The sequence below is a fragment of the Enhydra lutris genome, unplaced genomic scaffold (assembly GCF_002288905.1).
Source record: "Enhydra lutris kenyoni isolate GAN:26980312 unplaced genomic scaffold, ASM228890v2 scaffoldscaffold9, whole genome shotgun sequence".
NCBI classification, from domain to species: Eukaryota; Metazoa; Chordata; class Mammalia; order Carnivora; family Mustelidae; genus Enhydra; species Enhydra lutris.
The window spans coordinates 57,795,170-57,867,258 of NW_019154093.1; the positions used below are offsets into that span (position 1 = coordinate 57,795,170).

At 40.6% G+C, this 72,089-nt stretch overlaps 1 protein-coding gene across 1 annotated transcript; it reads left to right on the top strand.

The window, feature by feature from the left end:
• The first annotated feature begins 8,349 nt into the window (after positions 1–8,349).
• Positions 8,350–35,240, top strand: LOC111143534 (cell division cycle 7). The gene is made up of 12 exons (XM_022497354.1): positions 8,350–8,455; positions 9,167–9,361; positions 17,498–17,581; positions 20,114–20,249; positions 23,554–23,647; positions 23,733–23,875; positions 24,746–24,998; positions 25,614–25,709; positions 26,487–26,665; positions 27,484–27,566; positions 30,239–30,388; positions 33,490–35,240. The coding sequence occupies exons 2-12, from the start codon at positions 9,247–9,249 to the stop codon at positions 33,879–33,881; spliced, it is 1,725 nt and encodes a 574-aa protein (XP_022353062.1). The 5' UTR covers positions 8,350–8,455; positions 9,167–9,246; the 3' UTR covers positions 33,882–35,240.
• Positions 35,241–72,089: the final 36,849 nt, after the last annotated feature.

Genomic DNA, 72,089 nt, shown 5'->3' on the forward strand with positions numbered 1-72,089 from the left:
TTTCCCCTCTTTCATTACTAGAGAAACTGAACTTCAGTTCATTCTTTTAAATATTTCAAAAATCCTTGCTGTTCCACTGTAGTTTCAGGCTTGACTCACAGACAGCTCTTTAATTTTTAAATCATTTATAGTTTTTTTTTTTTTGATTTTATTTATTGATTTGAGAGAGAGCCAGAGAGAGAACACAAGCAGAGGGGAGGCACACAGGCAGAAGCAGACTCCCCACTAAGCAGGGAGCCCCATGCAGGGCTTGGTCCCGGGACCCTAGGATTGTGACCTGAGCCGAAGGCAGATACTTAACTGACTGAGCCACCCAGGGGCCCTATAGTTTTATTTTTTAAATAGTATTTCCCCATGAAATGCTAAGTGTTTTATCCCACGTATATTTTACAGTGAATGTGTAGAATTTTATAATACGGAGGTTTATTTCGTGTACCTATTTTGTCTTAGTCCATTCAGGCTGCTATAACAAAGCTACTGCGGATTGGTGGCTTGAACAACAGACATTTATTTCTCACATTTCTAGAGGCTGGCAAGTCCAAGATCAAGGACCAGACAGATGAGAACATTTTCCTGGTTTTGTTGTGCCCTCACCTGGCAGAAGGGAGGAGGGAGCTCTGTGGAGTTTTATATAAGGACAATAATTCCAACTGTAGCTCTCACTCTCAGGATCTAATCACCTCTCAAAGGCACGACCTCTTTATACCATCACAATAGGGATTAGGTTTCAAAATCAACATGGGAAAGGGGGTCTTCCAGAAACATTAAATCTATAGCTATCGCACTGAAAGAAAATTTCTGTTCATATTCAAAAGCTGTGTATTTGTTTTATCTTTATCCTAGGTTATCTATCTTTGAGGACTTCCTGAGTGCTTCCGCTTAATAGTGGAGGTAAACAAACAAACAAACAAATAAATAAACAAACAAATAAATAAAATGGGAAGGGGATAACACTTCCAACAACTTTTCCTGTCAGTAGGTGCCTCCACGAGGAGAAAGAAAGATGAACAGAGTTCTTTGAATGTTGTGTGTTGTGCTGGGAACTTATTCTGAGTTGACCATACAACTGAGAGGGACTCCCTACTTTTCCTAGAGGGAGAGGTTGCACCCAACTCAAATTTTCACCAGCCTCAAGATGTCCACCTGCTGGGTACCAGATTTTCCCAGATAAGTTGTCTGTAATCACTTAGCATCTGTGTACACACAGATTGCCTGATGCCCAAGTAGTTTGAATCCCACTAAGTTTGTCCCCATGTGTTCCCTATGAGAAATGAGAACAATAGGAAGTCAGGATAACCTTTGCAGCAGCACAGACCCACCATCTCACTAGTAGCAAGAGGCCTATAGCTTCTCTTGCTCACCATGAACTAATAACTTTTCCCAATAAGTTTATTCCTTATTTCAGACTGTGTTAACTCTGACACTATAGAATTCACTCTTAGCCACCTTGGAGGACAGCTCTGAATGAGTTCTTTTTTTTTTTTTTTTTTTGAAAGATTTTATTTATTTATTTGACAGAGATCACAAGTAGGCAGAGAGACAGGCAGAGAGAGAGAGGAGGAAGCAGGCTCCCCGCAGAGCAGAGAGCCCGATGCGGGGCTCGATCCCAGGACCCTGGGATCATGACCCGAGCCGAAGGCAGAGGCTCTAACCCACTGAGCCACCCAGGCGCCCCTCTGAATGAGTTCTTGTCAAATAAAAACTTCTGCTTTACTTAGCACTCAGGAATAAAAGATTTTGAGAGGGAGCTGTGTTAAGGGGTAGAGGGTGAGAAGAGGTCTGCTGACAGGGAAAGATTTTTTAACACAATTGGATAAACATAACAGGACTTGGGGCCATATGTTACCCCATGCTACAGCCCAGGTAGACAATGGCTTAATTGTCCCTCTAACTTGCTCACTCCTCCAATGGAAAATGCACAAGCTTTGGGGCATGAAGAGCAGAATTCTAAGTCCTGGCTTATCTGCTATTGTGTGAACTTATGAAGCAAGTTTGACTTCCAACTCAGCTGTTCAAAAAACTTGCATTTATTTATCTGAATCCAATTTAATTTGCCTCTGAGACATCATTCTGCTGAGATGGTAGGAAATTCATTCTTTGCATTTCCCTCTAACCCTGGTAGGAATTATGCAAAGATTCCAGGGGAGTATCTTATGGAGCACCAAAGCACTAGGGAGACCACCTCTTAGTGATGAGGTACCCATTGTCCCATTGTACAGCCCATCTGGTCCCTCCCTGCTCCTGTCAACAGGGATGGGCATCTTGCCAGGCCTGGGAAGCTGTCTTCCTACAAACAGTGCTCAGTCATTTCTCCACTCAAGTCTTCCACCTCCCCTTCCAGTGGATAGAACCTACCAACATGGTTGTTCCCCTCTGAAGGACCCTCTGAAGGACCCCTTCCCCATTTACTTTTTCCCTTTTTTACAGGACATCTAGAATAATAAGATTAAAGCCCACACGGTAGTCTATAGTTTCATAGGTTAATTCCCTTTTCTACCCACATTCTTTCTTACTTCCCATTTGCATTCCCTAGCTCTTATCTTTGAAGATGAAGAATTCAGAAGTTATTTTACATAGTCATTGTCTTTTCTGTGATACAGATTAGAACCTTAGAAGGATCTATGTAAAACGCCCTGTTGCGGGGTGCCTGGGTGGCTCCGTCGTTGCCTGTCTGCCTTCAGCTCAGATCATGGTCCCAGGGTGGGATTCGGCCCAGCATTGGGCTCCCTGCTTGGTGGGAAATCTGCTTCTCCCTCTTCCACTCCCCCGCTTGTGTTCCCTCTCTCTCTCTCTCTCTCTCTGTCAAAAAGGTCTTAAAAAAAAAAAAAAGTCCTCTTCTGATATCAGTTGTCTAAAATCGTTGCAGAGCTTTCTCATGCCTTTGAAATAAAACTATTTTCAGATTCCTATTCCAATGTTTTCTGCTTCTGCTTCTTTTCAGTCTCAATCACCAACCCCCTGTTTCCCCTTCTTGGTAATCCTTAACTGTCTCCTGTGGAAGTGGAGGAAAGAGAACAATCTACTGTTACAGGATTTCTTTTCCTTTAGTGCTCACTATTCTTGATCACGCTGCTTCGAAGAATGAAGAGGTAAACCAGATGAAGAGTGGTGGGCAGCAAAGCAGAGTTTAATGAGCAATTGTATCAGGCGACAGTACAAAGCTCCTGAAGAGGGAGGGGACCCAAGAGGGTTGCCCCGCAGTTTCTAGGGGTTTTTATGGGCTCATTGATGGGCTGTTTTAATCTGACTAACGCTCCGTGTGCCTATCACTCAATCAAGTTGTTATCATTTACCTATCCTGTGGGAAAGGGTGTGGGGGGTGGTTCCAGCTAGGGGGGTGTAAAATCCCTTTAAGGGTGGTTTCTTCTTATGGCAGCTGGGGGCGGAGGCGGGTGCAGAGAGGGGCTAGTCCCTGCCTTTCTTCTGACTATCCTTCATTACTACTGGATAAACAAACTCCCTTCCTCAGAATAGGAGTTCTTTTACAAAGGATCAAAAACTCAGTACACATATTATACACCGTAAACTAATATAACACTGTATGTTAACTGGAATTAAAATAAAAACTTTAAAAACTCAGTACACACATGATGACTGCAGAAAACATTAGTAAAACACTTACCATGTGGCGAGTATGGAATTAAGTGCTATGAAGAATAAAGGAGATCCTTAGAAGACAAAGTCCTTCTCCACAAGACTGCAGTCAAGTTGGAAAATGAAATGCACAGAAGAGCAGTGTACTTCAGAGAACATGAAAGTATATTTAATAAGGAACTAAATTGTTCAACAGTTAATTAGAAAACCAAACAGCAATAGTTTACTTGTAGGTGGTCCATAAGGAGTTAACCATGAATTAGGCAAGGGACAGATCCTGAGCTGGGATATCTGAAGAAATGGAATCTTCAAACTTTAGAGGATGCAGAGATATACACAAAAGATAAAAATGAGACACACACACACGCACACACACACCTATGCAGGCTGAATAAACACGCTGTGAAGGAAAAATAGTGAAGGTATTGGTCTGACCCGAAAGACAACTTTGTGTTACATAGTTATCTACATCCCTAAGTAACAACTATTAATTCAAACCACAAGTCAACAATTATTAAATTTTTACTTAATAATTAATTGTCAATTATATGCCTGCCCATTTGTATTATTAAACTGAATTTTATAACTAAAATTCAACAATCATTAAAATCATCAAATCATTCTGTTTGCTCCTGGAGATAAAAATGCAAACAGCCATTTAAAATCTAAACTCTAGGGGCACCTGGGTGTCAAGTGTCCAATTCTTGATTTTGGCTCAGGTCATGATCCCAGAGTTCTGAGATCAAGCTCTGCATTGGGCTCTGTGCTGAGTTTGGAGCCTGCTTAAGATTCCCTCTCTCCCTCTGCCTCTGCCCCTCCCACTCCACTTTCTGTCTCTCTCCCTCTCTAAAAAAAGCAAAAAATTAAAAAAATAATAAAACCTAAACTCTAATTGTTCATTAATTCCATAGCTGTTTATTGTGTCTCTACTTTTTGGACAGCACTGGGGATAGGACATAGAGAAAGAGGAAAAAAATATCAAATATAAATTAAATGAGCTAACATGGGTTTACTTGGCTAGGTGCTTTACATGTCTTATCTTACTCTAGCTTATTCCCTCCAACAAATCAAGCAAGCATGTTGTCCTTTTTACATTTTCGAAATAGAGATTGAGTGTCTCTCACTCAGATATTGACAAACTCATGCAGGCTACACACCTAACATAAAGCTTGTAAACAATTTGAGACACAAGATACAATCATGCAAATAAGTAATTCCTATGTACAGTGTAAAAGATACAAAGGAGAGGTTAAAGACCACAGAGGTAACTGTATGATTAAAATGAGGGGAAATAACTTTGGCAGGGATTATGATAACAAGCTTTACAGATTAAGGTGACCAATATGAATTAGTGGTTTTCACCCTGTTGCACATTGGAGTCAAACAGGGGAACTTTAAAGAAATTTGATGTTTGGATCCCAACCCCAGAGATTCTGATGTAATTGATCTGAGGTATAGTCTGGGCTTCAGATTTTAACAGCTTCTCAGGTGATTCTAATGTGCTCGCAATGTTGAGAACCAGTGTTCTAGAACAGCGCTTCTGAGGCTTTAGAGATCATACAAATAACCTGGGGAGCCTGTTTTAATGAAGATTCTGATTCTTTAGGTCTGTGGTAGGGCCCAGATTCTTCATGTCTTTCCTATGCCTGTGTGCTGAAATGGCAGCCTGCATAAAATACTAATGGAACCCGGAGGAGGGGATATTACTTGCTGCTTGGGGAGAAAGTGGATTAGGCAGAATAACTGATATATCCCTGGCCTGAGCATGGGTTTTGGACTCAGGATAATACAATCTTTTTCCACCAAAATAGATCTTTTTCTCCAGCAAAATTAACTACCCTCTCCAACGCTATTATCTCTGTTCTCTCCAACGCTGTTATTTCACTATTCTGTGCACCATCTACTAGCTCTATCCTTTAGTTCAAGCTTATACTTCAATTACACCAATTCTTAGATTACAGAGAGAGTGCCAACCCATGGTTCCCAGTACTTTTTATCTATATATCGATCTGTCAATCTATATAACAATATCTATCACCTTCCTATAACCTTTCCTTCCTTCTTGCCTCCCAAAGATTCCACGATGCATCATTACAATCACTTCCTTACAAATACCCTCACTTGCTCCTCTGTGTGATATTCAACCTCAGTTAAATCTAACCATTTTTTTCCATGTCTGCTTTCTCTTGACTGAAGATTAATTGGGAAAATCATACCACTATGCCATCTGGACTCAGTTTAAATTGAAAATAGGCATTCAGTCTAGCTGGCAATATCACAGTCTTTACACAGTTCACCTTCTCCCTCTCAAAATATATCTCTGGTCTTCTCTCCCCTCCATCCTCCTATCCCCTTTTGCCTCACCCTCAGCTGAAAACTTCATCTTATTTTATTAAGAAAATGCATGTGATATGGTAGGAACTGCACTATCTTCCCACCCATACACAAACCATCTGCATCTGAATTCATCTTCTGTTTTTCCCTCCTGTTAAAAGGATGGGAATCTAGGTTCTTTTTTTTTTTTTCTATCTACATTCTTTTCAAAGGTACACTTATGCTTTGGATCCATTCTTTCATTCTCCCCTATAATTTCATTCCTTTAAGTATTCCCTTTTTCTCCAACATCAACAATTTCTCTCCGTACTACATCATTCCCACCATAATATAAGCATTTATCTGCCAACACAACATTAACAAAAAACTTCCCTTGCTCTATTTAACCCACTGTAGCCACCATCCTATTTCTCTGATCTTTAACCCTCCACCTCTCTGCCCCACCAAAAAAAAACTCCAAGAAACCAAAGAAACAAAACCTTAAGACTTGTCCATACTTGTTTATCTTTTGTTCTTCAGTACACTTCAGTCTTTCTGCCTCCCACCCTGAACTATTCTTGCCAGAGACTCTAATGATTGCTATGTTGCCAAATCCACTGGTCATTTTTGTGTCCTCACTACATGACTTCTAAAAAGCATTTGCTATAGTTGACCACTTCCTTTCAATTGTAAAACTTCCTTCTCTTGACTTCTATGACATCAACTTCTTACCTCCCAGGTTGTTCCTTCTCAGTCTCTTGCTAGCTCTTCTTCCTCTGCCCAACTTTGAAATGTTGGAGACTCTCGTAGCTCTGTTCTCTGTCTATAGTCTGCCTAGATAATCTCAAGTAGTCCCAAGGTTTTTGGTTTCGTGTATAAACTCTTAACTACCAATTATATATCTCTAGCCTAGACTCAGACCAATATATCCATCTGCTTACTTGATGTTATCATTTGTATATCTAATACGCCTCTCAAACTTAATTATTGTCAATGTCTACTGACCAAAGACCACTGGGAATAAAACTGTAATTGAACAAGCTGGGTTTATTGTTTTAAGTAGGTGAGAATACACACCATGGAGAACCTTGGACATCTTAGTAAGAGGGTATTATAATTTTGGACTTCTTAGGTGATTTAGGGAAGGGTTCAAGGAAGAAGGACTTTGCTCTGGATTGGAAGCTGTAGGAGGCAAGACTAATTTTATAATTGGATATTTTAATAAGTATTATTTAGACGGATTGAGTATTATCTACTGGGCTGAGGCTGTAAGTATAATTGGTAAAGCAGGAGCATTCATTCATATTAGCCAGGATAGGAAAATGTTTGCTCATTTTTGTGGCTCAGACAATGTTTATATTTTGCCTACGTTCAGATATAGTTACAGATAGAATTACAAAAATAACTTTAATTTTTGTCTTGATTTATCATGGTCATAGAGTGGCTTTGTCAGATGTTGATTTTCTGTGAATTTACACCCCCCTTCCTTACCACCTCTCCCAACATACTAAGTTCATTCCTATCCCTGCACTAACTCTATCCCTTACCTGGCAGTCTCTTTCCCTGTTGGCTCCCATCATGGCGCTTCTTTTCTAGTCACTAACACATCCGTCCACTTTATTTCCTTCAAAGCACTAATCAATATCTGGAAGAAATGTGTTCATTTGTTCGTTTCTTTCTTTTTTTTTTTTTAAGATTTTATTTATTTGACAGAGATCACAAGTAGGCAGAGAGGCAGGCAGAGAGGCAGGCAGGGAAGCAGGCTCCCCGACGAGCAGAGAGCCCAATGCGGGGCTCGATCCCAGGACCCCGGGATCACGACCCGAGCCGAAGGCAGAGACCCCAACCCACTGAGCCACCCAGACGCCCCTGTTCGTTTCTTTATTGTCCTCTCCTTACTGGAATTTTGCTTCATACAGGGTTGATGTTTTTCTATGGTGTTCACAGGTGTAACCCCAGCCTCTAGAAACCTGCCTCACAGCCATGGGCTCAATATGAATGAATGTTTGAATGTCGCTGGGCTCATTTCCGCAACAAAATCATAAACAACCAGCAGTTGCATTTTTTGTTTGTTTTAATTTAGTGGGGCACTCAGCAAAAAGAAGGGGAAAGCAGGGGGTCAGGAAAGTGACCATCTTTTATCCATAGAGTGCCCAGTGTCTTGTGATGCCACGGTACGTCAGGATACGCTAGAACTTCTAGAACCTGAGACCCTTCTGTCTCTGAATTATCTTTCCTGAAGATAATGCTGGATCCTTAACCTTACGGTTCACTATTTTTTTTTTAAGCAAAGAATTATTCCCGGGCTTTATTTCTGTAACGGCTCTTTTAGCCAACCACCGCCTAGGGGAAGATACCCAGCCCTCTTGCGCAAGCGCCCAGGAGCAGATTCCGCGACTCCGAGGATTTTCGAGTGCGCATGAGCAACCAGAAGCGGCCAGGCGGGAAGTGTTGCGCAGGCGCGTTTGGCGGACTCAATAGGTGGGGAGCTCTTGGAGGCGGCGACCAAGGCACTTGGGGAGCCACAGAAGTCGTATCCCCTTAAACTGTGAGTTTCCGACGGTTTGTTCCATGGCGCGGGATTGTGAGGGATTAGAAACGAATTCTGGGTTGTGACTTCGGTCTTGTAGCAGCGCAGTAAAGCCCTCACCCCTTTCGGATCCCACTGACCCACGGCGGGAAAGTCCTGCGCATGCGCACTAAGCATCCCGTTCGCTCTCGGGTCTGAAGGAGGAAGGTCCTTCCGCGCTGAGCTCGCGGCCGGTGCTCCTACAAGGATCCCATTCATTCCCTTTTCTTTTTTTTTGCCCGGCGCTCGTGGCTTGTATCGGACCAGTTCTCCATCAGCTTGCGTGGGGCCTTGGACGAGCCGCCTGGCGCTCCCTTTGAGTAGTCAAACGATTTCCTCCCTCAGGTCAAACCGCTCTCCCCACAAGGCCTAGCCCAACCCGTCCCTGCTCCCTCATTCTTCGTCTGGCTCGTGCCGGGACTGGCAGCCGCCCCAATTCCCACCAGCACCCTTTCCTCCACCGCCGGCCGCCGAGGCGGCTCCCCTGACTCGGACGTTTCCACTCGTTCTCTCTGCTTGTGTTTTTGGAAGGTGAAAGTGAAGCAAAAGGAATCCTGAGAAATGGCCCACAGGTTTCCCACCTTTGGGTATTTAAACATATGGTGCACTTTTAAATGTTTGCCCCTTTGGGACAGTGGCATTTTTTAGTGCTTGGTTCAGTGTGTGATTTAAACTTCTCACCTTCTCCAGTATTCTAATTTTCACAGCTGCTTTGTTCCCTCTGTGGACATGACCCCTTAGCTGGCATTTTGCATCCCAGTTGTTTTGTGATGGAGGCGTCTTTGGGGATTGAGATGGATGAACCAATGGCTTTTTCTCTCCAGCGTGGCCAGGTTCAGGCTGATGGCTCGTTAAAAAAACATGAGCAGAATTTTAAACTACCAGGTATGTGTTTAATTCCAAGGATGTGCAGGCAACAGTTCTGTGATTTCGATTGTTTTTTTTTTAAAGAGAACTTACTGAATGGTTAAGTGAGTTCTATATTTATATGGGAGCATTTTATAAATCAGTAAAACATCCTAAGATCTAGATTTAGGACTGGATTGCTGTTTAGGATTATAGACCATCTATGTCATTTTACAGATGAAGTTGCTAAGGTCTGAATATTGGTGATCATCCAAGAACACAGTTTGTTGATCCCCAAACTAGAATTTTTTTCTCCTAGGCATGTGTTCTATCTCTACTCACCATATTGCATTAAACTTGTATTTAGAAGTCAACATTGGAGGGATTTTTCAGTTAAAGGATTGAAAAGGAGAATTCACTGACAAAAATAAATGGTTTAGCAATAGTAAAGCACTGTTTCTCTGTGTACATTATGAAGTGTTGTTTGACCCTAATCCAAACCCCGAAGTGAGGAGGAGGGGAACAAACAATACTTGATTTTGTACACTAAAATGTGCACCTTCATTCCTGCTTTAGTAGTGCCTGGGACATAATAGGCGTTTAATAAATACTTGTTAAATAGGGGAGTTCCAGGTGACCATTTTTCTTTTTCCTAAAAGGTAGTGAAATCTTTTCCATCTTTGTTTTAAGCATATTTAATGCTTGTCCCAAAGATACTAGCTTTGACTTTCTATTCATGATATATACTTACCCACTACAAAATAGACCTTAACAATACCCTAGAAGAAATGACATCACTTGCTTTTGCTTTTTGACTGAAACTAAACTCCTCTTTGGTGTCGAAATGAGTACCTTTTCTGATGTCCCTATTTTTGGTGATGAAAGCCACTGTTACTCCAGTTACCTGTGTGATTTGTATTTGCTCCCCATATCCGGTTACCCAGCTTTATCTTCTTTTAATATATATGGCATTGCTTCTTTCCATTCCCACATCCACCACAGTGATTCGTTCCCTTATACTTTGCTCCTGAATTGCAGTGAAGTTTCTTATCTAAATTGCCTGCTTTCACTTCTTTTCCATTCTCCAGTTCATCTGGTACACTGCTACTAGAATAATCTTAAAATGCCACTTCATCCACTTTCATGGATGCTCTCTTCCATTTTTCCTGTTCTTCACAATTCAGCTTTCCTCTATTGTCATTGGACATATAATGCAATACGGAGTCATTGTATTATAATTTTTGTATTTTTTTAGCATTCTGTGTTTTTTCTTTTTAGTTATACTGTAAGCTCCTCAAAGGCAGTATTTTAAGCAGCTCCTGGTATATGTTGTATGTTAGACAGAGTGTATGAACAGATGAATCCGACTTGGTTCTAGTATTATGTTCAAGTGAAAGCTACTGTTCTAATACTCTGAAAATCTGGGAAATAAAGAAAGATGAATTTTGTTCTAAATTTCTATAGTTTTGTGGCTTTTATGTATCAGAACATTGAACCTTATAAGCAGTACCTTTGATAATTCATAAGACATGCTAAAATTTTAAGCCATACCTTTTTTCTAATGACTCAGTAAAAGCTAAAGTTATATCAAAAACAACTTCAGTCAGGAGTAAAGCTGATGAGATCCAGGCCCATAACTGTCTCATGATCTAATATGATTTACTTTCCCTTGATGGAATAACTTTTGAAAAAGTGGGAACTTTTTATGTATCTTTGTATTCCCAGAACCTAATAGTGTCTAGCACATAGTAGGTGCTTGAAAATACTTGAATGAATGGTTTATTTTCTTTTAAAGATTTTATTTATTCATCTGAAAGAGAGGGCACAAGCAGGGGAGGGACAGTGAGAAGCAGACTCCCCACTGAGCAGGGAGCCAGACTCGGGGTTCTATCCCAGGACCCTAGATCCTGACCTGAGCCGAAGACAGGTGCCCAGGTGCCCCAGAGCCACCCATGTGCCCCCAGTGAATGGCTTAATGCAAGGATATAAAGTAAAATACATAGTGTAATGGATGAATAACTTGATCCCTTGTTTTGGGATATTTGTCAGCTTTTTATAGCTTTTTTTTTTTTTTTTGGATAAAAAATTTTATAGCTTATTGAAGAAAATTTAGAAAGTAGAGAAGGCCAAAATAAGGAAATCATATCCCACTGTACAGATATTGCCACTGTAGACATTTTATTACAATCCTTTAGTCTTTCTGTGCATACGAAGGTATATTTAAGAAAAAAATAAATTAGGAATATAACCAACTTATTTCTAATCTTTATTTTTTTACTTAGGAATATGTAACTTGAACATTTATGTTATTAAATCTATAGCTTGATTTAAATTGACTGCCTAATGTTTCACTGTGTAGTATGCTATAATTTAATTACCCTTTTAGTTGAAGTTTTGGATTGTTTTCCATTTTTACCTATTAAGAAAAATGCTGCAATGAACAAACTACTGGGCATAATATTGTATCAAATGTTTATTTTCCTCTGTATTGTTGAACTGTACCATAAGGTATGCATTTGGTGTGTTATGTGGATGCTCTTAGCTCATACTACTAAAATGGGTTGTAGTTGCCATATGATTTGCCTGGGACAGATCCAGTTTATGCCTGTTGTCACACTGTCATTATTATTAGTGGCCCTTTTCACTCTCAAGACTGCCTCAGTTTGGACTAAATTGATCTTCCTAGTTCCTAAAATGATCTTCCTAGTTTAAGAGATGTAAGTCAGGGATTACCTGAAGCTCCAGAATAGGCATCACATATATTCCTAGAGTGTCAGTTTTACTCATTGGTAAGTAATTTAAAACATTTCATTTATATGAGGAATATTAAATGTTTATTACGTGCAATTACTTTCTAAGGTGCTGGGATAAATCAATGCATAACAAAAATCAATGCCCTCAGTCTAGGGGAAAGATAGACAATAAAAGAAATATTCAAAAGTAGTTAACACTGTAAAGAAAATAAGAAGGGAAGTGGAGATAGGGAGTGTTGGAGATTGTGATTTTAATAAGTATAATTGGTCAGAGAAGACTTCAGTGTGATAACATTTGAACTAAAACTTAAAGGTGGTAAAAAAGTGAGCTATGTAGATATCTGGGGGAAAGCATTCCTGGCAGAGGAGACAGCAAGAGAGAAGGCCCTGAGATGGGAGTGTGCCTAGCATTTAGGAGGAGCAAGGAGGCCCTTGTGACTGGAAGCTGGAGGATAGTGGGAGTGATGGCAGAGAGGTATGAGGAGAGGAGATATTCCTTGGCTTTTATATGAAGCAAGTTATGAAACTATTAGTGAGTTTAAGCAAAATAGTGACATGGTGACTTAGCTTTCACAGGATCACTCTGTGTTACAAATAGATAATACAGGCCAGCAATGATGAAAACAGTGAGTATAGTGGCTGTATTAAAACCACTTGGATATATTACGTAGCAGGAAAAAAAATTTTACTAAAAATTTCAAAACAGGGGGCGCCTGGGTGGCTCAGTGGGTTGGGCCTCTGCCTTCAGCTCAGGTCATGATCTCAGAATCCTGGGATCAAGCCCTGCATTGGGCTCTCTGCTCAGGAGGGAGCCTGCTTCCCCCCTCTGCCTATTGCTCTGCCTACTTGTGATCTCTCTGTGTCAAATAAATAAAATCTTTAAAAAAAAGAAATTCAAAACAGAAGCTAGACCTTTATGTTTAAAATATAGGCATTTAATTTTTTGGCTTGTAGACTTTTCACAGTCTTACCGTAATCCTCAAAGTATATATTCATTCATCTCTGCCTTTAGTAGTATTTTCCACTGTTTAACACTAATGCTCTCTTCTGCTGTTTACCCTCATCTCCACTTTAGAATTGAGAATTTTGCATTCAGTTTGGTTGTCAGAAAGTTTTACTGTTGTATAGTGACAGGAAACTAAGCATATTTTGAATTTTGTATCGATAGGTGAGTACACAGCTAATTAGTAGTGAGTGGTATGAAAGTGGTATGCAAGTGAGTGGCTTGTGCATTACAGTAGTTCCTTATATTTTTCTCTGATTTTTTTTAAGATTTTTTAAATTTATATATTTGACAGAGAGAGAGAGAGAGCGAGCGAGAGGGGGAACACAAGCAGGGAGGGTGGGAGAGGGAAACACAGGCTTCTCACCAAGCAGGGAGCCCAATGTTGCGCTCGATCTCAGTACCCTGGGATCATGCCCATGACTCTAGGATCATGACCTGAGCCTAAGGCAGATGCTTAACAACTGAGCCACTCAGGCTCCCCTCTCTGTTGATTTCTAATAGTTAACCAGCATCTCTACTACTGAGTGCCAGCTCAAGCTGCAACAGAAGGAAGTTCCAAAATATAGAACTCATAGACTTGGAAGTAAAGTTTGTTTAATCTGACCTCTTTGATTTGCAAGTTCAGAAACTGGACATTAATGTGGTTTAGTAATAAGAGTTGAATTTAGGCTTTCTTCTATATCAGCACTCCAGTAGTATCTTTTGTGATAATGGAAATGTCTGTTGTCACCTGTGGCTAGAGTGAGGAAATTTTTAATTTTTAAAATTTTAGCTTAAATTTAAATAGTCACATGAAACTAGTAGACAGCACAACTCTGTATCATACTACTTCAAAGGTTTTGGTGTTACCAATCATATATACACAAATAACAAAACCTGCACACAAACACTTTAATATACTTAGTAATAAAAAGACTACAAACAGGCCTCTTTTTTTAAGATTTTATTTATTTGAGAGAGAGAGCGGGGGGGGTGCAGAGAGAGGAGGAGAGGGAGAAGCAAACCCCAAAATGAGCAGGGAGTCCAATGTGGGGCTCGAACCTAGGAGCCTGGGATCATGACGCAAGCCAAAGGCAGATGCCCAACTGACTGAGCCACCCAGGCACCCCTACAAACAGACTTCTTAACATATTTCATAATATATAAATATCATTGATTGTCAGATACACCTTTTAATATACTGCTCAGAAATGCTGCCAGTTATACTGACACAATGCTTTTCTTATCACCTAGAATTTTTTATTTTATACTTTTTGAAAGAGTTCTTTTAGATCTAATGAGACAAATAACTGTATATCTCTGGTACATAATTAAAAAGGGAAACATTTCATATCTTTCTCTTCTGAATCAATTTTAGTACTCAGACTCACTGACATCCTATTTTCCCCCCTCACAATATTGTCCTCTGTACATTAGTGTTGCAGAATTTCTTTGAAGAATTTTTTTTTTTTTTTTAAAAACCATTGTTAATGGACTCATAAGAGCCCACTTATGTGGAGTTGGCCTACATTTGATTTCTACTTCACCACCTTTACCACTTCTCCCCATGACCATTCGTGCTTAAGAGTTAAATGTGAATGCTCCTTTATGATTTCTTGGATTTTCTTTAAGGTATTGATACTTGTTCCGTTGATGCTGGCTGACAACTGTAGGTTGTATCCCGGTTTTTTCAGAGTTTTAAAAATTGTGTTTCGAAATCAAGGAAATACATAAAATTGAACATATCATTTTAGTATCTTTCATGGTACCTTTCCTCTAACACTGGAATTTGAAGCTGGTTGGAATTGACACTCATTAGGAAAGATTGTAATTGACTGTGGCAACTATGACTGCTAGAAAGCTGTGTTTTCCCCCCAGGCCTTGGTTTTGGTTTTTAGAGTGAAGTAGTGTGGTAGCTGATAGTGAAGTACTTGCTACTGTCTTTGGCTTCACTCTTTGTAACTTCTCAACTTTCGGTACTGTTTTTTTTCCCCCCTACAGCTGTCTCTGAATGCCCATAATGATAGTAATAATTCATTCATTGAACAAACATGCCAGGCACTTCTAACTAGGAGCTAAATGTACTATGGTAAATTACACAAATAGGGAGCTACTGATGGAGCTTATATTCTTGTTCTATTCTAGCAAACAGGATGATTTTATACTGGATAAGTACTCTAAAGACAATAAGCCGGGTAACATTTAAATATTTAAATAACATTCAAAATGTTATTTTAAATAGGATGTCAGAGAAGACTGACCATGGAGCCAGTCACATGAAATTATATGGGGAGAAGATTTCAAGTAGAGGGAATAATAAAAGCAAAAGTGCTAAAGATCTCTGCCTACTTGTGATCTGTCAAATAAATAAAATCTTTTTTTTAAAGTGCTAAAGAAATAATAACAATAATTACAACAATAAGATTACCACTGTCTTTTATTTAATATTTACTATGTGCCAGGCATTGTGTTAAAAGTTTCTCTTATGTATATTATTTCATCTCATCCTCACAGTATCTCATTGGCATGGGTACAGTTATTACCCCTTTTCTGTAGATAGGGAGACTAAGGCTCAAAGTGGTAAGCTGTATCTCAAGGAAGGTCATACTGCCTGTTAAATATTGGAGCCAGGATTTTAATTTAGGCCTCCCATCTCCAAAACGGATACATGTAATTATGGGTACATTCTTGCGTCTTATATTGAAACCCATGAAGCTTCTCCACTTCACCTATGAAGTAGATGGGAAATAATCCTCATATGGATTGATATAGTGGAAAGAATACTAGACTAAATCTTCTTGGCCTGTTAAATAGTTCCAGCTGTATTTTTTAAAAATTCATTTGAGAGAGAGAGAGTTTGTGCATGTCATACACGTATTCACACAAGAGAGCGGTGCTGGGAAAGGGAGAAGCAGAATCCCCACTGAGCAGGGAGCCCCAGGTGGGAGTTGATCCCCAGGAACCTGGGATCATTACCTAAGCCAAATGCAGCCACTTAACTGAGCCATCCAGGTACCCCTAGTTTCTGAAAGCTCTTAGTGTTGTTCTTCCTCCCCCTCAAATTTGTCCTCTACTTACCATCTTCCTGCTTAAAAAATTTCCATGGCTTCACTTGCATTCTCTGTCTTTCCCTTCTTTAGCCACACTGAATGTCATTACTTGCCTTATCCACCTCTCCCCTCAAAATAATCCATATCTTTACATACATAGTTCTTTAACATACATGGTCCTAAAATGCCTCATCCACTTTTTCTACATTGTGAGTGCTTCAAAACATAGCTTAACTGTCACCTGGAGCTTCCTGGTACCTTCAGATGCGTTCGTTCCCCTCACCTTCCTTCTAACTAGTAATATATTGCATTCCTGTATTATTACAATTACTGTCTTATATTCAGAGTGAGCTTTTAAAATCTGTTCTTTCCAGTAGACTGAGTTCCTAGTGAAGAGGGTTGCACCAATTTTTTTTAACTACACATCGCTGAGCATTTTTATAGTGTTATATGGCCAGATGATTTCACTTCCCTGAGTAGGGTCTTCTTATCTGAAAATCAGGATAATTCCTGTTCTGCCAGTATCTCAGTGCTATTTTGAAGATCTGAAAAGATAATATATGTGAAAATGGTTTGAAAATGTCTTAAACCGTTATGTACACTATTCAGATTATTATTATAACTGAAAAAGTAGCTGATGGTTGGCTTAGATATTGTAATAAAATCCAATGACTCTTAAGTATTAGTTTTCTTTTATATCCAATAGTTTATCACAACTGGTATTATCTGCCTGTCCTTATTTTAACCATGTATGTTTTTGTAAAGAGCTTTTATTTAAAAGTAGCCATGTATTGTATTTGCTCTCAAGGCTAGAGGATACTATTGATAGTGGGTAGTTCTTTAAAAATATTTCTGACATTCCTGAGAGCTTTAGTAGATATTTCTCTCTGAAGGTACACTGTTGAATATTCAATATATAAAACTTGCCCAAGTGTGTAACATTTTGTGTCTTTGGGGGAGAGAAATAGTTTTCAAGAAGATTGCATTGTGTCCTTGTCATGCCATCTAGTGATCGCAGGACAGATTGTTTAGTTATTTTTTTAATTTAGCTTCTTTATTGTGTTGTACTCTATGCAGTGACAATGTATCTGCTAGTATGTAATTCCAGACTAATACAAATTTGGTGTGTGTGATTCTGGGACTTACCAGTTTTATCTGTTTGTTCAAGAGGTGTGTGTGTGTGTGTGTGTGTGTGTGTGTGTGTGTGTGTGTGTGATAGCAATCTAACAGGGTTTTAAATATTTTTATCATGATTTTGAGATTTATCATAGCTTTTTCATTTGTAATTTAATTTTGTTTTAGAATTTATTTCATTGAGTTTATTTTGACTTAAAAGTATAAAATATGCTCTCATTAATTATAACTACAAATTCTTCTTCCTTGATAGGTGTTAAAAAAGATATTGAGAAGCTTTATGAAGCTGTACCACAGCTTGGTAATCTGTTTAAGATTAAGGACAAAATTGGAGAAGGTAATATAGAGATCTACTTTATTTATAAGTTTCTTTTCCTTACATTTTCCTTTGCATAATCTTGATTTTTCATTAGTATTTCCTATTGAAAAGTATATGCTTTTTTTCCCCAGAGATTTTATTTATTTGATAGAGAAATCACAAATAGGCGCGGGGGGGGGGGGGGGGGAGAGCAGGCTCCCTCCTGAGCAGAGAGCCCGACGCAGGCCTCAATCCCAGGACCCTGAGATCATGACCTGAGCTGAAAGCAGTGGCTTAACCCACTGAGCCACCCAGGCACCCCTGAAAAGTATATGCTTTTTAAACTTTTAAGACCATGGTCATATTACTAATTATGACATCAGGTTTTCTTTTTCCCTGGAAAGAGTGAAAGAATAAGTATTTACAATAAAATGAACAGTCCTATTTTTTTTTTTTAAAGATTTTTATTTATTTGACAGATCACAAGTAGGCAGAGAGGCAGGCAGAGAGAGAGGGGAGGAGGAGGCAGGCTCCCTCCTGAGCAGAGAGCCTGATGTGAGGCTCGATCCCAGGACCCTGAGATCATGACCTGAGCTGAAGGCAGAGGCTTTAACCACTGAGCCACCCAGGCGCCCCTGAACAGTCCTATTTTAATCTTTATGCTGTTATACCATTAAAAGTATTGATATACTAATATATCAATAATTATTAAAAATGAGAAATTATAAATTCATATGGAGGAATTCGATCAAGGGAGGTCAGCTCCTTTTCCTTTCTGCATTATAGTTAGGTTGAACTCTACATTGAAACATGTATGAAACCTAAGGTGGCAAAATAGATGAAAATAAAGTAGTATGATATTTATACAATAATCAGTATTGGGGTGCCTCGGTGGCTTAGTTTGTTAAGTGTCCAACTCTTGTTTTGGTTCAGGTCATGATGATCTCAGGGTTGAGGGATTGAGCCCTGCGTCGGGCTCCATGTTCAGTGGGGAGTCTGCTTGAGATTCTCTCTTTTCCTCCCCTCCCCCCACCAAATAAAGAAAAAAAAGAAGGTCAGTATTAACATAAATGTCGTTGAGAGACTTGGAGTCTTGACTGAATGAAGGGTGAATTTATCAGATGTGAAGTGAATGAGAAAGTAAAAGATAATAGAAGGTTTTGGTGGCTATATTGAGAAATACTTAAATAGTTAAAAACAACCTTCCATTTACTTCTTTGTTTGCTTTTCACAATGCAAAGTGTCAGACAAGAAAGGGCTGGGTCATTGGGGGCAGAAGAATTAGAAGAGGAAATGATTTGTGATGTAAGAAGTAGATGTTTACACCTTTTCCTTACCTTTTTTTTTTTTTCTAGAAATTTAAAAAAAATATTTGAGAGAGAGAGAGCATGAGCAGGGGGGAGGGGCAGAGGAAGAGGGAGAAGCAGACTCCCCAATGAGAAGGGAAGGGAGCCTAATATGGTACTGAATCCCAGTGTGTTCTTAGTGTTCGAAAAACTGTTCCAGGGGTGCCTGGGTGGCTCAGTTGGTTATGCATCTGCATTCGGCTCAGGTCATGATCCCAGAGTCCCAAGATGGAGCCCTGCATTGGGCTCAGTGGAGAACCTTCTTCTCCCTCTCTCTGCCAGCTGCTCCCCCTGCTTATGCTTTCTTTTTCTCAAATAAGTAGAATCTTTAAAAATAAAAACAAGGGACGCCTGGGTGGCTCAGTTGGTTAAGCGGCTGCCTTTGGCTCAGGTCATGATCCCAGGGTCCTGGGATCGAGTCCTGCGTCGGGCTCCTTGCTCTGCAGGGAGCCTGCTTCTCCCTCTACCACTCTGTCTGCCTGTGCTCACTCTCTCTCTCTGACAAATAAATAAATAAAATCTTTAAAAAAAATAAAAAAATAAAAAAAATAAAAACAAAAAACTTTGTTCTGGAATCCGCTGGTGTCCTCTTAACAAACTGATAGCTATTCTTGGAGGGGGAAGGGAAGAAGGGTGTTCCAAGGCTAAATAAGTTTGGAAAATGTATATATAAGCTCCCTTTTGGTTATTCATGATGTATTTAAAACACATTAAAGCTCTGGAAATTTTTGTAGTAAAGAAATATATCAGTTTGTTTTAACTCAGTATTTCTCAAATTTAACTGGCCGCCAACTTCTTTTATGTTCTCTGCTTAGTTTAATGCTGAATTTAAAAGCCTAGGTGTTGTAGGGTTTTTTCCCCGAAGACTATTAACATTTCTGCTTCTAACAGACCTGTTGTAAGAAAGTAATTTCAAGTGACAGTATTACAGAAAAATACTTGTTACCTTGGATTGTGACCATGAGAATATTTTTTTTAACCCAGGCAAACAGATTTACTGTAGATCTTTGGTAAATTAATATACCCTGTAAAGAACTGAGCACAGTTAAGAATTTATTAAAAATTGAAAGTTAGTTGTATTTATAAATGTTGTTACTCTTAATGTTTAATATCATTAAATATATTAATGAATAGATTAGGATAATTTTCTGGGTTCCAAACAGTTTTTAAAATCTATTTTAGCATCAAAGCCAAATATTGAAAAATTTAATAAATTGTTTTACAGGCACTTTTAGCTCTGTTTATTTGGCTACAGCACAGTTACAAATAGGACCTGAAGAGAAAATTGCTCTAAAACACTTAATTCCAACAAGTCATCCTATAAGAATTGCAGCTGAACTTCAGTGCCTCACAGTGGCTGGGTATGTAACTTAAAGATATTTTAATTGAACTGGCTGTATATAATTTTTAAGATTTTTAAAGGGATATCTAGCAGAGATGATGAGATTATCCATGAATTGAACATCTTTCAGTGAGGTGTTTCCAGTTTGGTAGCATTTTTCCTCTTACGTTGGGATGGTTAATTAAATCTGTATTTTTAGAGTGGATTACCCTTGAGGCTCAGCTTGATTTCCTATTCTCTTACCACTTTTTCTAATCTTCCTGCCAAATCATAAACCATGGTCTAGATATTTTTTAAAATGTAGGGAATTCATATTTCATCTCCTCAGTATATGATTTATATACATAATATAAATTTTTATATTTAAAGCCTCATTTCATACTTTTATTTTGAACAGAAACATCTGGCATGTCTTTCTCATTGCTCTCTCTCTTCTAGGTCAATCCTATCAACAAAGGTACATGATCTAGTATCTCCTATACCCCTGTACTGCCATCCCTCTTCCTGCTGCTCCCGTCATGTCTTTGCTTCCCCCCCTCAGCCAGACTTCCCAAAAATCACTACATACACTGTTTTCACTTTCACACCCTACCTTCACTACTCACAGTGTCTGCTGTCCTCTGTGCTAAACTGAAGCTACTTTAGATAGAGTCAACCATGACTTCCTTTTTGCCAGTTTTTTTTTCTATTGACATGAATGTAGGCAATGTTTAACATATTTTATTTGAATCGTTGTCTTTTGACTTCTGTACTGCCACATGCTCCTTGTTTTTCTTCCTGCTTTATTTGGCTTTTCATTTTCAATATCCTTTTGCCAGTTCTTCCTCTCTACCTGACATCTAAATGTTGGAGTGCCTGCTCTTGGGCTTTCTTGCTCTGGACCCTTCTCTAGGTAGTTTGTATTTCCATGTGGCTTTAAGTGTATGGGAATGATTTTCATAAGTATATTATCTTGCCTCAGACCTCTTACCTGCAGTTTTATATATACCCACCTGATTTGACATATCCACTTGAGTACCTAATAAATATCTCAAACCTAATATTCTATAAACTAAATTTTAATATTCTTTTGGCTACCCCAAAACCCCTGTTGCAGCAGTCTGTTTTCATCAGCTCATCTCTGAATCCATCATCTGGTCTTGGCCATTTTACCTCCAAAATATATCTAAAAACCCATCCATATTTTCCTGTCCTCTGAACCGCTATCTCAGACCAAGCCTAGATTGCTAAAACAGCCTGCTTCTTCTCTTCCCTTTGAATCCCATTGTTAGAAAACAGCAGAGTGATCTTTAAATATGAAAATTTATATTATGTATATAAATTATATACTGTTAGTTCCATCACTTAAAATCCTTCAGTGGTTTTCCTTAAAAAAAAAAAAAAAAAAAAAAAAAAACAAAAATTCAGCCTTATCACATGTCACTCTTCCTACCTCCCTCTCTGTCCTCTAGTTTCTTCACTTCCTCAAATTTGTCTCAAGCTTTCTTCTTTTAGTGTCACTGTCCATACTGTCCCCCAGTAAGACCTCTCCCAGTCTTTGCATGCTGACCTCTCTTCTTTCTGATCTGAGCAAGAGTGGCACCACTTCAAGGCACCCAAGTGGCTCAGTTAAGCGTCTGACTCTTGATTTCTCCTCAGGTCTTGATCTCAGGGTCCTGAGTTCAGGCCTTGCATTGAGCTCCACTCTAGGCCTGCAGCCTACTTAAACAGAAAAACAAAGATGTCTTCTGAATTAAATCAGATTCGCTTATATTTTATTGTCATAGCATCTTTTGATCTCTTTCAAAAACCTTGTAATCTGTCTTATGTTATTTTATTATGTTACTGTTCATTAGATAATAAACTCCATGAGGGCAGAAATGTTCATTTTAATTCACCTTCCCATTCCTAATATCTGACATAGTGTCTGCCAAATGATGTGCGCACTAAATATTTTTTGGATGAATGGACAGGTCAATTTGTTTCACCCCTCCCTTTATTAGAGAAAATAGGAGGATGAGATGGCCTCTCTAAGGCATAATTACATCCGTTCTAGTCACTTGAATAAAATTGTTCCTTTTTCCATATTTTAAATATTTTCTCTACCATTTTTTCTTTCCATGTACTTCAAAAAAGTGCATGCTAAAAAAAAGTCTTTATCTGATCTTGCTTCCTTTCTAGCTCCCACACTGGTTTTTCTTCTTTTCTTTGCCAGATATTTCAGGCAAATTTTATGTTCTGCATCCATTGTATCCTGTTTTCCCTTCTTAAGTCCTGTTTGGCCTCTTCCCTTCCACTTAAATTGCTCTCTGAAAAATTACCAGTTAATTCCTCTTCTGCCAAACTAAAAGACTTTCCTCAGTCCTTATTCTCATGACCTTCATACTGATTACTACTTCATTTAAAACTCCTCATCTGGATGACATTCCTTTGTGGGCTTTCTGCCCCTTCCTTGGTTTACCCTCCAACTTGAGACTTTTCCAAGACTCAAGTTTTCTCTTCTCTCAAATCATTTTCAGAGCTTTAGGTATCACTTCTTCACAAGTACTGTCACTGACCTCTCAATTCTCAAAAAAGATGTGATTTCGTATCTAGAAATTTTTATCAAAATGATGTCTTGTTTTTCAATGCTTCTTTTCCTGATTTCTCCATATATTCTGTTGGTATCCATGTTGTTTCACTCTTGGGGCTCAGAACCATGGAAGTCAACTTTACCCTATTTTCCTCATCTTTTAGGATACAATATAGCATAGCAGTTAAGAGCATAGATCTAGAGCAGACTGTCCGGATTCAAGTCCTGTCTCCATGGCTTCCTAGTTTAGTGTCCTTTGGAAGTTCCTGAACCTCCCTATCCCTCAATTTCCTTATCTGTACAAAAGGTGGAGGAAGTAATAGCATTGTCCTGATAGAGCTGTTGTGAGGATTAAGTGAATTAGTTAATAAATGTGAAGTGCTTACTTAGATCAATGCTTGACATATAGTGAATGCTCAATAAATACTAGCTATATTTTAATTAACTTATTACTATTATTTTATTGGCTACTAAGGCTTGTTAATGCATTCTTGTTATTCATGTTGTCCTCATTCTGTTACTTCCCCAATTAAAACTATAATTATCTCATGTCTGAATTATAATAACTTCATAACTAGTGTTTTTTTTTTTTTTTTTTTTTTTAGCTTGTAGAAGTCAGTTAAACATGTATACGATCCTACAAGTTGTTGGTTTTAAGTAGTTTTCTAGCATTATTTATGCATTGCTAAAACTTCATTTTTAAGGAAACTGAGCATAAAGTTTCAATTCATTTGACCTTTCCTCTAAAGTTCATTATGCATTTTTCCACTAGGGGGCAAGACAATGTCATGGGAGTTAAATACTGCTTTAGGAAAAATGATCATGTGGTTATTGCTATGCCATATCTGGAGCATGAGTCCTTTTTGGTAGGTTTTAATACTAACTGAATTTTTATTGGCTGAGTATTGAATTGAAAACAATTTTATGACCTTATTCATAACTTTATCTTAGGACATTTTGAATTCTCTTTCCTTTCAAGAAGTACGGGAATATATGTTTAATCTGTTTAGAGCTTTGAAACGGATTCATCAGTTTGGTATTGTTCACCGTGATGTTAAACCCAGCAATTTTTTATATAATAGGCGCCTGAAAAAGTAAGTATGAAAAGTTACCAGAAAAATAATAACACTTGAATGAGTTTGTGCTATGCGGTTCATCTTGGAGATACAGAATATACTGCATGCACAGATTTTTTGTTTGTTTCAATTTTTCATTGTGGTTGGGGAATGGAAATACAGTGAAAGAAAAGATAAAATTGTATTGGTAAAGCAGTGTATATTAGATACAGCATGGTTCAGTAGAAATAGCACTTAACAAAAAGAAACTTAGAAAGATTGCCCAATGATAGCTAATTTCCTGTTTCAATACTAAAGTTTTTGTGTGTTTGTGTGTGTGTGTGCGTGAGCTCACATGTATGTTTTTTACACTGATAGAGGCATTATAAACTGAAGACCTAACTTTAATACTGTTCAGTATACAATGGGTCATACTGAGTATGGTAGGAAGTATAGAAATATAACTTCTTTTCTTGAATTTTATACTTCTGAGTTTTTCTTTAACTTTCTTTAATTAAATCAAATTTTAAATCCAAGATTTTAATTCATCTTTTTAAGTTTATTTAATTAAACATTACTGTGATGTCATCTCTGCCATTGTAAGGAAACAAAGGATTGGGCTTTTGTCCTGTCCTTATCTGCCTTGTTAGCATAGGCCATTGGAAAAAGGGGAGAAAGATTTTTTGTGTGTATGGGATATATCATTCCTTAATTTTCAAGCCTAGTTAACTGCTAAGTCATTACCTGGTTGATAAACTCATTTTTCTTATTTTTTTTTTCAAGAATGTTATAAATTCTTAATTGATCCTGTAAAGAATTAACTTTTTGTATGAATATGAGTTGAATGTATTATAATGTTATTAAGCTTTGATTGTTACAAAAAAGTAAAAATGCTTACTTTTGTCTTAGGTACGCGTTGGTAGACTTTGGTTTGGCTCAAGGAACCCATGATACGAAAATAGAGCTTCTTAAATTTGTGCAGTCTGAAGCTCAGCAGGAAAGTTGTTCACAAAATAAATGCCATATAATCACAGGAAGCAAGATTTCATTGAGTGGCCCAGCAGCACCTAAGGAGTTGAATCAGCAGCCCACCATGAAAACTTCTGTTAAAAGGCCCTATACAAATGCACAAAGTCAGATTAAACAAGGAAAAGATGGAAAGGTTCTGCCTCTTTTATTTCTCAAATACGAATAAGGTTTTAGAAATGTACTTCTTCATCCAACAGAGGGAGATATAATACCAAGACAATACTTGCAATCAAAAAAGTTATTTTTACATTTGTTACATGTTAAATTGATTAGATTCCACTAAGATTTATAATGGATTGTTTTACCATTTCAAAACTGAAATTACTTGGTAGATTTATAATGTCTCTGTCATTACGTTATGTAACAAATATGGAAAATAACAAATTCTCCCTGCATGTTATAAAGTTCAGATTAATTATCCTTTTTAAAAGAAAACATTAGTTATAGGGGAAAAATTCTGAAGTGTCTATCTCCATTTTAGCTGCACAGCAAAAATGTAACATCCATGCAGGTGGTTTTTAAATTTTTTAGTTCTTATATTTGTGGATTATGATAACATTGTATGGGTGTTAAAAATTCTGTCTAGACTATTTTCTCCTTTCACAGAAGTGTTTTGGTGCCTGAGAATGACTTGGATGCAGCTGTTTTTGTTTCATGTCACTTAACTCTTTCAAAACTGGCAGAGTACAGCTGGCAGAAAGTGTTACAGATATAATCCTTATTTTCCTTGTTTTTGTTGGTATTGTAGGAGGGATCTGTAGGCCTTTCTGTCCAGCGCTCTGTTTTTGGAGAAAGAAATTTCAATATACACAGCTCCATTTCACATGAGAGCCCTGCAGTGAAAGTAAGTAATGTAGCTTAATAGTGCAATCATCAGTCAGTCGTACACTAAAGAGAATTTAGGGATTGGTAGATTAGTATTTATTATCACTAAGTTTTTAAAAATAGAGTTTTGCTGTGGCAGACAGTATTACTGCTTTGAGCATCTTGTCAACACTTTTATTTTCTCCATTTTTTTCCCTGAACTTTTCTGGTGGAATTTTTTATCATTTTTGGTTAGCTGGCTATTGTTACTCTTTTCTAAAGGAACATTTAGAACATTAGGCCTTTTCTCTCATTGGCTAGAACGTGAGCTCCTAATAAATAACACTTTTCTGACACACAGTTAATAGCATAAAAATGTTTGTAAAGTTTACTAAATTGTAATCAGTGTTAAATGGTTTTAAATTGACTTAAGATATCCTGTAACAGATAGATAGCATGAGCAACAAATTAAAACTCTGATTTTAGCCAATGTAATTGTGCAGTTTATAGTTCTGAAATGGAGTTAGACACTAGAACCTAACTGTGTTATACTTTTGTAACATCAGGAAAAGTTGTAATAAAGTATAAGTCAAGTAATTACCAATTGAGGACTATTTAGTAAATTTTAATGTGTTTATTCAACAGGAAAACCTAAAAAGATCTTAAATACTTTAATAGATAACTGTTTACTTAAAATCCAACAGCCCATTTGGCAGTTCTGAAAGTTATGTTTCTACGGTTATGTTTTATTATACTAGCATTTGAAGGTATCATGTTAAGTATCATGAAAATAGGAAATACGACTTTTCTTTTACAGCTTATGAAGCAGTCAAAGACTGCGGATGTACTATCTAGAAAGTTAGCAACAAAAAAGAAGGCTGTTTCTACAAAAGTTATGAATAGTGGTGTGATCAGGAAAACTGCCAGTTCTTGCCCAGCTAACCTGACCTGTGACTGTTATGCAACAGATAAAGTTTGCAGTATTTGCCTTTCAAGGTAATGTGTTTTAATGGTGCTATAAAGTCAGCATGCTATCAGCATGCTATCAAAATCGCATTGATTTTGGTGGGCAATTGATTTAGTGTGAGGAAAGGAACAACACAGACACTGATCGGAAGAGGTACCTTGAAGAGCAAATGATAACTATTGTCATATATTGTTCATTTGACATTTATATGCTGTTTGAAAAACACATTTGCTCTTACAGGCAAATAATTTTGGTGGGGGCAGGGGTAGTTTTATGGAACCTTAGAATCACACATTTTGCTTGCTGATTTAATCTTTTGTTTTCTTTCCTTATCCCCATGTAGAAATAACCAGAACTAAATAGAGTGTCTCTCTCACTCCCACTTCCTACTCTTAACCCCATAAATTCCTCCCTTCCTTTCAAAATTTTCATGAGCTGTCATGAACCTCTCCTAACCTAAGTATATAAGAGAGTAAGTATATCAGAAACTTAGATTTCTGATATCACTCCAAACAAATGAATTTTTATACCTCTGAATTTTGTTATATTCAATTCTGTTGTATTATGTTTTTTTGTTATAGTCCTTATCATCTACTACCTATTTTTATACCTGGAAGTTACCTTAAAATTTTTCTGGAATAAGGCCTGATAATTTGTGGGGTAGAGGGGAGAGGTAGAAATAAACCTAGGATTTTCATCACACTGAATTATTATTTGCTTTATAAGTAACTTTTATTTACATAGATATCAAGGCAGAATTTACTGTAACATAAATAAATGTTACTTCTTGGTCTTAAATAATTAAACTTGTAATATAACTAGAAAAATCTTATTTCTTCATCATAAGGCGGCAACAGGTTGCCCCTAGGGCAGGAACACCAGGATTCAGAGCACCAGAGGTTTTGACAAAGTGCCCCAACCAAACTACAGGTATGTTGCACTAGAAATGAAGAACCCCATTAAGAATTGGTTATCCCAGGTATATTTTATTTTATGATCTTTGTTTTACTAATATTAATATTTTTCTGCTTTTAATAAATTATATAAGTGGTTCTAACAGTGTGGTAGTCCCATTTTTGAGATCATGCTGTTAATGAAAATTTCTACTCCTAGTGTTGTGGTTTTTTTCTTTTTCTTTTTTTCTTTTTTTTTTTGGTAACATTTTTTCCTATAGATTACATCTTGCTTGTTTATTTACACGATGATTTTTTAAAATAATTTAAAAAAATTTTTTTATAAACATATAATGTATTATTAGCCCCAGGGGTACAGGTCTGTGAATCGCCAGGTTTACACACTTCACAGCACTCACCATAGCACATACCCTCCCCAATGTCCATAACCCCACCACCTTCTCCCTACCCCCCTACCCCCAGCAACCCTCAGTTTGTTTTGTGAGATTAAGAATCTCTTATGGTTTGTCTCCCTCCTCATCCCATCTTGTTTCATTTATTCTTTCCCTACCCCCCAAACCCCCCACGTTGCATCTCCACTTCCTCCTATCAGGGAGGTCATATGATAATTGTCTTTCTCCGACTGACTTACTTTGCTAAGCATAATACCCTCTAGTTCCATCCACGTCGTCACAAATGGCAAGATTTCATTTCTTCAATGGCTGCATAGTATTCCATTTTGTGTGTGTGTGTGTGTGTGTGTGTGTGTGTATACACCACATTTTCTTTATCCATTCATCTTTTGATGGATATCTAGGTTCTACAAGATTTTTGCCAGGAATTTTGTTTTGGAAGAAACATTGTGTTTAGTAGTCTTTGCTAACTTGAGACTTGGCTGCATTTTATCTGTTTGCCCAATACCCCAAAAGTCTTCTGTGATGCACTTGATTGTGTGTTATTTAATTAAAATTATTATTAAAATTATTTTTTTGTTATTGCAAAAGTAGTACAGTAGCCTTAAAATTTTGAAAAAGAAAAAGGTTTATAATCTACAAAAGTTACCATTGAGCCAAAACCCAGGAAAAATCTTGAGTAAATGAATGCTGTCACTGGCTTAGCTCATGGACTTTAAAGAAATACATTCAACTATTGTGTGTATTCTACACTCGCTACTGATACAAAAAGAAGGAATGAAGTAGCTGCTTACTCTCAATAATAACTTGTAGAGGGCGGTTATAAATTATACAAGGTATTTGAGGGATACCTAACTATTCCTATCTGAAGGGAATATGGAAGGAAAATTATAGAAGAGGGAACCTCTGAGAAGAGATGTAAATTGGAGTGGGTGGTTGGCAATGATACATGAGCAGAGGATCTCAAGAAACAGGTCTAGTCATATAGGAAACAGTTTAGTGTTGTTAGAATGTAAGATAGAAGTGAAAGAATGGTGAGAAATAAACCTAATAATAGGGGGACAAGTCAAATCACACATGTTAAACAGCTTGGACTATAAGTGTTGGGAAAGTATTCAAGGGAAAGACATGGTATTAATTATATTCTAACTGGATCATTCTGGCAGGTGTACAGAGTGGATAGGTTTTGGAGAGTGGTGGCTTAACAGTGGTTCAAGTAAGAGATGCTGAAAGCCTGAATGAGGGCATCATTAATAGGAATGAAAAGAAAGGTTAGGGATTGGAAAGGTAGAACTTGGTATATAATTGGATGTGGGATTTGGGTTTGGGGTGGTGAAGGAAAAAGCACCCAGGATGTTTATCAGATTTGTAGCTTAGGGGACTTGAATGGGTATCAATTAACAAAGGTGGAGAATAAATAAGTAACGGTTTACAAGGAAAGATAAGGTGGATTGGGGCATAATTGGCTTCAGATATTTGTGAGACACAGATAGAAATGTCCAACAGAATAAAAGTCAAGCTCATGGAATTCTAGGCTGGAAATACAGTTGAGTGTCATCAGTACAGAAAAGATGGTTAAAGCCATGAGGCAGATGAAGCCAATCAGGGAGACAATATAGGGGAAGAAGAGATTGGAACTCTAGGGAACCTCAGCCTTAAGGCCTGGAGAGAAAGCTGGAGGAGGAGGCAGAGGTGGAGAAGAAACAAAGAAAGGCAGGTGATCAAACAGCCAAGGCAGCCAAGGGAATAGAGAACAAATAACTTGGTGATACTAGAAGGTCAACAATTAGGAGAGAAGATGTCCCTAAAAGAAAGTTTCCTAACATGAGCCTGGACTGGTCTTAATATTTACTGCCAGAATTCTAGAGATTAAAGTATGTAATTCTTGAGGAGCATCCAGATTTTTCCCACATAGCTATTTTGGGTTTTTCGACCTTATAAAATACGTATCTACTTACTGTTTTCTAATGATGAAATATCCTTTAAGCTTATTAACATGTTGCTCAAGAAAGAATACATTATATTTTGTATTAAGGAAATTGGACCAGGGTTTCTCAGTCTTGGTAGCACACTATAGCATCTGAAGCACTTACAAAATACTGATGCCTGAGCCCTACTCCAGAACAATTAAATCAGAGTCTCTGAGTGGGCCGGGGAATCAGAGTTTTTGTAAGGCTCAAGATAATTTGCACAGCAAAAGTTGAGAACTAAGGATGTAACATTGATATAAACTCAGTACTGGTGATAAAATTACAGATTTGGGATTTTTTTTTTTAAAGTTTGTTTTCTGTTACAGCAATTGACATGTGGTCTGCAGGTGTCATATTCCTTTCTTTGCTTAGTGGGCGATATCCATTTTATAAAGCAAGTGATGATTTAACTGCTTTGGCTCAAATTATGACAATTCGTGGATCCAGGGAAACTATCCAAGCTGCTAAAACTTTTGGTAAGCAGTTTTATATTCTAGAACAAAACAGATGTCTTCATTATCTCCTATAAATCAAATTATTATGAAATTCTCTTTACAAATAAACATATTCTGTGTTTGTAAAATTTTCTGATGTTAGGTAAAAAATTTCTCTGTTGCTTTAAAATTAATTGCATTGTGTAAAAAAATAATTCATCACTTTTCTTCTATATAATCATTTAATCTTATAAGCACAAAGTGCTACTTAAATATTTAAAATTCAACTTTATAATCTTAAAACAGTATGGAATAACTCCCTGTGGTTATGGTTTGACTTTATTATATACATATTTTTAGTAGTATTTTTAATTTGTTTATTATATATTTATTAAGCATCGGGTGTTCTTGGGCCTGACTTAAGTGATCTTAGTCTATACTAACAAGGAAATTTAATAACCATAGTAGAGAAGATAAAATGTGTTAGTTGTTAGGTTCCTTAGGGTTAGGGTAACAACGAAGAAAAATGAGCAGAACACCTTTGCTGATGGAGTTATTATTGTAAGCCTATACTGGACATGGGAAGTCATCTCCTTAGCTATCCAAGTTCTTACACTTCCAAAGACAGGGATATGCAGTGTACTTCATAGGGCACCTGAGAATTATCTCAGCCTTGTTCTGTGACTTGAACTCAAATGCTCACCTTGTATTTATTCTCCATGTACAATGACAGTTAATGTTTTCCAAAGTGGGTGGCTGTGATTGAGTCAACATGCTACCACAAGATACAGAACACCCGTGTGTTCTATATCTTCTATATATATAAAATTTTAGGCAGCCCACTTCAGAAGTAGCTGGGCTGCTTTGTGCCCAGGATCAGCAGGTCTTCCATCAAGGGTCCAGATCAGAATTATCTGAGAAACTTAAAAAAATATATATGCCTATCTCACCCCACTCCTTCCTGGAAAATAAGACTCAGAAAATATGATACATAGGAAGGTCCAGGCTTGTCTGAAAAAACAAGCGATTTTGACCAAGAACAACTTCTAAGATGATTGCCTCTTACTTAGACACCATTGCTATGGTCTGATCCTCCCATCAGAAAAACTTGGTGATGGTTGTGAAGAAAGCTTCATGGTAGAGGCTTATGAAAAAGTGTTTCTGCAGCAAAGTCAATCTACAACCTGTAGCTTTCTTGAACCTACTATAAGAAAATATTATCTGAGGTAATAGTGTGAAATACTACACACATATAAAGGGAAAGTGACCATAAATGTAAGGCAAAATTGAGACCGTGGAAATTATATTCTTACACATTCTTACACATTCTTACACATGTTTATTCTCAACTTATTGAGAAAAATTTTCATCTACTGTTGAATAACTTCATGAGAACTTTATAAACATAAAGTTTATCACAGAGTGAACACCAAAACATTTTGTTGAAGAGCTTAAATCTACCCCCTCTGTAGTCAAGATTATAATGAGGATCAATAACAGAAGCACAATGTGCGACACAAAAACATTCCAGGGTAAGTGTCAGGATAGCAGGCAAGGGCTTTTAAAGATTTATCATTGTAATGCTTGTTCTCATGTTAGAAAAATAATAATGCCATGTGGTACTTGTCTCAGTTTTATTGGTAGGACTGCCGCAGCTTTTTCAGTCATATCTTACCATAGCTTTGGGCCGAATACAGAAGGACTCAAAACTTCAGTAGTCACAATTCGCCTTTAGCACCCAAAGAAATGACTTGCTTGGGATTAGCAGTGGGAGTACTTTTGCTTCTATTATGCATAACCTACCTCACTGTCTTCAGCTCCTAGAGGTGGCCCCATTGAGGATTGTCATCAAGGACTTGTTGAGTTCTATGAAAGAAATTCAGAAGAAAAACCTTGAGCTAAAATAAATGCCTGACACATAGTCTGTAACAAAATATATTTTTTAAAGATTTATTTGAGAGAGAGTGGGGGGAGGGGCAGAGGGAGAGAATTTCAAACAGACTCCCAGTTGAACAGGGAACCCCACACAGGGCTTAATCCCGGGACCCTAAGATCATGACCTGAGCTGAAGTCAGATCTTAACCCACTGAGCCACCCAGGCGCCCTCACATTTCTGTTTAATAAGGAAATATAAGACCAAGATAATACACTACTGCTTATTTGTGTGCTTGTTTTTGCCCATGTCTGATGAATCTGTCAGGAAATTGTTTGAAAAACATTCACATTTTTAAAAACTGAGATCTGGTTTGCTTATTAACTCATTCAAAAACATGTATCAGGACTTTATGTGGCCCAAGTACTGTGATTGAATCTAGAGCTTAAATTCTAGTGGGAGAGACGAATCTGTCAAATGAGCAGTATTGAGAAAAATAAAAGGGGAAAGGAAGAGAAGAGGGCTCAGCTATTTCAGAGATTGGTCAAGGACAGCATCTGTAAGGATGTGATACCTAAACAATGACATGAGAGGCTGAGTAATGCTTTTTTGTCTAGTCCAGCAGATATTAATTGAGATCCTCCTATGTACCAGTCACTGTCTAGGCTTTGGGGATTCAAAGGTAAATTAAATAATCCCTATCTTCAGAGAGCTTATAGTCTAGTAGGTGAAACAGACCTACAGTTATAATACAGGCCAATGAAAGTAAAAGTAGAAATTTTCACAGGTATAACAAGTTTAGAATGTTCAACTCTCAGAGTATCAGGCCTCACAGAGGTAATTCTTAAGCTGAATGATGATTTAAAAAAGTTGGAGCATCCTAGGCACATGGGGGAGTGCAGGGAATCCCAGGCAAAGATAGGAACCATGTAGCCAGAGGCATTTAGAAGCTTGGAAGGAGGAGAGGGAATGGGAGCTACAGCTGATGACAAATGAGAGGAGGACGTGATAAAGCTCAAGAAATGGGCAGTCCGGTGAGTAAGTCCAGTCCAGCTTAGTAAGTCATGCCTTCTACTTGCTATGTCCCACTTTATGATTTGATCTTCAACTATGCTGTACAAAACACAGCTTAAATATTAGCATGTGGTGCTCTGACACACAGTGTGAATATATCCACAAAGTGTACCGTAGAGCTTGCATGATTCTTATGAGAGAGACTTCTGATATGTTCAACTAATATAAAAATACATATATTTTTTTTCTTTTTTAGGTAAATTAATATTGTGTAGCAAGGAAGTCCCAGCACAAGACTTGAGAAAACTCTGTGAGAAGCTCAGAGGTATCGATTCTAACACTCCCAAATTAACAAGTGATATACAAGGGCCTGTTTGTCGTGACCCAGCTTTTTCAGAGACAACTGACCATAAAGATTCTCAACTTACACAAACACCTCAAGCAGAACACTCAGGAAATTCGTTGTATAAAGGGGACAGTAATGGCTGTGGGGGTAGTCTGAATACAGATACCAATTTACAAGGCTGGAATGAGGTACCTGATGAAGCTTACGACCTGCTTGATAAACTTCTCGATTTAAATCCAGCTTCAAGAATAACAGCAGAAGAGGCTTTGTTGCACCCTTTTTTTAAAGATATGAGTTTGTGATTCTCATTCTTCTTGTAATGTTTGCTGTTGTGTATTATGAGACAGGGTGAAAAAGAGTTCTTTGTAACAGCTATAACTTCTTGATTAGAGACCAGGGCAGGATAAATATTTTAAAATCGTAGTATTTGCTCTTTGGCAGACTCTAAAATATGGATTAAGATTACCTAAAATGCATGGGGTAGTTCTTCAGGCTAACTACATGATCTTTGACTTAGATCTACCCAAGTAGAATCAGATCTTTAGCTTCCCTAATTACTTGTCACTGCCATATACAGAAAAAGAAGCTGTTTTATCCTAGTACATAGTAGTTTGAGGTGTAAGTCTTAAAATTAATGGATGTGATCAGAACTGAAGGAGTCAAAAGACTATTGGTTTCTTTAAACTGTGAGCTTTGTGTACTTTTAGAAAACTCAACCTGGTGCTGGTGCTCTAACCATTCTATAGGTAAAGGAGATCATTCCCTCTTCTAAAGGCATATGTTACACTTACGAACACTAAAACAATGAAAAAATGTTGGGGGTAATATCAGTTAAAACTGAATTTAATTTATCCATTTTTCAAAGTACTTTGTTAAAGCATTTTTTTGTGTGCGAATTGACGTGTTTTTTCTTAATGGTTTCTCTTGATTTTTCCACCTTCTCTTTCTCACCTAACACATTCTCCTTGGAAATAACATGGTGCTTTCCACAAAGTTTCTGGGTGCTCTGTTAAATATTGCACATGTTTACAGTTGGGAACTCACTGCGTACAGTGGTTGTTTAAAGGGAAGCTGCAGAGCCAAAGTGAATACTGCTAGTCCAAAATGCTTTTCTTTTTCTCACCATCTTAGGTGTAACTAGGTAACTGTTAAAAGGAAAAGTAAATACAGCCTTGAGAATATTATTGGAGATTTTTTTCCTCTGCGTAGTGTCGTCAGGATCTCTGCATCCTATTACAACTAAATTGGTTCTGCTCAGAGAACTTTGGTTACTAGAATCTTGAGTGTGTTGGGAAGAGAATTAAGTGGGCGTAATAGAAGAGGGCCAGAGATGGAGGCTTATGTATTACTACATTCCAAAATGATATCTATCATTGACAATATATCAAATTCTTTCTGTGGGAAATAAGTCTGGGGGTATGGATCTGCTGAGAAGTTTCCCATTTTGTAGAGATACAGAGTATAGAAATGTTCTAGGGATCTAGAACATACATTTTGTTATTTTGTGCATTCAAGTCAGTAATGTCTACCTACCCTATTTGGTAAGTATAGTATATACATAAACCCATTACTGCTGATGTGCTCGGTCGTCTCATACTTATCTTTAAAACAAAATTTGAATGTTCTTGAATTTGTATGTTTAATAAAGTTATTTTATATTTTTTATGTCTGACTACTCATTTGAAAAATCCCCTTAAAAAAAAAAAAAAGGAATACCCTTTAAAAAAAAAAAATTAGGAAAGGAGATATTTTCCTTCTGAGATTGATGAATGCTCTCTCCAGCAAATAGTAGGCAGTAGATTAACAAAAATTGATCTGGCTCAACTAATACGTGAAAGATGGAAGTAGATTTTTGTTATAGAAAAGGTGTTCATTCGGGGCGCCTGGGTGGCTCAGTGGGTTAAAGCCTCTGCCTTCGGCTCAGGTCATGATCCCAGGGTCCTGGCATCGAGCCCCGCATCGGGCTCTCTGCTCAGCAGGGAGCCTGCTTCCTCCTCTCTCTCTGTCTGCCTCTCTGCCTGCTTGTGATCTGTCAGATGAATAAATAAAATCTTAAAAAAAAAAAAAGATTGATTTAAAAAAAAAAAAAGGTGTTCATTCACCTCATTTGTAGGAAATTTGTAACAAATTGTAAAGCAGTAAGTCATTTCAGTAATCATAACGAAGTCTTAACCCAAAAAAAAGGTTTTTTTCTTTGTGTGATTTCACAATCAAGTTAACATATATTCTAAGAAAATTAACAGGAAGAAAAATTGAACTGCTAAAAATGCAGGGCAGGAGATGCTTTCTAAGAAAATTTAATATTCCGGGTGGTTCTTTCAACTTTTTATTAATATCAATATTCTTTTTTTTTTTAATTAATATCAATATTCTATTAGAAGAGAACTTGGCTGATATGCAAAGGGAAGTGGGAGGTAAAGGGAGCCAGTGTTTTAAAAGCCATCCAGTGTTGTCAATTAGTTCTCAGGCAATTTCAATCCCACTAGAGAATGTTGGGAACTATATAGATAGAAAGGAGTTTCCATACGCATATTCTTCAAGCTTTTCAGCCTTCTGAAGAGCATTTAAAAATGGCATATATCAGCCTAAAAGATTTTAATTAGTCAAAATAGTCATTTTTAGGGAACAATTAAGAAGGTAACTAGTTAATGCCATTTCCGATTATGATGGAAGTTCCCAGAATATTCAGCTATTTTTTATTGTCAGCTTTTAAAAATTCTTACTGCTCAGACTCTTGAGATAAAACTGTTAAGGGTGTTTTCATTTAATAAGCCTTAGACATTTAGGACTATTAATATAACAAGCTACAAGTATTGGTTTTCGAAACAGGCTGCAGCTCTGTAGTGTTTTTAATGAAACTTTTCCTTATATGGAAATGATTATGGTTGTCTTAATGACCTAAATAAAAACGTGGTTCAAGAATGATTATTCCAAAGAATTAAACTTAGTTTGTTTCAAAATCTGAACAAAAGTCATCAAGTGATGTTAATCTCATGTTTCTGGCATCAGCATTTTAGGAATAAAATAGTGTTACAGATGTCAAAATATTGATTGCGTAAAATCTTGAAACCCACAAGACATGTAGGCTTAGGTCTTAGTTATTTCTGCTGTTTATGTAATTTCAGCCCTGCACGTCACTGAAAAGTTATTTATCTTGAGAAACTGGCCAAATTTGGCGGGTAATGCTGTCTGCCAGGGTCTGCAGATGTATTGTTTCTGCCCTGTGTTGTGCATGCTGTCTGTGGCCTTTAAAGAACGCTACCTACCACTAAGCAGAAATGTGAACTCCCCATTCAGATTTTTTCCTCTGTTCTTAGAACTGAGGTTGCCATTTCCTAAAATTTTGTCAAATTTTGTTTGAGCTGTCTTCCGTTCTTGAAAGGTGGATATTATCACCCACATAGTAGATAAGTAATCAGAAGTAGTTAATGCTGTGTCAAATTACAGCAAGATTTTCAACAAAGTAACCACAAAGTTCAGTGCTAAGCCAAGTATTTACTAGATAATGACATTTTAGATAACTGAAATGAGAAAGCTCTGATCTTAGGAAAGCAATTGCAGGTTGGGAGAGAAAACTATAAAAATGAAGTCAGAAAAGTGATGGCAAAATAGTTCAAGCTTAATATAACCTGCTAAATTTTTTTTTCTCAATAGAAGAAAATGAATTAAAAGAACAAATTGCCCTTGACCATGGTTTTGAGTGGCTTTTAAAAAGTTAAAATAATGTCTGACAAAACTTAAAAAAAAGGTTTGGTAAAGAATTCAAAAGGTTAAGTGAAAATCTTATTGGTGTGTGTACATAGCTTTTATAAGGCAAGGAAGATGACTAGAAAACACTTGTAAATGGTTTAGAATTCTGATTAAAGCATGCACCATGTTCAAGATGCTCTTTTAAATTTAACACACCATCCCAGCTCTTAAGTGGCTTCCATCTTGGAACTTACCAAAGCAATTCAAGGAAAATAATGGTTAGGCACTAGGAAATTTAATACTATCTTATGAAGGAAAATAGAGAATAACTTCTAGATTCATCTCTAATTCTAGATTTAGAGAAGGCAAGTGTCACTCCCTCTAGTAGGAAACCAAGATGAACCAAGGGATGATGGGCTTTTGAGATCCTGAAATCAGTAATAACCTATTGGCTGGGGAGTAAGTGGCAAACATTAGAAAATGGAAGAGCTACTTGATTTAAGATTTAGAGACCATGCATGAGCGGGGATTGGGGGGTGGTGGGCAGAGACAAAGAAACCCAAGCAGACTCCATGCTGAGCGTAGAGCTAGATTGGGGGGAGGAGGGTCTCCATCTCACTACCCTTAGATCATGACCTAAGTCAAAATAGGAGTTGGTCGCTCAACTGTCTGAGCCACCCAGGCGCCCCAGCACCTGATAATTTCTTTCTAATCAGAATTTTTGCATATATTCCTTACCTACATTCTACTGATGATGTGTTTTTATAGATGTTTATTGAATTATGTATTCATCGTTTGTATAAATTCCTTTTGTAACATCTCTGAAGATTAGAAATGACTCCAACTCGGACAAGATTAAGACAGTAAATCAGAAGCAGATGTATGGCTGTGTAGCCTCACCTTGTTATTTTAGCTCTGTCCATAAGCAAAAGGAGCAGGGGGGTGGGAAATCTAGCCACCTCCAAGTTTTTCTGGATACTTTATTACTTTTTGACCCAGTAGAAGTTTATTTCTTCTGGCATGTTGCTGGTCTTCCTACATCCTAACTATTCTGATTAAAAACAAAACCAACCCCTCTGTGTGTGTGTGTGTGTGTGTGTGTGTGTGTGTGTGTACACATGAGTATCTTTGGACAAGCATTAGCAATGCTCCTTTACACTTTTGCCCCAAGGTAAAATTGTGAAATGAATGGTGTTCTGTGAGTGTCCTCTCATTTTAATTTCTTATTTTGAAACTCCACAGATAAATGGCCATATGAAATGTGTGTACATAGCTTTTATAAGGTGATGTTGAATCAATATGAAATCAAAACTCATCACTTTTATGTGTAAACACCAACATCTTACATCTCTTAAGTTTTGTGTTTTCAGGAAGTATCTTTCTCATTTGTCCCTATGCAGTGTGACAACCAGGCCTGGCATTTATTGAGCAAGTGTTCAATAAATATTTGTTAATTGAATATATTCAAGTTATATTTAATTTGCTTTTCTGGCAAGATAGGAAGCCAAAAACCTCTCTTAATACAGGTGCCTATTTTCCTAAGTTTGGTACAATTTATTTGATAGGGAGTTACATAAAAATGAAATGCCTCATTCCTTTTTACATAATCTCTTTTCAGTAGACTGTGCCCACCCCCAACAAATATGTAATTTGAATGAAAGCAATATTTTGATGTCAGGTTTTAGGTTCCAAAGGGCCCTAAAGGGGTCTTTGAACTTTTAGTTGCCATAATCTGCAATGCCTCTCCCTCCTCTCTGTGTATCCCAAATGCGTTCTTAGTAGGCTGTCTGAAGTCACATTCCTCCCTCTACAAAACCTCTCCAGAGCAATCCAAACGATCATTTCCTTGACTTCTTTATACCCAGATGACAAACTTCTGGAAGGTAGACTGCTTTATGTCCTCTCCCACATTTCTTAACACATTAGGGAATCAAGTACACGGTCAAAACTTTGAATTGACTATGAACCTGACACCAGGAGGTATTTCCAAACCCCACCAGTCCCAGCCTAAGGACAGCCCCTTTTGTTCTTTTTAAAAAGATTTTACTTATTTAGGGGCACATGGGTGGCTCAGCCGTTAAGGGTCTGCCTTTGGCTCAGGTCATGATCCCTGGATCCCGGGATCGGGCCCCACATCAGGCTCCCTGCTCAGTGGGAAGCCTGCTTCTCCCTCTCCCACTCCCCCTGCTTGTGTTCCCTCTCTCGGTATCTCTGTCAAATAAATCATAAAAGCTTAAAAAAAAAAAAAGATTTTGTTTATTTGAGGGAGACAGAGAGAGAGCATTAGCAGGGGGAGGAGAAAGGGGAGAAAGAGAGACCCCGCTGAGCCCCATACAGGGCTGGATTCCCAGGACCCCGAGATCATGACCTGAGCCAAAATCAAGAGTCAGATGCTTAACTGACTGAGCCACGTGGGCACCCAGCCCTTTTATTTTTATTCTTATTTTTTTTTAAATCTTTATTTTTTTATTTTTTTAAAGACCTTATTTATTTGACAGATCACAAGTAGGCAGAGAGGCAGGTAGTGGGAGAGGGAGAAGCAGGCTCCCTGCTGAGCAGAGAGCCCGATGTGGGGCTTGATCCCAGGACCCTGAGATCATGACCTGAGCCGAAGGCAGAGTCTTAACCCACTGAGCCACCCAGGTGCCCCAGCACTTTTATTTTTAAACATCTACAAGATTGTACTGATTTCCCAATTTCCCACCCCGTCCTAGCTGTATCAATTCTAATTTCCCTCCACTCCACTTTGTTGATGTTCCATTCCCATTGCTTTGACCTCAATGGAGACAGAACAGCTGGTGGACATTCTGTCTGTAATAACATTTCACATCCTTATATAAGAGGAAAGTGAGCAAAAATTTCATAATTATTACAGTTGTGTTTTTACTCCTACAGTGTACCAGGCGCCATAACAATCAAATCAATTTGTTTTAAGGACTTGTAAGTATGCATCAAGTACTATGGAAAAGCATTATATATGCACTTGATTATACTTTTCTAAAGTGATTCGTTTTCATACTTGTAGGACCCTGTTCATCTCAGATTTTCCCAAGACCACTTCAGGTCCAAAAATGTCAGTCCTTGAATGTGTTCTGTGAATTCCAAAATTTCTGCATCTAAATTGCATTTTTAAGAATGTCTCTCAACTAGAAGTAATGTGAAAATGTTAGACATGCATTCTAGTTTTTTAGCTTTAAAAACATGTCTGCATTAACGTGGCATTTGAGCCTCTCTTCTGCTTTGTGAACCAACTGATGAATATATTATTGAGTAAAATGGACAGTCTTCCAACGTCTTTTAAACACCAAATAGGGCCTTAACTATTTTCATTGAGGTTAGAAGCATAGATGTAACAACTGGGAACCAAAGCCCCTTTACTCACCTGTTACCAGTTAAAAATAAACCATGTCTAGAGATAGCATAACAAAGGAGTCAGCCAAGGCTGGCTCTTCCCTGTACTTTGAGCCTTGGTTTGCTTAGCTATAAAATGGGGTTTATATACCTACCTCATCATTTGATGGAGTAAGTGAGAGCATGCTCTCTAAGTGTAATGTTGACACAGTACGTAGTGGTTTCCCTTCCCTCCTTCTTCTTACATTTGCCACACCACATGGGGCTCTGGCCTAAGAATATTCTTAAGTATTTCTTCCTCAAACATTTTTTTTAAAGCTCCTGTTAGGACTTTTAAACCACTGAGTGGAAAATTGCCATAATCTGGAATGCTGTAAGCCTGACACCAGTAAAACCTATTTTCTGTACGTAATGATGTTCTATCCACCAGATGGCAGGAGTTTGTTTGGCATGTTCTAACAGCTGTCCAGACATGTTTGGACTAGTGTATCAGTAAGGCTATTAAAACAGAAAAGAACATACACAAAAATAATGGCCCTTATATAATAAAAAAATTCTGCCAGGCAAAGGGAAATGAGGTGTGTGTGTGTGGGGGGGGGGTTGGCTAGTGATCACCTACCATACCCTCACCTTTTCCAGGCACAAATTTCTCATATGTTGTACTCTTTCTCTCCTGGGCTTTTTCATATCCTCCTTCTTTTGTCTGGACTACTTCACTAAACCCTGGCCTTGGTCACCTGAGTATCTCCTGTTCATCCTTCAGGGCTTAGCTCAGACATCACTACCTTTAGGAAGCCTTGACCTCTCTTTTTGAGTTCAGTGCCTCCAACCCTTCCTCCTTGATCCTCTGCCCCTCCTCATCGTTTGTATCCTGTTCCAATATTGCCTCCTCGAACAAGCCTCCAATTTACTTATCATTTCTTCCTCTAGAATAGTGCTTTGGACAAGGAGACTGTCACAACGGTATGGTACTCACTCACGTGTGGAATTTAAGAAACAAAACAGAGGGTCATCGGGGAAGAGACGAAAAATTAAAATAAGACGAAACCAGAGCAGAAGACAAACCTTAAGAGACTCTGAATCATAGGAAACGAACAGGGTTGCTGGAGGGGAGGACGGTGGGGGGATGGGGTAACTGGGTGATGGCTATGAGCACTGGGTGTTATATGCAACTGATGAGTCACTGACCTCTACCTCCGAAACCAATAATATACTATATATTAAGTTTTCAAAAGTGCTAAAAACAAAAACAACAAAAAAACCCCACCTATGGTAAGGAATGACTTCTTCCACAGCACCCTGTAGCCTCTGGTCATTTCTGTGTGGCACTTACAGCATAGATCATCAATCTCTTGTATTATCTACTAGATTATAAACTTCATGACAAGAACTGCCGATTTTATGCACCACTGTATCTTCAGTGCCTACATACAGCGAGGCCTCAATCAGTGTTTTTTGGAAAATGAGCACACATAACTTCAATATACACATATGTACCCAGTATGCCTATAGTGAAGGAAATTGGTTTTTGAGGAACTTCGTGAAGCTGAGGAGACATGGTAACTGGGCTACTATTTATATGAGACTCCCCCCCCACCCCCAAGGAGGGCCTCTGTATGTTTATTGTCAGCCTCTGAACAAAGGGGTGTTCTAAGCCCTCTGACCCCCCCAGGGAGGCGGGGGAGACCAAACACCTGGCTGAAAGAAAGCTACGTTCGAGAGATGAAGCTTATGTGTGGATTAAGGGCGAGGAGATGTCGGATATATTTCTGTAAGTCTCCCAAGGACCAGTGCTGGAGGCTTCTCTGTCCCTAAGCCAGTCCCCAAGTAGAAGAAAATGCAACGGTGCCTGCAGACACACCGAGATGCTCCCCAGCTCACCTTACCCATTCTGTTTCGCCTCCTCTTCCCCACATCAGCGTCAGCATGAAAGGTGTGCTAAACAATGCCCTCTGCCCCCACACAGGCACCCCTCCTCCGCCTCCGGCTCCCCACTCACCTGCTTCTCAGGCCTTCCCTTCCTGAGCGTCCCCATGCCAGGCCTCCTCCTGCAGCCACGGACAGAAGACAAGCCAACGGTCTGGGAGTGAGCGAGGAAGCCAGGGCGCTCCCCGCCCTGCAGCAGGTCCTCAACTGATTTCCCCTGACCCCGGGGAGTCATGAGGGGCACTTGGTGCTCTCAATAAAGCCAGGTTGTTTGGATGAACCCGATGGGACCAAGATGTTTACATTCTTCTCACTCTCTCACCACCACAACGTGCGAGGGATCCAAATATGTTGCAACAGTGTGGCCTTGGGCCTGTGGGTCTCGAGTTATGAAGTGTTGTGGCAAACTCTCCTTGTACAGAGATGTTACCAGCAGAGGACTCTGTCCTGAACCTTAGCAGTAAGAATGCTAGAGGGCTTTCTCCCTGTCTGTGCCCACAGGTTTTCTGAGGTGTCTCCCTGATGGAACAAACATCTGAAATCCTCCTAGGACTCGAGGCAGGACTCCTCTGGCAATCCCTTCTCCTCCCCAGACACCATGTTTATCCAGGCCATCGGAGCGAGGCTTGGCAGGGGCACACGAGCCCCCTGAACCTGACCCTTCCCCAAGTGCCCGTCTCGGGGTGGGGCAGATGTTTGGATTGGCGGCTGGACTGAAGTAGGGGAAATAAGAACAGTTTCTCTCCACGTGGAGTCATGTACAGTTTCTCCAGCAGGTGATAAAGTTGCAATAGGAAGGAAAATCTGAACTTGAGTTTTCTGGCTTTCCTCTGGATATAAATTTTAGGGAATCTCTCCACACTGCAAAATCTTCCAGGACTTTCTCCCTCTTTTAGAGCCTTGCACTGTCACGCCTTTATCCTGCCTGACATTGTCCTGATTTATATGCCTGTCTTATCCTTGAGCCACATCTTACTGATTTTTTTCACAGCCAACCTCATCCTTCCGCTGCCTTGCAGGGTCTCACATAGTGCTTTACAATGAGCAGGCTTTCAGTGAGGACTGTGAACTGGATTTGGAGCTGTTTTCATCCAAGCCTTCCATTACCCACTCTGATTTGAGAGACTTCGTGTTTAAAATACTAGAAAGATGGCTGTAGGAGACTCGGGCTGAGGTATGTGCTCAAATCTCAACAGCTCCCTTTTCCTTTGGGGAACTCTTCAATACGTAGGAGTGGTTCCCCAGTGATCATATCAGTGTTGTTATCCCACCCCCTCCCAAACACACCCCACATTTAATCCAGGGTTTATACCTGACCATGTAGGGTCCCTCAAATTTTTACTTCCAAATATTTGAAACTGTAAGAGATTGAGCTAAGTCCTAATGAGGACTGGGATCTTGAGAGAAGATTCAGACTTCCATCCCCAGGACCACTAGTGTCCACACTTCATCTGGAGTCTGGTCCTTCAGCTCCTTCTGTTATACAAGCTGCACCAGCATCCTTCCAGGAAGTCCCTTTTGTGCACAAGGAGGCCGTGGCTAGTTCCTGCAGCACATACTCAAAGGACCTGAGCCAAGGCAGTGATGGAAAAGGGCACAGAGAAAGCCTGCTGAGCTCTGAGGCCTGCCACTGTCTTCCTCTTGCTGTGTGTTATAGAACAAGTCACACCTTCAGCTTTATCTCCCCATTGATCAGGCCACTGCTGGGGAGAACACACTCAAGTATGGAGGGAGCTGTAAGCTGCAGGAATGGCAGAGGAATGGCAGGGGGCAGGAATAGCTGCCCTTCACCGCCAGGTGAGCTGGCGAGTGTCTCAGTAGTTCTCATTCCGAGAGCGACAACTAGTACAGGCAAACACGGGTAGGTAGGAAAGCAGGAGGAGCCTGTTTGGGAAGCAGAGAGCTCCCCTGGAGTTTGAGACTCCTTGTGTTAAAGTATAAGTTTTTTATTATTATTATTATTATTATTTAGGTATGGCAAGGACAACCTAAGATTAGGAGAAGACTGCCTTTGAAAAGATAGTTAAACTCACAATCCCAGGAGCTAGGGCACACCACACCACAGGGGGCCATGTGGGGACACCTCGAGGCTGAGGTCGGTCAGCAAGCAGGAGGAGAGGGCCAAAACGTGGGCTAAAGCCTTTACTGTGGTTTCCTTGGGAAGGAATGGGCAAGACAGGGTGAGCAAATTTAGAGCGGGCTAGTTGGAATCATTTTAGTAGGCTCAGGGGCCTAGGGGCTGGCCCTGGGGTGTTTCAAGTGGGGGAATAGTCGCCTTAAGGGTGACAGACAGAGAGAGGAGGTAGTTGGGGTATGGGCTCTGGATTGGCTGGTTTGCCTTTTTTTTTTTTTTTTAAGTACTATGCCTAATGTGGAGCTTGAACTCAGGACCCCAAAATCAAGCATTGCATGCTCTAGTGACTGAGCCAGCCAAATACCCTGCTTTGTTTTTCTTTGTTTTGAAGTAAACGCTACACCCAGTGTGGGAGTCAAACATCAAGAGTCTCAAGCTCCACCAACTGAGCCAGCCAGGTGCCCCTCGCTGGACTTTGAAAGGTGCCCTCTGGGGCTAGTTTCTTCCTATCTCTAGGAATTGGCTAGCCCTGGGAGGGGCAGTCCCTCTAGGGTCAGCAAGACCCAGACGTCAAAGAATCACAATACAAAAAATACCCCAAAAGCAAAAAGCCATGGCTGGTACATCCCTGTAGGAGATTTGAGAGAGGAAATGGGAGGTGGGACTCGATCATGAGGCACCACAAACATTATAAGCGAAGGAGGCTGGGTTTCATTCTACAAATTCTTCTGCAGCACTCTAAAGGACTATGAGCTGGGGCATAGTTATTAGAAATATTATTTTGATGTCTTTGGACAGGATGAGGTAGAATTTAAGGATCAGATCAACAGAACCTGGTGACTAACCAAACGTTGGGAGTAGGAGAAGGAAGGAGGAAAAACTAACTCCAGTATTTCAAGCCTTTGTGATTGGAGGATAGTATCACTATTAATAGATATGGGTGTCCGAGGAGAAGGCACTCTCAGTAGGAGACGTGGGAGAAAAGTGGGGAGAAATGTTGAGAAGGGTTTCACAGATGTCAAGAGGAGAATGGTTCCAGAACATCTGTGTGACTATAGCCAGCAGGCAGTTCCCATGTATTGTTGGTTTGTGTGATTATTTGACACTGTGGGTATCTTAACTCCCCAGCTATGTCAGAAGAACCTTCATGGACTTGTGTCCTAATTGTCTTTGTGCTTTCCCAACCCATAGCCCAGGACCTCGTTCCCTTGGTCCCTGCCCTTTGGGAGGTTAACCTTGACTATTTGTCAGAAGGCACATCCGCCAGACTTGTCCGCATGAACACGGAGCCAGTGTGTTTCCCTGCTTAGCAAAGGTGTCACAAGGTTACACACTCAGGACAGAGATAACAGATTAAATATCTGTGAGCACCGGCTTCCTCATTTGCCAAAGAAGGGGTTTTCTAGATATTCCTTAGGGTCTTTCCTCATGCTAATATTTTATGAATCATTCCTAACAAATGTATGAATTTGAAACTTTGTGATTCTGGAAAGTAGGTACCTAGTACATCAAGGCAGTTGCCTGCTCTTGTCTTATCCGTGTCACCATTAGGCACAGGTCTCTTCTACCTTGACTCCTACCAGATCTTGTTGGCCTCAGAAACAGTCAATTCTAATGGTGTAAGTAAGTGCCTTCCAATTCCCTCCCCCATTCTTCTTTTCTTTTCTTTTTTTTTTTTTTTTAAGATTCTTTATTTTTTTGACAGAGAGAGATCACAAGTAGGCAGAGGGGCAGGCAGAGAGAGAGAGAGAGAGGGAAGCAGGCTCACTGCTGAGCAGAGAACCCGATGCGGGACTCGATCCCAGAACCCTGAGATCATGACCTGAGCTGAAGGCAGAGGCTTAACCCACTGAGCCACCCAGGCGCCCACCTCCCCCATTTTTCTAACATCAGCCTCTATTTATGCCTGGGTAAGCCCATCTTTTGGGTTGAGTGGCTTCCAACTTCTGCTACAGATACAGAAGTGTCTACAGGCAGAATCCAATCATGACTTCTCTGGAGTGTCCTAATTCCACTGTGAGAACATGGTGAAGATCACTCAGTGGTGAAGTTATGGTGATGAAGAAGAAAACAGGAGAGAAAGGGGAAAGGAAGTCACATTTACTAAGGCCCTTCCATATGTGGCCTCTACTGGATTCTTTGAATCCCCTTATCAACCACTCCAGTGGTGCCTTGTACCATATATAATATCATCAGACTTGTAAACCCAAGTTCACTGTCTCTCTTCCCATTAGAAGTGTGTGTTCCCTGAAGACAAGGACGGTATTATGTCTGTTTTGTTCACTTCTCTATTCTGGATACTCACTGAACGTAAGGAAAATGGTGGCTATAAGTAAATACTAAATGAACGAGTGAATAAATACATTTAATCCTAATAGTTCTACAAAGTAATAGTATTTCCATTCTACGGAAGAAGCTAAGGTTCAGTTGGATTTAGTAGATTGCCTGTGGCCACATGGTTAGAGCTGGATTGGGATGGCTGGTGGCAGATGACCAGGATTGGGCTCTTTCTTCTCCTGGGCATGTCCTCCGTGAAGAATGCCCCAAGCAAGAGCCACCACAATGCTCTATGTCTATTCTCGGAAATGGAAATAGACCACAGCTAAACAAAATAGAATTTATTGGGATGATCTCAGGGGCTCACAAAATAGGAGAAAAGTTAACAAACCGGGACAGAGGCAGGTATAAATAAAAGTTGAATGAGAGCCCAGAGTCAGATCCTCTCCAACAGACTTGGTTCCATTCTTACCCTAACTCAGCTCAACTTAGGATCCACGAGGGAGACTTTAAATGGCCAGAGGAGGGCAGCATACCCGTATTGGCAGTTCCGCCAAGATTGTACATAATGGGCAGAGGAAATTCCCCCAAAAAGAACCCACATGATCTTACCAAAAAAGAACAGGAGTGAGTGCTGGGCATCCAAAAACAAAGCAGGTGTCCTTTACAAACTGTTACATGGAGGACCTCCAGGATCCTGAGCCAGAAATGAGTTGTCCCCTCAAGCGGCTACATTTCCCTCTGCTCCTCCAGGAGGTGTGAATGGAGGAGGGGAGAAGGAGTGGAGGAATCTGTCACAAAGCCACCTTTGAATCCCAGATGGGCTCCTCCTTAAAAGTTCCTCAGGTATTGAAGAAAGTGAGACCTCACTTGTCTCCCAACCCAATACCACCACCCCCCCAGACCTGGCCTAGCTGACTCTGTTTGTTGCTTCTGTTGTTATTCACACTTCCTGTGGGATCATTTCAAAGCCCTATTTCCTGATGGTCCAACATCCTTCTGCAATCAACTGGCAGGGGGTGAAGCCTGCCAAAACCTCAGGTAGCGGCCCTGCCCAGCACCATTTTCAGCAACATCCTGTGTTCACAGCTTTTCAATTCAGCTCCAAATGCCAATTTTGGTTTGTGAAAATTTCCATGGCCTCCTGCTAGGCTGATGTTCACATATCCCAGTGCACAGGCACAGCGACCTTGGCCAGACTGTGTTCCTCTCGCACCAATCTCCAGCCCCCGCCCCCGCTCTGTGCTGTGCTATCATTACTTTACACAGAACACCTTCAATGCTGGCAGTAAGCTCTGACTTCGGAGCATCCTAGCAACCCTCTTTGGTAAGTGAGCATGTCTTAGGAACTTAGAGAGTTTAAGAAACCCCCTTATAGTTATATGGTGTGATTGTGGTTGAAACAGTACTGGAAACCAAGGCTTTTGGGCCCAGGTCCCAGGCTTCTCCATTAATAAGGCTGCTAAATCAGGTTAGTGAGAGGCTTATAATTCTGCTATAATGTGCCCGGAGAGCCCATAATTTCACAGTTCCAACAAAGCCCTGAATTTTCTGTAGAACTAATTGGTTTAGAAATTTCTCTCAGAAAAAAAAGAAAGAAAGAAAGAAAGAAAAAGAAATTTCTCTCAGTGAGTACATACTATGTCATCAGACTCTGGCCTAAGCAGACTCTGGCCTAAGCACTTTACATCCATTGCCTTCAATGCTCACAACTACCTTAGTATTTACTATTAGCCCCTCTTCATGGAAGCTCACAGGTTAAGAAATTTGGCTCAAGTCCATCTAGGTAGTGAGTGGTAGATGCCAGATTCAGACCCAGCAGTCAGGTTCCAGAGCCTGTGTCTTCCACTGCACTTCAGTGCATAACTACCTCTTCCTGTAACACACACACACACACACAAACACACCCTTCCCAAAGACCTCTCTAGGGGCCTCCCTGTCCTTTGGTTTAACAACTCCCCCCCCACCACTCAATTTAATAGGTACAAAAACAAGGTGCAGAAGAACTTGCCTAAGTGTGGGATTTTTTAAAAAGATTTATTTATTGTGTGTGTGTGTGTGTGTGTGTGTGTGTGTGTGTGTGTGAGAGAGAGAGAGAGATAGTGTGTGTGCATGTGTGTGTGTGTGTGTGTGTGTGTGCGCACGCACACATAGGGAGAGAGAAACTCAAGCAGACTCCCTGCTGAGTGTGGAGCCCAATGTGGGGCTCGATCTCACGACCCTGAAATCACAACCTGAGCCAAAATCAAGAGTCAGTGGCTTAACCGACTGAGCCACCCAGGCGTCCCTGTTTTAACAGCTTTAATGAAGTATAATTTACATACTATAAAAGTCACCCATCACATGCGTACACCTTGATTATTTAAGTAAATTTAAACAGTTGTGTGATCACAATTACCATAATAATCCAGTTTTAGAATGCTTCCATCCCACCAGTTCACTGTCATCTCTAACTCTACTCACATTTGCTCTTTCTAAAAATTCCACATAAACAAAATCATACAAAAATGTAGGCTTCTGAGTCACTTTTTCTACTATGCATATCTTGGTAGTTCATCCAGGTTTTGCATGTATCAATAGTTCATTCCTTTTTATTTATCCCCTCATATGGATAAACCAGGTTTTGTTTATTTACATACCAGTTGGTGGACATTTGATTATTTCCAGTTTGGATTGTAAGAAAGGAAAAACCATTTTCCCTCTGCTTTTCTGACTACTTGGCCAAGACCCCTGTAATAAAAAACAGATTAACAAGAAAAAAGCCAAACAGGGCACCTGGTTGGCTCAGTCAGCTGAGCATCTGCCTTCGGCTCAGGTCATGACCCCAGGGTCCTGGGATTGAGTCCACCTCAAGGCTCTCTGCTCAGGGGGGAGTCTGCTTCTCCCTCTCCCTCTGCCTGCTGCTCTACATATTCATGCTCTCTCTCTGTCAAATAAATAAATAAAATCTTTTAAAAAAATGAAAAAAACCCCCAGAAATTTATTAACATGTATACCTCAAGTATATATGGGAGACACCCAGGGAATAATGGGTAATTCCTTGAGGTGGGCTAAACCACCAGCTGGAATACCATTTTTTTTGGCTAAAATAAGAGGAAAATCATGTGTGGGGAGGGAGTGTGAGGGTGGAGGCCAGTTAGGGGAGGTTATTAGAAAAAGCATGGTGGAACAGGGTAAGGTTTATTATGCATTTTTAGGTCAGTGCCTTCTCTTTCGATAAGGTTCTCTTGTGATTTATGATCATCCTTCCCTTCCTGGTAAAGAAGGGGAGACATCCTTACAAATGGAGATTTCTTTCATAAATGTAAATTTCCCTTACAAAAGGGTAAATTTTCTGCTTTCAGAGCTTCTTCTGTGTCTGATGTTTCTTAAAATAATCCTTTTGCTAAAGAACCATATTTTGGGGTGGCATATTCTGCTACCCTTCAGGGGCTGTTATGATGTAGCTATGATATTTTTGCATATGTTTGTGTGGATATATGTCCTCATTTCTCTTGGGTAGATACTTAGGAGTGGAATGGCTGGGTCATCTGGGAAACATATATTTAACATTTTAGAAACAGCTTAGAAACAATTTAGAAAATTTAACATTTTAGAAACATTTAGAAACATTTTAGAAATGTTTAGAAACATAGAAACATTTTAGAAACTGTTATCAAATTAGCTGTACTATTTTATGCTTCCAAAATCTATGTATGAGAGTTCCAGTTTCTCCACATCCTTGTCAATTTAACTGATACTGTCTATCTGATACCTTAGCCATTCTAGTGTAGGTAGGAGCCTCATTGCACTTTCAATTTGCATTTCTTTGTGACTGATGTTGAGCATGTTTTCTTTTTAATTTTTACTTTTTTATTAACATATAATGTATTATTAGCCCCGGGGGTACAGGTCTGTTAATAGCCAGGTTTATACACTTCACAGCATTCACCACAGCACATACCCTCCCCAATGTCCATAACCCAATTACCCTCTCCCTAGTCACCCCCCCACCCTGTTTTTTTGTGAGATTAAGAGTCTCTTATGGTTTGTCTTCCTCCGATCCCATCTTGTTTCATTTTTTCCTTCCCAACCCCCCACACATCCCACTTTGCCTCTCAACTTCCTCATATCAGGGAGATCATATGATAATTGTCTTTCTCTGATTGACTTATTTCATCAAGCATGTTTTCATATGTTTATTGCCATTTGTAAATCTGCTTTGGTGAAGTGCCTGTTCAAATCTTTTGCACATTAAAAAAAATCAATTTATCTTCTTATTGTAAGCATTATTTCTGTATTTTGCGCAAAAGTCCTTTATCAGATACATGTTTTGCAAATGTTTTCTCCTATTGTCTGGCTTGTCTTTTCATTTTTTTCAATAGTATCTCCTGAAAAGCTGAAGTTTTTAATTTTGATGAAGTCTAATTCATCCATATTTTTCCTTTAAGGATCATCTATCCCCTAATCCATGTTCACAAAGGCTTTCTGCTACAAGTTTTATAGTTTTATAGTTTTACATTCAGCTTTATGATTTATTTTGAGTCAATTTTTGCATATGGTGTGGGGCAAAAATTTAAGTTCTTGTTATGGATATCTAATTGTTTTAGCATCACTTATTGAAAAGACTATTGAATTGCCTTGACTTCTTTAGATCAAAATCACCTGACCATAAATGTAAGGGTTTACTTCTGAAGTCTATTCTGCCCCATTGATCTATATGCCTCTCTTTAGGTCAATACTACACTGTCTTGATTACTATAACTTTAAAATAAACCTCCAACTTTGTTCTTCTTTTTCAACATTATTTTGATTTCTCTAGATCCTCTGCATTTTCATATAAATTTTAGGATCAGCTTGTCAAAATCTACAGGGAAAAAAAGCTGCTAAGATTTTGATATGGGATTGTGTTGAAACTATACATCATGTCGGGAACAATTTTGGGGACAATATATGAACAATATTGAATCTTTCAATTCATGAACATAGTATATCTCTACATTTGCCTCAGTCTTCTTTACTTTCTGCAATATTTTGAGGTTCTCAGTGTACAGGTCTTATGCTTTTATTAAAGTTGTTGCTAAATATTTTTTTCTCTTTATGCTATTGTGAATGGAATTTTTAAATTTTCATCATTTGGTCATTTGTCAATAGTGTATCCTGCAATTCTATTAAACTTGCTTATTAGTTCTAGTAGACTTTTGTAGATTCTTTAAGCCTTTCTACATACAAAAGCATGTCACCTGCAAGTAAGAACAGTTTTACTTCTTCTTCTCCAATCTGTATGTACAGTTCTTAATGTCTTTTTCTTGCTCAGTTATACTGACTAGGATCTCCTGCTTAAAGTTGACTTGAAGTAGTGACCACAATCATTCTTGCCTTTTTCTGTCCTGCCCTTTTTACAGATCCTGGATGATCTCTTTTTTTTTTTTAAGATTTTATTTATTTATTTGTCAGAGAGAGAGAGAGGGAGAGAGAGCGAGCACAGGCAGACAGAATGGCAGGCAGAGGCAGAGGGAGAAGCAGGCTCCCTGACGAGCAAGGAGCCCGATGTGGGACTCGATCCCAGGATGCTGGGATCATGACCTGAGCCGAAGGCAGCTGCTTAACCAACTGAGCCACCCAGGCGTCCCGGATGATCTCTTTTTGAAGGGACTCCCCGATGGCTCTTCCAGAAAATGAGGAGGTACTACAGATACCCAGCATCTCAGTACAGCAACTTTCTAGTAGTTGCCTGAGACTCTTGTCATTTCTCTTCTCCTCAACCCCTGCCCTCCTATCTTAAAGTCCAGATTCCTGCCTCACAACCAGTCCTGTGCCCAAAGCTTTTCTGCTTTCTTAGGGTGTCCCTCAGCATCTCCTGCCTCATTGGCTCCATGCCTAAAAGACTTTTGAAACTCACAAGGCACTCCTATTTCTCTCTCAAAGTTTCCTCTCAGCACCAGTTTTAGTACCTCTGTGTAGCACCTGCTTTCTTGGCCCCCTTCCATGGGGTTCAGCAAGAGGGAATTAAAAATCAACTGAAGTGCTTGGAATTCTGATGAAAGATCCCCAAAACCCCAAAAGGAGCTAGGATGAGTCTTAGGAGAAGGCCCTGACAGCTGAGACCATTCTAGTCACTGTGAGGTCCTGCAATGAGCTCTCTAAACTCCAACTGCCTGCACTTTCTTCTCTCTCATGCTCTTGAGAACACCTGCTAAACCCAAACAGCCTAATCCCTCTAAAGCACCATAAACTCACCATGTTTATCTCCTGGTCTTCGGTTTTGCTCCCCTCCCTCCTGGAATGCCTTTCCACTTTCCTCTGCCTGTCCACAGCCTGCCTCTCCATCAGCACCTAACTCCCTTTCTTTCTCCCTCTTCCACAAAACTTGTCCTGGTGGCGCTGGCCCCTGGGGAGCTCTTAACCTCTCCACAGGTGTACTCAACTGCCCACCCAATTCACAGCAAGTTTGTGCTGTATAATCAGTATGGATTTTCCCCAGACCACTTTGATGTAAGGAACTTCACATTTGTTTGTTCTAAACCATGATCTCTGGCTTAGACCCAACCACCAAAACTGATGAGAAATTCAATTTTGGCCACCAACCTCCTCTTTGAGGTTCTTATAGTGGCTGTGGGGGCAAGTATTCAGTATATACTTCGTCACTGCTAAGTTATTCACCATCTATACCTTAAAGCTCATCAGTTAGTTAAGCAGGGGAGCAAAATCCTGTTGTCATGCTAAGTCCAGTAATGCCTTATTGACCAACAATAGATGGAGACTACACTGGATTCCCCCTCCTACTACCCCTGACTTCTTTTTGCCTTCCCTTCCTCCAGAGCAACCTTCCAGCTCTCCCGGACTCCCCCAGAACCTTTCAATGGCCATCCTGGATCACTATGCTATGAACATAGCAGTGGGTGGTGCCACCTTTACAGCCCAGCAGGTGGTGCTGGGAGCTACTGACCCTGAGGCCAGCAGAGGTAGCCAAGCCCATCCCCCTGCAGTCCCTGCCTCCCAGAGGCGCTCCTGATACCCTTGGGCAACCCCAGCCTTGACCCTGGAATGCAAAATTGTCTCATGGTTCATGCTCTTTCTGCCTGCAAACTACATGCCTGTCTCACTGGCTTGCCAGCGTTTTCATAGCACGCAGAGGGCCGTGAATTACAAAAGTTACTTTTCTTCAGTCAGTTCAAGCCAGTCTGGCACTGGTCCCTCATTCTCCTTTGTCAACGAGGCAAAGACTCAGTTGTTCATCCAGCTTTGTCTTGCTGCAAGGCGACACTTTCCCAGCCCTTCCTATCTCCCCAGAAGCCCTGGATGTGCCTTTCACTTGACCCTCTCTGAAGTGTGTGGAAAATCAAGGCACTGAGCCACTCCGGGATAGGTGGGAATTGGGACAGGGAGGGAGGAAGTTGGTGGAAACAGTTTGCAGTTGGCAGCTCATTAATCGGGTGTTATTTTACTGCTGGGCACGAGTGATCAAAATGACACCCGTGGGAAGGTCTCCAAAAGCCCAGGCACTGTGTGCCGTTGGACCATCATAGTACGGAAGGCAGGATGTGGGCTTGTTGCTGCCACAGGGCTCGCCCTCGGAACTAACAGAGAAGAGTGCCCTATGGGTCCTTGACAGATTGACATATTTCTTTCCAACTTGATGGCTTTTTGGAGGGATTACTCCTAGAGCTTGTTCCTCCCTGCTCTGCACCCCCACCTTTGAGTCCGTCAACTCAGCAGCCTCCTTCATCCATTTCCACGAATCCCCCTGGATTATCTCCTGCAAACCTCAGTGTGGACTTCACTTCTACCTGCAAGTCCCTCTCTTCTCATGCCATCCAGTGCAGTTTCCCTACATGTTTGATTTCTTTCGCGTGTCAGGGCTTTGAAAGGATCTGAAATCTTACCTCTTCATCCAAAGTCAGAGATTGTTTTTCTCCATCCCGCATAGTGTCCCATTCCCTTCCTGCCCAGAGAATGCTGACCAACCCCCACAAAGCCTCACATAGTCTTCATGACCAAATCCAGGACACCTGGAGGAAAACTCCAGTATTCCTCAGACATAGTAGAGCTACTGGCCTCCCAAACCCTCCCCCACCCAAATCTCAGAACTGCCAGGTCTCCCCATGCTTCCCCCTGCATGGAGACCAAGGTATGTTCGTTAAGTTGACAGTTGGTTTTCTTTTTGTACCCCCTTAACCCAAAGAAAGGGTCTGGTGGAAAAGGCAAGTGGGAACTCCTGAAGGGGAGCTAATTACTTCAAAGCACATCTATGGTTGCTAGAAAAGAGTCAGAGTGTGTTTGTGGGAACAAGGAAGACTGTTAACAGCCTCTGGGGCTGGTCTGAGAGGGGACCCCAGGATCTCCCACAAGCCTTTATTCCATGTCCACCCATGTACCTACTACCTCCTGCAGAGGCCTCCCCCAGAAACCGGTTACTATGAATGTTCACTTCCTACATCGTGTTTCTGTTTTTCCTAGTTCTTGACTTTTTAATCCTGTTCTAGAACCTTAGTTTGCTTCCTGGCCTCCAATCTGACTCCCTCATTAACCTTTAAACCTTCAACAGATAATTCTTTCAGTACCTTCTGTAAAACCTTGGTAAGTGCTGAGGATTCAGCATGAATCCCAGACACAATCCCTGTCTCATGGGGCTCACAGCCTTGCATAGATGCCTTTACTATGCATCAGGGACTGGGCTAAATGCTTCACTGCAATAATCTAACAATTCTCACAGTCATAACTGTGAGGTTGTCCCCTCTTTCTAGCTGAAGAAGCTGAGCTCAGAGTCAAGGAACCCCCACAGTCTCGGCTAATCAGTGGCACAGGCAAGATTCAAGCCCAAGTCTGATTGTTTCAGAGGTCTGGTTGCTTAACCTGGACTAAAAAAGATTGTCTTCTCATCCCTGTTTCTCCCAGGCTCAGGACAGTGCTTGGGCATGGTTCACACAGTCAACATTCAGGGAGGGAAGGAAAATGTTGTTTTGAGCATCTGTTGGGCTCTACCCTTCAACCACGGAGCTCCCTCAGGTTTAGCTCTGAGGTCCCTCAGCACTTCTGGGGATTGCAGTCTCCCTCATTCACAGATCCTTCTCCCCATCCCCAGCCCCCCAGCGGGCCTTACCTCAGCCTCTTAAGGATGGACAGCCAGACCAAGGTCCTTTCCATCTTGTCTGAGTATCGTGTATATGGAGTTGGTTCAAGACTTCTACCTGAGAAAAGGCCAAAGAAATATCTGCCTGAAGCTTTCTAATTTACACAGCAGATAATATTCAACATGAAAATGTTGAAGGAATATAAGTAGATGGATATGGCACAATCCCCACTCCGCTGGTATTTCACAGGCTGCCACACTCTGCCAGCTTCCTCCCAAGATGGCTCTGAAGTGAGAAGCCAGTGTCCACCTCCTCTTCCAAGCTATCTCCTGCTGCCTACTCAGGAGAGCAAAAGACCTTCCCTTTTCTATTCCTCTAAAGGGAAAAGGCATAGGATAGGCTACAGAGAATGAATTAAGTTCCCTGTAGTACAGATGAGATTTTGATCATATTGTGATTCTACTGTGACATTTCTTTTTCTTTTCCATCTACTTAGTGGATAGTGAAGAAAAAAAGAATTCTGGAGACCAAAATAGATCGAAACTGTTTAGACAACCTAAATGAGAATCCTTCCCTTTGTTAGGCCTCTCAGAAAGCTTCTCAGTACTGGGAAATACAGGGTACAGATTAGTCCTGTCTTATAGACTAGGAAACAGAGACAGAGAGCAGAATAGTGGGGATCTGGAGTCATACCAATGGCTCACGTGGGAATGAGGAAGGACATGGAGGCTTTGACCTACTTTTCTCTTTCTACCACACCACAAACTGTCTCCTGAGTTGCACATTTTGATCCTCTCTGTTACAAGAAGACTGAAATGAAAATATCTAGATGTTTTCAGAGCCCATGTTTGTTTGCTTACTTTTTGTTTTCATTTTTGTTTTCTGCCACTATAGAAGTGTTCCATCTTTTATGACAATTACGATGAATGCTGAGGTTGGAGATTTGGAGAGGTTATTGGTAAAACTTTGAATTTGAGAGTCGGGAAAATCTGTTTGTACTTGGACAAGTTAATTAACCTGTTTCTGGGCCTATAAATAGACATTACTAACCCCTCCCTCACTGGCATACATCATGAGGAATTAAATGGAATGCTGTAGGTAAAGCACTTGGGGAGTGCCTGCCACACAGTAAGCACTCAGTAAAAGTTAGTTGTTCTAACTGTCACTAAAGCTGTTACTATGCAGACTCCTCTTTACTGCTTGGTTGGTTAGCTTGGTTTGAGATGAGCCCACCTATGCGGCTTCCTGAGGAGTCTACCTTGTTTGGTGAACCAGCGAAGCTAGTCCTTGGAGGCCCAGTTCCATGCAGGTTTGGTTGAGCAATTGTTTTTCTTGACCCATTTTCTGACTATAGCGTCTAGCTTCAGGATTGCAACCACATCCTTTTAGTCTTTACACTCATTGGACTTGACTTTCAAAACTGAGATTTTAGTTGATTGTCAGAAGACAATATTAGGTCATAGAACAGATCCGCTACATGTTCTTATGATTTCCTGATAACTCAAATCTGAAATGCCCATGCCTCAGGGTCCCAAGCAGTTAGGTCAGATAGAGGAGACCCACATTCAAGAATGCATGCCTCTTTTGAAAGCGAGTTCTTACTTCTTTCTTACTTCTTTCGGCAAAGAAGATTGCATCTTGGGCGTTGAATTATATCTAAGATATGTTGCAAAAAAGAGGTTTAATATATAGGAATAACATTAAATTCAAAACTATTTACATCTCTGAGACTTTGTCAATAAGGAATTCTCAGGAATGGAGTTGTTCCTGAGCATCTTCTAAGAAGATTTAATTTCAAAAGAGATAAGATATTGATGTCGTTTGACATTGGCTTTTCTTTGCTACAAAATGATAAATTAGGCCACCTCACGGTTCTCACTGGGGACATGTTCCAAACTTGGCCATTGAGTCCATTTGCAAATCTGTTTTAAAACAAAACATTTGCTTATTTATTCCTGTCTGGCCACATGTCGTTCACTTATTCATTAAACGTGTATGGAGCTCCTACTGTGTGCTAACCATTGTTTACCATGCTGGAGATAATGTTGAACAAAGTATTTTTTCCCCATTCTAATGAGCCGAGACAGCTGATAATAGACAAAATTCATAAACAAGAAAACTGTCAGATGGTAAGGAGCTCTATAGAGAGAATTAGAATGGGGGATTCAGTAGAGAACAACTGGGTAACTGCTTCATATCAAGCTGTCAGGAGGAAGCAAGTGACAAGAACAGGCTTTCTGGAAGGGGAAAGAAATCCAGGTGCAGCCTCTAGGACTTAAATGAACTTGGTATTCTCTCTCTGCTCTCCTCCATTCTACCTCATTAAATTGTAAACTCCAGATGGCCAAGACCTCGATGATCCATTTTTATGATGAGGAAGTGATTCTTTAAGCTAACATGTTGCCTTGTTCAGTTGTATTAAAACTCTTTTAAGAGTGAATTAGAATTTTTCAGGAAATTTCTATAATCTTAATGAATGCAACTACTATACCCAGTTTTTCAATTAGATACCTGGGGTTCAATCAAGACTTTGCTATGAAGATCAAGATATTTTGTGTGGTAAGTTGGCTTTTTTTAAATGTTCTCTTTTTCTAGCTAGAAAAAGATGATTAAAAGTGGTCATGTTACCTGACATAGCCAAGATATTTTCTCCTTTTCTTTCAGTGTTGAACTTAGACATCCTTACATCTAGAGAGTAGGCATAAGTTACGGAAAGTGAGGCTGGAGGCTCCTGGGTGGCTCAGTTGGTTCAGCGTCTGCCTTTGGCTCAGGTCATGATCCCAGCGTCCTGAGATCAAGCCCCATATCCGGCTCCCTGCCTGCTTCTCCCTCTCCAGCTCTCCCATGCTTGTGTTCCCTCTCTCTCTATCTCGGTCATAAATAAAAATAAAATCTTAAAAAAAAAAAAAGGAAAAAGAAGGGTGAGGCTGGGTTATAACAGACAAATTCCACGCTACAGTCCTTGGTGGCTCTCCTCCAAGTGGTGACTCAGGGTTCCACATCCCTTGCATCTTACTCTGATGCCATCTAGATTTACCACAGAAGGGAATGTGAGACCCTGGGTAGTTGCACAAGGAACTGTGCCAAGAGTAGCATACATCATTTCTACTCTTTCTTAATAGGTAGAATCTACTCACATGGTCCTAACCTAATAAGGACTACTTAAGGATGTCTAGGAAGTGTAGTTTTCCTGTGTGCTTGAGGAGAGGTGAATGGCGTGAGATTTGTGAACTGTGAGCATTACCTTTGCTACAGGGAAGTCTCCCCTACTGTACCCAGCTCCTCTCCCAAGAGGTAGGTTAGGTTAGGTTCCCCTCTTTGAGGGTAGCATGAAGTCTGACTTGCAATAGGCACTAAATAAGTATTTGTTGGTTGGATGGAAGAAGGGATGGATAGATTGTAACCTAAGGTCTTATAGCTAGTGAAAGAATGAACTACAATGAATATTTGTTGAATCGATTACCTAATTAATAGAAAATTAATTCACAGTATGCTCAAGAATTATAACAAGAAACCAAAACCACACTATTCAAAAATAGAGTAGTTTTAAGGGACCTTAGAAAATTCTTTTTACTATTGCATATTATTTCAACATACAACCTCGCTAGCCAAAAGCATTCCATCTCTCCTCCCATCTGAATTACTCTGGCAATCACTCTAGTTGTTTCAAAATTGGGAAATTATTCTGAAGGCATCATGGCCTGTTGATGGCTTTGACTTTGGCTCCCTTCACCATCACTCCTAGTGTTACCATAAACCTGTTTTTAAGGCCCTGAAGTTGGCCACTCTTGAAATGAAATGGGAAAACCTGAGTTTGCAGGCCAGTTTTGTTCCCAGCCCAGTTCCCCAGCCAAAGAGAGTGAACAATCCTGCATTTGTGGCACCCTGAGGCTGCAGTGACCTTCCGGGCCAGCCAGGATGCTGGAGGGAACACACATTCTCTTAAATGACAGTAGAGGAAGAACCAACCCATTGCCCAAGGACTGATAAATGGGCCCCTCTTTTCCCCTGGGAGAGCTTCAGCAAGGCCCCATGTGGGGCTTAACTCTTTCCAGTCTCCAGCTGTGTATGTAGAATCTCATCTATCCCATCTCTTAGCTGATAATAAATTAGCCTGGAAATAGACAATAATTCATCCCCAGTGCTAAATATTGCTACTTATTTAAGTTGATTATCGGATTGCTATATTTCTCCACCTCTGCACCAGAAGGCAAGGACAATGGCTGCTTTATCACTTTGTTTTCTAGTACCTAGCACAGGGCATGGCAAAGAATAGATACTATGGCAATCTTTATTAAATGCAGAATGACTATGGGCAAACCTGTCTCAGAGCTTAGGCTCTCATTTTGTTTTGTTTTAGCACCATCTTCCCCAGACTGATCATTTCTCCTTCTCATTATAAGCACAAACTATATATCAAGTGGCTTCTGCCTTTTGCATTTGACTCAGTGAGTCTCAGAACCATCAAGACAGAAGCTTGGGGTCAGCCTGTTCACCACCTTTCAATCTGGAGCTGGGGCTGAAAGCCTCTTTGCTTCTACACTGTTCATGAGTACACATACCCTCCGTGCGACGACCAGAGGACCGCTTACAAACCCGGGGGGCAAATACTGTCATGGTTAGTTTTTCATACAAAGCAAGACGCTTAAATTCCCGTGGTTTAACAGACTGTGGAATGAGCGGAAAGTCTAGCATCTCTGTCTTGGGGCTGTCTCCCACCCCATGACTTGTCCAAAATCACAAAGGCTCACAGAATCCCAACAGGATTGGGTCCGCTGGACTTCTCCAGCCCAGTGGGGGATGGTTCCTGGTCACTGCCACCTGCCTGTGTGAGATGCCCACTCAGAGCCTTCAGGCGAAGCTGGGCTAGGGCTTTACAAGGGCCACTGAAGAGAGTGGGGAAGATGACTCTCTGTCTCGTGCTCAGCTCAGCATAAGTTCCCAGAATCGCAGCTCTTACTGCCAACCTTCAGTCTTTTATGGAACCTTTCCTCAAAGATCCAGTCACATAAAGGGCTGTGTTAGATTGTATCAGCCTGTCCAGTCCTGCGGACCCCAAACTTCAGTCAACGTTCTATCCCCAGCGACCATGCCACTGTAGGTCCAGCAAATTTTCCTTGCCCATATTTGCAACACAAAAGGTCCTCAGCATTCCTCATGTCCAGCATCCAGGGCTACCCAACATCTCTTAGATTGGTCACGGTGAGGGTCTCCAGGGGGCCTTATTGCCCTCAGAAGGAAGGAGCCACGGCAGCACCGCAGGACACTGAACCCTCCCAGACCTTATGATACGTTTTCTCCGGAGAAGGGGAGGAAGGAGAGGAAAGAGAACACTACCAGGGAAGCAAGTCATTCTACTACACAGCTCTTCCACACTGACGGCACGGGCAGATCCCCTGCTTTTCTTGAGCAGAAGACAGACTCCCTTCTCACAATGGCACATACTCCAGAATTTAGTGCCCAACTTTACAATCAGGAAGAAAATGGAGAGATTCACCCCCATTGAGTTGTCTGGCTTCAAGGTGCTGAATCTTGGCCAGACGTTGTAGTAAAAGAACTGAAATTCTAATGCAAAATAATCTTTCAGGTGATGGATGGGATAGGCTCCTGGGGTGGAAGGACAGGGTGCTTGGGGCCCTGGGGGTCAAATTTTTCTTTTTTGGAATAAGGGTCAATATTACTTGGCTGTTGCAAGAACAGTGGCGGTGGACAATTCCACAGACGCAGCAGCACACCCCGGCTCTCAGGCGTGACTCAGGGCTCCTTTTCAGGGCCAGGGGCAGGCCCTACTGCATCCTAAAGTGTCCCCTGGTACTGGGTCATTGCTGTCAGCTTCTGGCAGCCATAGGGGAGGCCCAAGAACTGACTACAAGGTCTAATCCAAAGCACTGACCATCAGTAGTTGGTCTGAAGCGAAAACATCAAACCACGTGGAGGTGGGAAAAGTTGTCACACCTGGTTAGTCCATGAGACAAGACTTTAGGACCAGTGAAAATATCCCCACACTTGCTTCACTCTAGGAGGCTACTGTAAGAAGCCCATGAATCAGGTGGAGAAATCAAGCAGAGAAGCCTCCCAGTGTCACAGAAACGAGCCCCTGATGGGGCCTCCAACCCCAGGACATCAGAGCCTGTGACACCTGTGAGGGAGAGGGATTGGGTTTCAGGGATTAAGAGCCTGTGAGTAAAATCGGTATGTGTGTGTCCCTTGGAATGTGCCCCGTCACTGAATCATGCTGCTGAGGTTTTTGTTGTTGTTTTTTTTTTTCCTTGCATGATTTGCTTCTTTAACAATCACTTCAGAGTTTAAATAGTAACTGCTGCCCGTTTCCTCTTGTAGTCCTGCCTTTTAACAGACAGGCCAAGAGCAGCAGCCGCCAGCCTCCCTGGGGACCCACAGAGGAGAGTTTGACTGTGAGGAGGTCGTCACCGGTCTCCTCCTGTTGGCTGAACGTGATCTGATTCTGTTCCATTCCAAGAAGGCACTGAGCATGTGTGCAACACTGCCTTGGCCCTGGCAGGGGGGGGGGGGCGGACAGGACAAGTAGGATGCTGCCATTGCCAGGTGGGGAGATGGCCAAGCAGGGCCACGGCTATGGAGATGTGAGGGTCCTGGGTGTGGAGCTGGGATCCTTGTTCAGGACTTAGGCTTCAGGCAGAGGCTCTCAAGTACTGGCCAAAGCCTGGTTGCCCTCCAGGTAAGACCCCAGGTGTCCAGCTCTTCCAGGAGCCTGGGTCAGGCCTGTTTCCTGGAGACCTGAAGCTGTTTCCTGGAGACCTTGTGGCTAGTGCCAAAAATTCCCAGCATTCCTCCTGATCCTCAGAGGCCTTCTAGAAACATGCATGTACCTGCTCCCCCAAGAGAGTCACACTCACATGGTAACAATCCCACCCCGCCCCCTTGCACTCAGAGTCACCAACAGCTCACATTTCTGAAGCTCAAAAGCAGGCTCTGGGCATGGCTGTTTGGATTCAAAGCCCAGGTCGGCCATTACAGCTGTGGAGCCTGGGGCCAGCTGCCTGACCAGTATGTGAGGCATGCGGAGCAGAATCCGGCAGTGGGGGCGATCGTGAACATGGCACAGCTGTGTTCCTTTGCTCACCACACTGCTTCAAGCAGACTGCTCTAGAACAGTGTTGACTGACAGAACTGTAATATGATCTACACATAGAATTCCAAAATTTTTTCTGAGAAGCTGATTTTAAGAAAGTGAAAATATGGGGCACCTGGGTGGTTCAGTGGGTTAAGCCTTCACCTTCGGCTCAGGTCATGATCTCAGGGTCCTGGGATTGAGCCCCGATCAGGCTCTGCTCAGCGGGGAGCCTGCTTCCCCTTCTCTCTCTGCCTTTCTGCCTACTTGTGATCTCTCTCTGTCAAATAAATAAATAAAATCTTAAAAAAAAAGTGAAAACAGTTGATACTAATATTCACTAACCAAATATCCCAAAATGTTGTCATTTTTAACATGTAATTAATATAAAAATATTACTGAGATATTTTACATCTTTTTTGGTATATAAGTCTTTAAAATCTGGCATGTATTTTATATTTATAGTGCATCTCGATGTGGACCAGCCACAATTCATGTGACCACATGTGGTTCAATAGACCATATGGCTTGTTGTTACCATATTGGATAGCACAGCTATCCCCACATGACCAGAACAAAATAAGAGCAACAGCTAGTGCGGAACCTGGGTGGCTCAGTCAGTTAAACGTCTACCTTCAGCTCAGGTCATGACCTTAGGGTCCTGGGATTGAGTCCTGCATCAGGCTCCTTGCTCAGCAGGGAGCCTACCTCTCCCTCTGACTCCTGCTCTCCTGCTTGTGCTCTCTCTCTGTCTCGCTTGCTCTGTCAAATAAACAAAAAAATAAGAGCAATAACTGGCATTTCTTGATCACCAGCTGAGAAATGGGCAAATTACTAAAGCTGTGTCTGTTTCCACCTCCATAAAAGTAATAATAAAACCTAATATATTCCTGTGAGCCTTAAATTGAGACATACATTTGCAATCTACACACAGTTTCCTCAGTCTAAAAAGGCCTGTCTTCTATACTTGCAAATCCTTACTCTTATATTAAGACTTTGTTCAAATGTCACCTCCTCTGTGAAGCCTACCTACCTTGCCTCTCAGTTCCTGGCTCTGGACTAACTTAGCACATTGTTCCAACCTGATGGTACTTCTTTCCTTGCTTTGAGATTGTTTCCCAAGCTGTCTACTGAGCAAATCTGGAAGGGATTCTTGCATCTCATTCATTCTGAAATGTAGATTTTCAACTTCTTAGCATCTCTGGAATCAAGATGCATTTATATTACAATTGGCAGTGTTTTATTCTTTCTTGGTGAGTCCCCATGTAGGGGAGAGTAATGGTGTGACTGTATTTATATGGCATAGATTTGATAAATTTTAGTATTTGCCTTTGTGTCCCCAGGCACTGGGCTCAGTACATGCAATAAATGTGTCGAATGTACTGACAACGGTAATAAAAGTTTACTGTAATTACCACATGTGTAAATTATTTGGCTGACTGCCTCTCCTTCACTCTGGATGGTAACCTCTCCCAAGGGTAGAGACTGTGGGCTCTTTCACAGTAATGGGTTGGACATCTCGTGAGAAGCCAAAAGGTAATACCTGGTTTTTGAGAAAAATGTGCCCTTGAGTTACATGCAAGGAAAGAAATCCCACCTTCTTCACTACAGCATGTTTAGGCTTTAAAATTTCCTTCACCAAAATATCTGATTACTGCATCAGGAAGCAGAGCGATCCAGCCAGAGTGCTGGGTTGAGAAATGTGCACTTGTGGGACCAAGGGGGGAGAGAGAGAGCATTTCCCCTCAAAGCTGCATGTTTCCTCCGAAACCCCATAGGGCCTCAAAGAGATTATATTTCAAAGGACTCATTACAAGGCAAAAAGAGCTTTTAAATTCCAAGTGTTTTAACAAAATCTTTTCTCTCTAGAAGCTCTACTGTCAAATTGTGCTGTCTCTCCCCAATTCATAAAATGATATACACATAGACAAAAACATGCCAAAACTCTTCTCACTGAGAACTCCTACTATTGCCAAATACCAATCACTAGAGAGTTTAAAAACAATGCTTCGTCGAGAAAAAGTGGGGGAGGAGAGGGAAATGGAGACCTTCTGAGGAGTGGTGATCTGCAAATTATGCTTCATCAAAAACAGGGAATTTTAAAAGACCAATGTATGAAATGTGTGGAATATACACAGAGTCTCTATAAGCAGATATTGGCTTTTAAGTCTCTGAGTTTATCCCAAAGCTGTTTAAAGGTGTTCTTTGATTTCCCTTGATGAATGGGTTGGAGTTTCACGTAACAAAAGGACTCAGTCTTGAGGGGCTCTATTCAATTTGGGGGAATCTACCCGATTAAATGCTCACACAGACACCATCCCCCAAATTTCCACCATCCCTCCGAAGGGGAAATTGTGTCTGTTCTAACTTCGGCAAGCAGGGCAAACACTTGGGCTGCACTAAGGTTTTCCCTTTTATTGTTTCCTTTTTTGGTTTTTTGTTTGTTACCTAAAAAAACAACAACAATAAAAACAAACAAACAAAAAAAACATGGCTTTACACATGCTATTACAGCAAGTTGCTCCCTGCCTGGCCCTGCTCTCAGGAGGGCTCAGGATGTGGAGTCTCAGGGCTGGGCCCGGCTGGATTCCAGCTGCAGGGGTTCCTGGGAGCATTCGCCAACCTGGGCCCTTTCTGACGGTTCCCACGTCCTGGATATGAAAAGAAACCAATCACAAATTCTTTAACCTTCCAATTTCCCCTCTCTTCCTTCTCATCTTAAGTTCAATTTAAATGAAATTACTCTGCCTGATGGACCCAAAAGGATTGTCAAGTAGATGGTTACCCGGTCCTTCTTTCTTCTCCCATATTAATTTGTGCCCTTACCCAGCTTCTTTCTGGGAACGATTCCTGCTATCCGAAGGAAGCCCTCCTGAGTAGGGTTACTAACGGGTTGAGTGGCAGAGAGTCGCATTAATGGGACGCCATTCAGCACTGGCCCTTCCCCTTGCTCAGCTCTGATAAGACTTCACAGGCCCCATCCAGGAGACATCTCCAGGCCCATGGAGAAGGAGCACTGACAGTTCCAACAGGGTAGGACCTATAGAGCAGGGATGAACAGAGCCCAGGCAGAAGGAAGGAGGAGCTCCTGTCTACCTCGCAGCTCTCCATCCAGTGCTTCAGGCATCTGAACACATCCTGTGTTCAGGCATCTCTCATACATGATTTCATTCTATCTGTATTTAAGAGCCAGCTGCTGAGTCTGACTCCTGAAGAAGGTAAACCCATCCTATCCAGCTCTCCTTCTTGACCAGCTCTTTTGACCAATCCTTTCCCCCTTAGTTCAGCTGAAACAAAGCTGGGATTTTTTTTCCACCCACAAATAATTTTACTGGAACTAAGGAGGAAGCTAAGGAGGGACAATACAAAAACACAGAAGCAGACGAGTTCAGAGTCACAGATTTCTTATCCAGCAGAGCTTCCTGGGGAATCAGTTCCCTTTCCCCTACCCGCACCCTTCACTAAAAGAGGCCTTCATCCTTTGTGTACAGTGAGATAAGCACATTTTCAAAGGGATATTCCAGAGATATTTCTCTCCCTTCATCTTTCTCTACCATCTCCCCCAGGTCCTGATGCTACCTAAGAACACAATCATTAATTCAATACATCTTTTTTAAAAACCTCACAATACTATGAGCCCAAATTGGGAAACATACAACAGAATAACTGACTTGTCATCATCAAACATAGTGAGGTCACGAAAGGTAAGGAAAGAGAGAAGTGTCCCCAGATGAGACACAGAGAGTTGGGACACCTGCATGCAATGTGTGATTCCACAATAGATCCTTGTGCTTTAAAAAAAGTGTAATTGCCAAAGATTGAATGGATCCAAGGATTAGATGGTAGTATTAGGCTAATGTCAATTTCCTGATTTTGATCATTGTATTATTGTTACGTGGGCAAATGGGAAATGGGCCACTTACCCTCAAATGGTACAGTGAAAAAATGTTCTTTGTATTCTCTTTGCAAATTTTCTTTAAGTTTGAGATTGTTAAACAACGTTGTTTAAACTACTTTGTATCCAGCAATCCCATTTTTAGGAATCTGTTCCGAAGATATACTGTTGAAGATACAGAAGGAAAGTGAAAGAAAGAAGAAAGAGCACAAGATTATTATTAGTTTTGCCACTGAAGATGAAACAACTCAAATACCCATTACTAAAAGAAGGAAGGAGTGAGAAACGTCTCTATATGCCCCTATAGAGGGGTCTTTGAGCTACAGTCAACAAAAAAAGCAGAGCTGTCTGTATCTGAGGATCTGAGTATCTGGGTGTGTGTATGTATGCATAACACTTAAAACATAATAGAAGAATAAGGGGCGCCTGGGTGGCTCAGTGTGTTAAAGCCTCTGCCTTCGGCTCAGGTCATGATCCCAGGATCCTGGGATCAAGCCCCACATCGGGCTCTCTGCTCAGCAGGGAGCCTGCCTCCCTTCCTCTTTCTGCCTGCCTCTCTGCCTACTTGTGATCTCTGTCTGTCAAATAAATAAATAAAATCTTAAAAAAAAATAGAAGAATAAATCACAAAATTTCAAAAATAAATGATTACCTTTAAGATATAGGAGAAAACTGGGTAAAGGAAATAGGGAATAAAAGTTTGACTACTTTAACCATACTGTGTTTTATAGATTTGACTTTGGAACGATGTACATATTTTATTAAATTACATTATTAAAATGGTAATCCTGGAAAGGAAAATGAAACAAACATTCCTAAATGTGAATACGGTTTGCATAACCTCTCACCGAGGAATTATTCCATGGGATTTCAAAACTTCAGTTTGCCTCCAGATCCCTGGTGGGGGGCATGCTTTAGGAACAGTGAGAACTACAAGAGCAAGAAGAGAACCCGCTTAAACTCTTTTCAGGAATCCTATCATTGGTGGCAATGTTGGTCATTTTTCTGATGGGTGTGTGTGTGCGTGTATGTGTGTGTGTGCTCCCGTGCATGTGTGTTGTATGTTGTATGATAGAACAAATGAATAATTACGTGATTTTTGAAAACAAGGATTGTCTTTGAAAACTAAGATTCTCAACTTTAGGAGAAAGAGATGTGCGAGTGAAGATGTTAAGCAGAATCCCTGTGATCCTGATTTAAAATTGGAAGTATCAGTATGAACTCATGATATTTTTATTTTAAGAAATGACTATATTTCCTGGTTCATTCTACTAGAAAGGCCTAGAAGCAATGAGTGACCAGTCAGCACAGAGCACCCTGATGCCCAGAGTGAGCTCCAGCAATACCATTTCCCACTAAAAGGCAAATGGCTCTTTGAAGAAACAGTTGATTTCAGATTTAAAGCAGGAAACGCACAAGATATGCCTGGAACATCTTGTCACTCCAGATAGAAAGTTATGGAAAACTACTAGGATTGCATGAAGGAACTAAAAAGTCACTTTATGGATAGTTCTATAGGGTCTTATGCCAAATGAAGTAAGTCAGACTGGGAAAGACAAATACCATATGATTTCATGCACATGTGGAATCTAAAAAAAAAACAAGACAAATGAATAAACAAACAAAAGCAAAATTGATCCATAAATACAGAGAAAAACTGACGGTCGCCAGAGGGTAGGGGGGTGTGGGTTGGACGAAATGGGTAAAGGGGAGTGGAACATATAAGCTTCGAGTTAGGGAAAGAAGAAGTCATAGCAGTAAAAGGCAGAGCATAGGGAATAGAGTCCGAGTTACTGGAATAGTGTTGTCTTGGGATGTCTGGGTGGATCAGTCGGTTAAGCATCTGCCTTTGGCTCAGGTCATGATCCCAGGGTCCTGGGATTGAGGCCCGCATTGGGCTCCCTGCTCAGCGGGAAGCTTACTTCTCCCTCTCCCACTCTCCCTGCTTGTGTTCCCTCTCTCTCACTGTGTCTCTCTCTATCAAATAAATAAATAAAATCTTCAAGGAAAAAAAAAGGAATAGTGTTGTCTGGTGACAGATGGCAGCTACACTCGTGGTGAGCACACCGATAACAGGTAGAGAAGTTGAATCACTATGTCGTATACCTGAAACTAATGCAACGCTGTGTGTCGACTGTGTTCAAATTAAAAAAGAAAAAAAAAAGAAAGAAAAGAAAAAAGTCAACTTTAAGGGGGTCCCACAGGCCAAAAATGGGGTAGTCTGAAAATGAACAGTAACAGTAACTGCAATAGACTAACACACATCAGATGTGTTTAAATTCATGAGTTCATGTTGATTCTAAGAGATAACCAGTGGTGTGGTTACACTTGAAGGAGGCTGGTGAACCCACTTTTTCTTTCTTTCTTTTTTAATCAGTGGAAAATATGGGGGGGGGAGAAAAGTATTTATTTTGCCTTTCCTACATTGACGATTTTACTGGCTAACGAAGCAGAAGGTAAGAACTTTCTATTCTCTTTATAGAAGTATTAAAGATAATAAACAAAGAAGTAATGGCATTTTGCAACTTCTAATGAATTAAGGGATCTCGGAACTGATTCTCAGTAGCTGCCACTATCACAAAAAGAAAGAAGCCAGATACCACGTACTTCCTGATGGGAGAATATCACATCTATAAAGCAGTCCTTCCAAACAGTAACAATCACAGCTGAAGCTGACGAAGCCTAAGATCCAACCACCGGTTTATAGGAAAAGTAGAAGACAAAGAAACATAAAATAAGGAACATAATCAACTAAAAAAACTTCTTAAAAAACGATGACGTTCAGGAGACAACTTAAAATCTGAACACTGATGAAATATTCGATGCAATGGAGGACTTACTGCTATTTTTTTAGATGTGATAATGGAATTGTAGCTATGTGGGGGGTTTTTGTTTTGTTTTCCCTGAAGAGTCCTTCTCTTTCAGAGATTCCTACCGAGCTGTTTATAGAAAGAAACTCAATGATGTCTGGAATTTGCTTCAAAATAATGCAGATGGGGTGAGTGGGCTGTATATGAAACAATACTGGCCATGAGTTCACAGAAGTTGAGGCTGAGTGATGAGTGCCTCTTTGGATGCCTGAAACTTTGTACATTCCAACTTTACACAAGCTTGAATTTCCTATAAGACAGCTTGGGAAAGGATACCTACTATGTACCAGGGCCTGGGCTGGATGTGCCACACCCAAGTCATGGGTTGGCATTCCAGAAAAACACAGTCAGAGTTTTCCTTCCTGATTCGCACATGTGGGATGGGAGAAGAATCTGGTGGCAACGCCCTTAACTCTCCTCTTACTTGATGAGATGAATATGCAGTTTCTTTTGCCAAGTTGGAAACTGAGAGCAGAATTCATCCCTGTCTACATGGCCCCTCCCCGATCTTGTCATGGGCCGGAACCCGGAGGCAGGGTCCAGCTGCACAGCGTTCCCGTCCACCCAGAAACACATGCAGATCCGCGCGAGAGCAAAAGAGGCTCACATGTGGATTTTAACAAAGAACCACCAGACAAAAGCCCCACAGACGCATCTGACCTCTCCCTTGGCCTCTGGGCCTTCCATGGAAATGTGAACTTTCCTTTGACACCCGCCGGACACCCTTTGGCTGTTAACAACAGTCCTATAGAGAGTGGGCAGTGCCCTTTGGCTGCGTCAGGGGCAGAGGGCCCAGTGCTCTAAATTGCTGACATTCACACCACAATCTTCTCTTATTTCTGGGTCCCACCCTATGTGCAGTTTATCCCCAGGCCCTTGAGGGTAGAAACATAAATTCAGTGGGACAGTCCCCTGCCTGGAGCAGTGACCTTTATTGTACATGCAGGGGACATTTTCCCAAGAAATCCAAGGGAAAATGGCCTCCTCAGAGAGTCACGCGGTCCCACAGAAGTGCCCAGCAGAGGAGTGGGCACAGGTCTCCCTGGGCTCTTACTGGACTTGTGTTTGGCTTGTGGTGACAGAGCATTCCTATGGGGCCCTGTATGGCTGTCCCCTCATTCAAGTGCTTACTGAGCTTGAGCATTAGAAACCTGAGGAGATGGATGCAAGAAAAAGACAGTCTTTGCCCTGAAAAGCTAGCTATCAGGCAAGCCCGTTCAGGTGAGGGTGTGATCAGACCATGACTGAGGGAGAGACACTTTCCAACTAAATTGGTGATGTTGTGGGTGGTGAAGAGTGAAGCAGACCCTACAAGGTGAATAAGATGTCCAGTTTTAACAGCCAAGAGGCTGGGAGGGAGATGGGACGCAAGAAGAACAGAGCAGAATTCCCAGTGGAGGGGTGGTCTCGAACAAAGTAACACAAATAGGATTTTATAAAACCCTCTGCAAGTATAACAGGTAAAACCACTGGTGGGCGGGAACCTATGTGAATGCCAGGAGTGCTGTCGAACCTCTACAACGACCACGGCCTGTCTTATCTCCCAGTTGCCACTCACCAGTCTTTCAGAAGGCTGGCGATCTTCTCTGCCAAGAAAGATACAAGCACGGGGTCATGGTAATGCCATGTGGCTTGCTAATACAGGCGGCCGATGAAGCACGCCCCAGAGAACAGGAGGGCTGAGTCAGAATGATGCACAGCACAGCTCCATTTACCCACATGGAAGACGCTGTTTGCTAACCTCCTGAATCCAGATCTTTCCAGTCTCATGTGGGATCAACTCTCTCACCAACTTCCCGGTAAATAGTGGGAGATCCTCTTGTTTTGGTTCTTATGAACCTCGGCACTATCAACATGTTAAGCTTGGTAATCCTTTCTTCATAGGGACCTGTCCTGTGCCTTGTGGGATGTCTAGCAGTGTCCCAGGCCTCTAACCAGCTGTCAGTAGCCCTCAGTCCTAGTTGTGATGCCCCAAAATTGTCTCTGGATATTTCCAAATGTCCTAGGGGTGGTTGGGAGGAGTTGCCCCCAGTTAAGAACTATACTGCATGAAGAAACCAAAATCATCCTAAAAGTTTACATTTATTGGGTATTTATTATGTGCAAGGCTATTAAGTATTACATACGTTCACACATTCACCCAGTTCACCCTCATAAGATCCTAGTGAGGTATAGGTATAAGGATTAGTCACGTTTGACAGATGAAGAAACTAGGGGTGAGAAGGGTACATCCACATACCCAATCCTCATGAATAGCCAGTTCAAGATCTGACCCAAGCCCTCC

Bases quoted from the DNA above. Each gene is read 5' to 3' on its own strand.
- LOC111143534 (XM_022497354.1), top strand. From the start codon at position 9,247: ATGGAGGCGTCTTTGGGGATTGAGATGGATGAACCAATGGCTTTTTCT. The intron at 23,876-24,745 runs GTAAGTATGAAA...CTTTTGTCTTAG, and splicing joins TATAATAGGCGCCTGAAAAA to GTACGCGTTGGTAGACTTTG. The intron at 27,567-30,238 runs GTATGTTGCACT...TTTCTGTTACAG, and splicing joins GTGCCCCAACCAAACTACAG to CAATTGACATGTGGTCTGCA.